The sequence below is a fragment of the Megalobrama amblycephala genome, linkage group LG10 (genome assembly GCF_018812025.1).
Source record: "Megalobrama amblycephala isolate DHTTF-2021 linkage group LG10, ASM1881202v1, whole genome shotgun sequence".
NCBI lineage: Eukaryota > Metazoa > Chordata > Actinopteri > Cypriniformes > Xenocyprididae > Megalobrama > Megalobrama amblycephala.
This window is the reverse complement of record NC_063053.1, coordinates 9,627,681-9,699,094: the sequence shown is the minus strand read 5'-3', so window position 1 is coordinate 9,699,094 and position 71,414 is coordinate 9,627,681. Positions and strand designations below refer to the sequence as shown.

Genomic DNA, 71,414 nt, shown 5'->3' with positions numbered 1-71,414 from the left:
ATGTAACTAAGTCCCTGCATGTAGTTGCCATGCTATGTTTAGGCGATGGCATGTCTGCTCTTTTTCAGGCTGATGTACCAGCCTTCAGAGATCAGAGATCAAAGCTGGGAGGAATCTCCACTGGGGTAGTGCTAGTGAGGAATTTGACAGGAAAGAGGGAAAGTGTGAAATTTTCCTAATTCTCATTTTAAAACTTCTTCTCAGCTGCATATGGAAAACAACATCTCTGTAATATTATAGAATCAGGAAAAAGATTGAGAGGAGAATATAGAGTATCCATTTGATTAGCCAGACAATTAGTCCTATTTGTCAGTAGTAAAAATGTAGGTTAAGTCAAGGAATCGGGAATGAATTACTTGGTTTTAGCAAATGGATTCTGATTGGATGATTCATGTTTGATGGTGGTGTAAAATGCTGAAACATTCTATATTAATGTGCCAAGTTTCTCTGCTGCTTGGCCTAAAGCAAAGTCGCTTTTGTAGAAACACACCAAGCCGACGGTCGGCCGTCGGGCAATTTTTCTTCGTCGGCCGACTAAGTTTTCTCAGTGTGTTCCGCACCTTCGGCTGAAGTTAGTCCTCGTCGGCTTTATTCGGCCAATTCAACGTTGAAACGGCGTCGGAGCTCGTCGGTCCATTGAGCCATCAGATCATTCTGATTGGCTGTTCAGCTACTGCCACCTGCTGGTTCGGACAGGCATTTCATCTTACGCAGGCGCAGAACGGACTTGCTACTTGGCCGTCAGCTGTCGAGCGTTGGTTTGGTGTGTCAGGGCAACTGGATACAGACGCTGCCAACGTGAGCCAACCCCTTAAGGCTGATTTATACTTCAGCGTCGGACCTACGCCAGAGCCTCTGCACCGTAGGCTATGTGTCTGTTTTCATTTATACTTCTGCGTTGTTGTCCGCGTCGACGTGCATGCAGACCACTAGGAGGCAGTGTCCGCCGTCATGTTAAGTATCAAAACAAAAGCCGAAGAAGAAGCAGCTCGTCATGTACGTTGTCAGAGAAGCTTACAAACAGAAACGGCAGAGAAGCGGCAAATAGGTAATGACAATTTTTTTTGCAGTTTGACTGTATGTGTCCTCTGAAACAGAGTGTTTTTCATTCATAGTGAAGTTGAAAGTGCTTGCTCTTCTCCGAGTGCTCTGCGCCAGTTTTTGGACCCGAGGGAGGGGTTCTAGCAGACCAATCAGAGCGCTTGCGGTCCGCGTAGAATTGACGCGTTGTTACATTTTTGAAGAGGTGCACGTCAGGCTACGTCGTATGCTACGCGTGCTACGCACAGCCTACGCCGTAGCTACGGCATATACTCGACGCAGAAGTATAAATCAGCTGTATAAATCAAGTATAAATCAATCTGCTTTCGTCGCCACTAGTTCATCAGCGTCGGCCTGGTGTGTTCCTGCCTTAAGACAAATCAGTTCAATCATGTTGGAAACTCCACCAGGCATTTCAATAGCTTAAAGAGGTACTTCAATGCTGGCAAAATGGGCTTTCAATAAAACTTGCTTGCCTATAGCCTACAGTAAGAGAAAACATTTTTGAAATCGGTGTTACCTGACTAGAGAAAACAGAAAAAGGCTGTTGTCTTCCCTTTTGCCAAAAAGGTAGGAAAACTTCAACACCCATAATGCATTAGGCATGTTGCCGTTCAAGGACACTCCCAACGGTCTGCTATGGATACACTTACCAGAGTAAAATCCCGCCTAGCTTTAGTAGTAAATACTGCAAACTTTTAGGCTGCTTTCACATGCACCTGGATTGTTGGGAGCGTTTGATTCGGAACCTGGTGCGTTTTCTCACGTCGGTTTGTTTAGGCATGAACACGGCAATGGCACTCAGATCCAAACCAAAACAATCGCCTGAATGAGGTGGTCCCGGCACGATTGCAAACGAACTCTGGAGCGGTTCGGTTAAAGTGAGAAATCAATCCGACCCAACGGACCAAGCGGTATCATAATTCATAACGGCAAATGTGTTATATAAAAAGCAGCAGTGTCTGATTCAGTAAGTGAGCACATTAGTTATCACAGCTGAAAACCAAAGAGCACCTCTTCATCTTAAAATGTTGTGTAATTGCTCTTCTCCATGCATTGCAAGAATGACAATATCTATCTTTCATAAACACATTTTGGTACATTTTGAAATGTTGCCTTGAGAAAGTGGACCAAACCACGAAGAAAATGCAACATTGTAAAAAATTAAGTCCCTGTTTCGGAACAAAGTAAACAATCTACAGGTTTGAAAACGGCCTTAGTCAAAATGGTGTCGACTTGTATTGTTCCCGGGTGCAAGAATTCAAAGAGTAAAGGGTTACTTAGGTTACTTTCGATGTTTCGCTTTGTTGGCAGTGGCTAAAGTCTGCAAAAAAAGATTACGTTGAGATTGGCGCGACGGAATATCTGAAAAACCTGTGTTTTTAGTCAACATTTCATACTGGATGACCACGAATAGTGTTTTATGTTGCCTTCACGTGCCATTAGAATTATCATAAATACAAGTTTCCTAATTAAAATTTGGACATGAATGCTCTCTCAAGTCGTATTTACCACTTGGAATCTCGGGGATAATTTTGATACCCAAGTTCCCAAGTTGGGTGGGCCATAAACTTTAAACATGGGGGGTGGGGAAGAATGATTGCTGCTTTGACTGGTATTCTTCATTATTTTTTTCCACAACAGCTCATCAAGCAGTGCCTTGTCTTGATGTTAAAGTAGTGCATATTTACATAATCATTTGAAGTATAATGTATGTTACACATGGTGAAAATATCCTACATTTGACCGAAATTCCAGAATTGTCAGTAAGCTGACTGTAGATATAGCGTGGTGAATATTTCAATGAATGGGACACTAAATATGTTTAATAGGATTTTCCCAATAAATAAGCAAGAATAAACCTTGTGTCCTCCATGATTTCTGTTGTTTCCGACAACAAAGCACATAATTGCGACAAGCTTGCAATCACAGATGGGGGAACGTGAAGGCAGCATTAGGCCAAACAGAGGGGAAAACTGAAAGAAACTGTCGTTCTGCCAGTTCCGAAAAATACCCCAAAGCAAAACATCGTCGCATACAGGTAAGGTAATTTTCAGTGATAAACCTACCCTTACAATAACTGTACTGTTAATCATTTTCACCTCTGATAACAGATTAATCTAAATTATAATGTTGACATGCATTCTCTGTAAAGCTGCTTTGAAATGATATATGTATTGTGAAAAGCGCTATACAAATAAATGTGAATTTTAGATTTTTGTTAATCTATCTGTGGGCAGAAATACAAAAATTCAATCAGCAATAACATCTGAAAATAATGGCATCATAATTTTTTCTTCTTTAGCTCAAAATATCTAATATGATGGTTCAGCATTATATTAGGTTAGGCGTGTTTTATTTACTCACTTCAATTTTATGACACAAAGTTAAGGATAAGTACACCCTTGCCTATAGTAAAATCAACGCATTCAAAGCAACATAAATTTAAACACGTGTTCACATGTGCATTTACAGATACACGTTGTACATGTGTACATTCAGTTCAATTTTTTGTTCCTGTGATTCTCTTATACTTTTGATTTGACTCATTAAGTGCCTTGAATTCATATTAATTTGTGGCTCAAATTAAGTTGTGGCACAGGAGACTAAGCACTTGATAATTTCTCACACTGAGTGATCTTGACAACAGCCTAGAGGCATTCAGGACTCGTGTCTTCTGTGTGTGTGTTAAAATAATTTTCTCCTTCACTGCGAGGCCTTTAGTAATGTAGGACACCAAGGACACGAACCACATCATGTTCTGTGCGCTTATATAATAATTGCAATGTTCTTTGTATTTATAGAATAGGGAGTAATCTATTTATATTGCATAAACACCATGACTGATGAAATGGGTCGCAATTTAAATAAGCAAATGTAGCTGTCACCTATTAAGAAAAAAAAAAGGCAGAAAAATACCACTTGCCTCGAGCAAATTTCAAGACTTGCCATGCATAATACAGCAAAAAATGGAAAGAAAAACAAACATTTAAAAGTAAACTATGTGTTTTGTAGCCGATTACATCCTCAGTGTTCTCAAAACGTTGTGTCCTCTAAATTGATTTCAGGTCCAGGAAAACAATTTGACCTTTTTCTCAGAGATTCAGCCTTAGATAGCTGTTTGTTGCTGATAACGGATAAGATGATGTGTGAAATATTGATTCTTTTCAGCCTTTACTTTTAGGTCTTTGTTTGCATCAGTTTAATTCACAATGATGTCTCATTTGTACTGATGTAAACACAGGAGTGATGCAAAAGATGTGCAAAAGAACATGGTGAAGGGCATAAATAAAACAAAGGTTAATAATAAAAAAAAGTCTAAAAACTGAGCCCACTCAGCTAAAACAAGAAATATAAACCAGCAAACCTCATGTAAATATTATAAAATGCGTAAGAACACAATAAAAACGGAGATGAAAGACAACTTCAAGGTCTCTCCATCACAAGGTTTTTGCCACACAAATTCAGCTACAGACTTTTATACTCGGAGTCAGAAGTTTTTTAGTATCTTTTGACTCACTGTGGCTCCTTTTATAAAAGTGTGGGTGGATGTCAGCCAGCTGTCATACAGAGAAAAACATGAAAGGTTTTTCACACTGTGTCTCCTTTTATGAAACAGATTAACCTAGTTCTGGTTCTGAAATAATAAGAGTAATAATGCCCATTGTATGTACTGTCAGGGTTATGTTCTGTTATGTTTCATTGTGCCCCAGTTTCCCAGCGTGTTTGATTGTTGTATTCAGTTCACCTGTTGTCTGTTAATTACCTCATTAGTTCCTCGTTTAGTTTAGTATTTATATTCCCTGTGTTCCTGCAGTCTTTGTCCTTTGTCTGGGAATTATGCATTTCTATGGCACCACTATCAACGCCTAAATGAATCTACAGCGGTCAGGTGGTACAGTGGCCACGTGGGAGCTTTCAGAAAAGCTTACAAACTTACAAACTGTAATTACGAGCTCTATGAGGACGTAAACGCTTTTTATGAGCCAGAATCTCATAGTTACAGTAATTATGATATGGCGTGAACGCACTTTAATAAATGTTTACTAGGGCTGTAACGATATGCGATATGAAACCGAAATCGCGATACGCAGGTCCACGAACCTGTATCGCGATGTGAGAAGGCAGAATCGCGACACACCCCTTCCAACTCCCAGAGTTATCCTTCCTGTCCAGATCCAATGCTACCACATTTTTAAATTACTATAAGTATTAGGGGTGTAACGATTTATCGTAGATGGTGTGTCTCAATCAGCTCTCTAGTTCAGTAAGTGTTTCGGGCACACATTGAATCTTGCAAGCAGGTTTAAACGTTTCTCATGTCAGTCTCTTGCATGGTCGCGTGAGAAAAGTCGTGGCTTTCTTTCACCGCAGTGCACAGGAACAGCTGTGCTCACAGAAAAGCAAAAGACGCTTGCGATGCTTTGCTTTAAGAAGTTCTGTGGGGCCGTTCACATATTGCGTCTTTTCCGCGTGCAAGTCAGTTATTATTTTCAAATGTAGCCGCGCGGCAAGCGCGCTCATAATGGGATCAACGCGGTCGCGACGCGCATGCAATTCTCAACTTCTCAGAATGCCGCAAGCGCACCGCAGGTCGTGTGACAAGAATCAACCGATCAGCTATGGCCTTTCCGTAACAAAACATCAAAAGCTCAGCCGAACAGCTGATCATAGCTGTACATGGTGGTTTTTATATCTTATCTCCATCAATATATCTCGTAGTAAAACTAATGCAAGGGCTAGAAATCATTTATCCTTAGCAGAAACATCCTGATCCTCTTGGAGAGCTCAGTTCATGGTTGCATAGCAACGACCGACGCCACGGGAGCGCAAGCGCTTTGGAAAGAAGGAGAAGCGGTGCGGCCGCGCCTTCCACGCGTTTTTAGACGCGATATGTGAACGGCCCCTATTCATAATTCTAAGTTCATGTTAAATTTAACATTTTTTTTCAGTGACAGACAGCCCTATTCAGCTGTTAATTTGAATACAGAAGGTTTTTATTAAAATTTTATATTTATTTATTTTATTGAAATGTGATCTTGTATGTACAACAAGGAAAATTATTGAAATTTGTTCATGTTTTTTTAATAAATCTTGTTTGAATTTCAGTTTCATTTTGTTCAAAATATCGTGATACGTATCGTATCGTGAACTCCGTATCGAGATACGTATCGTATCGTGACCTGAGCGTATCGTTACACCCCTAATGTTTACTAAACGTCTTAAGTCAAAAAATTACCAGAGACAAACTTTTTAGTCCATTTTTTTATTGGCATATTTTGCACAAGTTACATTTGGCGGTATGGCTCTGTTCCCCGTCCTTTTCATGAGCTCCATGAAAGCTAAGACCGGGAACAGCAGCAGCTTCTGGGACAACCTCCCATTTTTTTTTAACTGGGAGAGCAGCACAAAATCCCCCTATTGAGAACAGAGCATGCATCAATGACAACAGAATGACACTGATTAAGTTAAACTCAAGTTTAAGGAGGAGCTGGGGAGGAGGTGGGTTGCAAGCAGCGTGCAGTGGAAGCCGCTAAGCAAGCAGAGAGACGGAAGCTGCGTTTAAGTAATGCGCCTTATTTGAGAGTTGCCAATCAGCTGATAGCGGAGCTTGACTACGAGGCCTGCCTGAACTAACGCAGAATGCTTGATTTACAGTATGTCATCAGGAAAAAGTACATTTTAATATATTAAAATACAAAACAGTTATTTTAAATTGTTATAGGCTATTTCACAATATTACTGTTTTTACCGTATTTAAAGAAGAGACTTCTTTCAAAAACATTTTAAAAAAATCATACCCCCAATCTTTTCAACTGTAAAAATGATTATGACTGAATGATATTCATATGATGACATGCAGCCCTGTTTTGTTTTTTCTGTTTCTCTCCATCTCTCTGTCTCACCCTCTCTCATTCTTGCCTTTCTCTCACCTTCGCCAGCACAAAAAGCCTTTTTCTGGCTCTGGTTCCTCAGGGAAGCTGTCAGCTTCACGTGTATCTCTTTGCTCTGTCATCCATTAGCACCTCAGCAAGCACCATCCGTACCCTGTTCCTGACATCTGTGCTGTTTGTGATCAAGCTCAACACTAGCTGAGGTCATTAGTCTGAGTCTTATGACACTGTGGACTGATTTATAGTATGACTGGAGTGTGTTGTGTTCACAAAGCTTCAGCTGAACTTAATTCAGTTGTAGACAGTGGCTCACATGCTTGAAAACTATATCTAAAACATCATATTTGATATGGCCTCTAAATGATCATCATGATCAAAACCTGTTGTACACAATGTACCACATGGCTTCTGTCATATGATTGATTTTTACAGATTTTTATAAAGTAAATGTAAGAATAAATGTTATATTTCAAGATAAACACTTACTGAACTGAAGGAATAGATTTATTTATTTATACATCAGGCTTTTCAGGACAATTTATTTGTACATCTCTCAAACATCACAGTATTGAATTGCATTATTTGCCTATAAGCATTTGAATATCATAATAAGACATATATGATTGAGAGTGACAACTGTTATTTATATGCATTTTATGCAAGTAGTTTGCTGTTAAAGGGTTACTAAAGGGTTACAATCATTTACTCACCTTTCATTCATGTTCAAAACACAAATGAAGATATTTTTAATTAAATCTGAGAGATTTCTGTCCCTCCATAGACAGTCTATGCAACTATCACTTTGATGCTTCAAAAAGTTCATAAAGAGAAACTAATCCCAAGACTCGATTGCTTTATATGATGAAGACTCGATTGCTTTATATGATGAACAGACTGAACTTAGGCTTTTATTCACATACAAACATTGATCAGCGAACATAAAGAGAAGCTCAACCGAACCTACTTGACGCGTGAGAACAAACCTCTTCGTTTGTTGCATAGTTGCATGGACTGTCAGTGGAGGGAAGAATCTTAAGATTTCAATATCTTTATTTGTGCTCCAAAGATGAACAGAAGTCTTATGGGTTTGGAAAGACATGAGGTTCAGTAAATGATGACAGAATTTGTATTTTTGGGTGAACTAACCCTTTAATGTCATTGATTTACATTACAAGCATTTCAGAAAATAATCTTACATTTTGGCCGTATAAATATCAGCAACTGCACTAAATAGCAAAGTTTTGCTCAGTTGGGGCCTCTGAATAAAATAAGGTGGGTTTTTTTCCCTCCTTGAGTATAAGTGCCATAATCTCCCACTATACAGGTGCTGGTCATATAATTAGAATATCATCAAAAAGTTGATGTATTTCACTAATTCCATTCAAAAAGTGTATATTATATTCATTCATTACATACAGACTGATATATTTCAAATATTTATTTCTTTTAATTTTGATGATTATAACTGACAACTAAGGAAAATACCAAATTCAGTATCTCAGAAAATTAGAATATTGTGAAAGGGTTCAATATTGAAGACACCTGGTGCCACACTCGAATCAGCTAATTAACTCAAAACACCTGCAAAGGCCTTTAAATGGTCTCTCAGTCTAGTTCTGTAGGCTACACAATCATGGGGAAGACTGCTGACTTGACAGTTGTCCAAAAGACGACCATTGACACTTTGCACAAGGAGGGCAAGACACAAAAGGTCATTGCAAAAGAGGCTGGCTGTTCACAGAGCTCTGTGTCCAAGCACATTAATAGAGAGGCGAAGGGAAGGAAAAGATGTGGTAGAAAAAAGTGTACAAGCAATAGGGATAACCGCACACTGGAGATGATTGTGAAACAAAACCCATTCAAAATTGTGGGGGAGATTCACAAAGAGTGGACTGCAGCTGGAGTCAGTGCTTCAAGAACCACTACGCACAGACGTATGCAAGACATGGGTTTCAGCTGTCGCATTCCTTGTGTCAAGCTACTCTTGAACAACAGACAGTGTCAGAAGCATCTAAAGACAAAAAGGACTGGACTGCTGCAGAGTGGTCCAAAGTTATGTTCTCTGATGAAAGTAAATTTTGCATTTCCTAGAGTCCCAGAGTCTGGAGGAAGAGAGGAGAGGCACACAATCCACGTTGCTTGAGGTCCAGTGTAAAGTTTCCACAGTCAGTGATGGTTTGGGGTGCCATGTCATCTGCTGGTGTTGGTCCACTGTGTTTTCTGAGGTCCAAGGTCAATGCAGCCGTATACCAGGAAGTTTTAGAGCACTTCATGCTTCCTGCTGCTGACCTTTATGGAGATGCAGATTTCATTTTCCAACAGGACTTGGACAATTATCTGGTTTAAGGACCATGGTATCCCTGTTCTTAATTGGCCAGCAAACTCACCTGACCTTAACCCCATAGAAAATCTATGGGGTATTGTGAAGAGGAAGATGCGATATGCCAGACCCAACAATGCAGAAGAGCTGAAGGCCACTATCAGAGCAACCTAGGCTCTCATAACACCTGAGCAGAGCCACAGACTGATCGACTCCATGCCACGCTGCATTGCTGCAGTAATTCAGGCAAAAGGAGCCCCAACTAAGTATTGAGTGCTGTACATGCTCATACTTTTCATGTTCATACTTTTCAGTTGGCCAAGATTTCTAAAAATCCTTTCTTTGTATTGGTCTTAAGTAATATTCTAATTTTCTGAGATACTGAATTTGGAATTTTCCTTAGTTGTCAGTTATAATCATCAAAATTAAAAGAAATAAACATTTGAAATATATCAGTCTGTGTGTAATGAATGAATATAATATACACGTTTCACTTTTTGAATGGAATTAGTGAAATAAATCAACTTTTTGATGATATTCTAATTATATGACCAGCACCTGTATGAGCAATAAAAGTCTGATGTATCAAATATGATAATCAACAAAAATACAATCAAATATGATAACAACAAAAAGTTCTCTTTTATCTCTTCTCTCTCTGACAGAGCTGCTAGCACTTATAAACACACTTGTTTCTTAAAGTTTCTCACCTTCACGCATTTCTCAGTTTTCTCCATTACTCCTCCTCCCTGCTCTGTGAAAGGATTAAAGAGTGCCTGTTCTTTTGTCAGCTGTAACATGATGTGCTACTAAATCTTTGAGCGTGTCTGTCCCACAGTGCTCCACTCCACCCAAGTGACAGCTCTGCTCCACTAACCTCCCGTTAAATGAAAAGCACATTACACGCTCCTCCATACTCGTGAAATGACAGGAACTGCGCCACATTGGCAACACTGGAGTATGAGGCTGATTTATGTGGAACAACTGAAGATCACAATATATCGAAACTGTCAGCAAGCTTACGTCTGCTCTTACCCTGACCTGGCGCTAAGCACTTTTCCACATCAAAAAATGTTTTTATAAATATGAGTGTTGGCGTGGATTTAAACGTACGCACACTCTAAAATCAAATCTGTACATACGCACGCTTTATAAATGAGGCCCCTTAGCTACAACTGACTTCAGCCACAGTTGATTAGATGAAATCAAGTGAAGATAAAAGAAGACATTAAATCTCTCCAGATCTCAGCAGAGGAGGATTAAACAACTCCACAAACAGCATTACAGCTTCACATTTAACTAACCAGATTGATTTTGTTTCGGATTTCATCTACAGAAGTTCTTATTGAGAATTAACAGATGTTAAATGCTCATGTTTGTTTCATTGAACTCACCATAATGGTGATTGGTGTTTCCATAGTTGGGCTCTTAACTCTTATAATATGTTTCATGAGTTCACACTTGCAAATAAGTCAGATAAATAAATAATATGTATATTTGGCGTGCTGTCCGAGGAGAGGGCTCCGAGCTCAGTATTTGTACCGAACCCAGTGTGCTCCCCCCGTATTCTGGTTTAGGAAGATAACCAGGAGAGTGTGAGATTTGGTTAGGAAGATAACCGTGTGAGTGTGAGGAGACCGGGTGGTGGAGGGATGCTGAAAAACTGTCGAGGAACATGGGTGAGTCGACTGCGTATTTATCCACTTATGCTGATTGGGTAGACATGATGATTACTGATTGCTGACAGCTGGTTGGAATGACGTTATGATTGAAAGAATCATTTGAAAGTGCTCCTCGTGAATTTTGTTAATAAAACATAATTTGTCTTCTCTGGCTATTGTGACAGTGTGTTTGTCAAACACATTTGCAGTAGCAAAGAAAGCTGAAACGAGATCTGATGATTTTTATAGTCATTGTGAAATCACTGCCTGAATCCCAGATGTCATTTGACTAAAAATTGTATTGTGCCATTAATACAGTTGTGGCCAGAATTATTAGCCCCCTTCATAAATATGATCAAAGATGACTTTTTTTAGCTCACCGGGGTGATCATGAACATGAAATTGTCCAGCCATGACTTCCTGTTCCAAACATGAGGAAACACAAAGGCCAAATTCCCTTAATGATTCATCACAATGAGAAAAAACAAAGAATATAGTTCTGATGTGCAGCAAATGATTGTCGAGCTTCACAAAACAGAAAGTGTAAGAAAATAGCTGAAGCATTGAAAATCCCCATTTCCACTATCAGGGCAATAATTGAGAAGTTCCAATCAACTAAAGATGTTACAAATCTGACTGAAAGAGGACATGTGTCTAAATCATCCTAATGCGCAGTGAGGAGGAAAGTTTAAGTGGCCAAAGACTCTCCAAGGATCACAGCTGGAGAATTGCAGACATTAGTTGAGTCTTGAATCTCAGAAAGCCTAAAAAAAATTATCAAAAGCACCTACATCCCCACAAGATGTTCGGGAGGGTTTCAAGAAAAATCCTCTGCTCTCATCCAGAAACAATCTCCAGCATATTCAGTTGTCAGACAAGACTGGAACTTCAAACGGGACGAGCTTCTATGGTCAGATGAAACTAAAACAAGAGCTTCTTGGCAGCAAACCCACCAGATGGTTTTGGTGCACACAGGGATAAAAAGTGCCCCATGCCCACGGTTAAATCTACTGCTGGATCTTTAATGTTGTGGGCCTATTTTTTGCTGGAGGTCCTGGACAACTTGTTCAATCAATCAATCAATCAACATTTATTTATACAGCCCTTTACAACACTCAAGGTGAACCAAAGTGCTTTCCAATAAAAACAAAACAATGTAAACAAAAATTAAAAAGCAACAAGAAAATGAATAAAATACACAAAATGCCACCACAACTGCTAGATATTAAAAGCCAGTCTAAATAAGTAAGTTTTAAGCTTAGCTTTAAAATTGTTCAGATACATGGTATCAAGGATTCTATCAAATACCAACAGATAAAAAATCAAAACCTGACCACTTCTGCTAGAAATCTTATAATGGGCCGTGGTTGGATCATCCGTCGGGACAATGATCCAAAACAAACATCAAAACCAGCACAAAAATGTGTCACTGAGCACAAAATGAAGCTTCTGACATGGCCATCCCAGTCCCCTGACCTGAACCCCAGAGAAAATGAGTGGAGTGAACTGAAGAGAAGAAGCACCAGCATGGAGCTGGGAATCTGAAGGATCTGGAGAGATTCTGTATGGAGGAATGGTCTCTGATATCTTGTCAGGTGTTCTCCAAACTCATCAGGTGTTATAGAAGAAGACTCAGAGCTGTTCTCTTGGCAAAAGGAGGTTGCAAAAAGTATTGAATAAAAGGGTGCTAATAATTGTGGGCAATGTGTTTTGGAGAAAAAACATTTATTTCATAATGTTATTTCCCCCCCACTTTCAATTCTTTTCCTTCAAAACGTTAAGCTACGCTGACAAACACAGATATGAGCAATCAGCGTATGAATCTCACCAATGGTGACAACAAAATCTTCAGACAGACATCAGATCAAATCTGGACATCACAAAAAGCTACTAAATGACAGAGCAAAAACCACAGCAAAAAATAAAAACAAATAGTGAGAATTAAAGAAAATAATAGGACAATTCAGCTGCATGATTTATTCATGCTGTGGTGCATGCTGGGAGTTTTGTACTATTGTTCCCATTTTTGAGATTCATGTGCTGATTCTTGATGTCTTTTTGTGTCATCTTAAAACAATTTTGTTTTGTTTTTTTGTTTTTTTAAATCTAACTGATTTCTGTAATATCACATGATCTCATGTTGCAGTAACAGGGCTTGTAATGTAAATGTATTAACTGCACAACAATTATTAGATTCATTCATGTGTTCATTCTCAATAAGAACTTCTGTAGATTTGTAACAGAAATAAAGTCAATGGTTAGTAATAAGTTAAGCTGGTAAACCTGTTTGTGGAGTTGTTTAATCAGATCTTGAGATTTAATGTCTTTTTTTATCTTCAGTTCATTTCATCTAAGTCTGTGGCTGAAGTCAGTTGTTCTTCTTTCCTTCAGTGATTCTGCTTATTAACATGCTTGTAAATGCTGAGATGGTTCTATAAATAATCTATAAAGATTTATGGCTCAGATAAGGTCCAGTTCTGGTTTATTTCTTTGCTCTTGGCTGACATGTGGCATTGCTATGGCCTGCTAGTGGCACAGATCTGGCAAACAGGAGCGGTCATTCCACGCCACATGGGCTGGCACAAAGTTGCTATCTGTGGATACACTGACAGATACTGCAGCTGCTCAATCACACACACTCAACAACAGACACTCATACAACCAATATAAAGAGATTCTCTCAGAAAGCTTTCTTTATATAAATGTAAATCAAAACATGATCACAAAATTGTAACAAATTTTGCTGTAAACAAAAGTTGGGTTGTGCATGTTCATCACCTGTCAATCCTATCTGCTTAAGCCGGGCACACATTTAACGACTAGCTAAAACATTCTAAGACTGCTCAACATACAGCGATTGTTTCCTGCGACTGAAGCAGATTTATATACTTACACATGGAATTTGAACACCGACTGTAATCGCAGACTGAATGCAACTGGCTCTGACTGGACGCGTTTGAGCGCGATCAGTCATAAGTATCAATTTACATTCATAATCGGCCTTACAGTCGTTAAGTGTGTGCACGGCTTTACGTCACTCCAGTAAGAATATTCTTCCAGCATTACTCCATCTTCACCTTTACATAGCAGACACAGGATGCAGACTCCTGTCAGGCACTCCCCCTGACAGCCTGCTGACAAAGTTGATTGTCCTCCATTTGTTTTTCTTCTCAAGTCACGTTTGATCTCGAGAGTCTCTTTGAGATCTTATGTCACTGTGAAATCATTCCTGCAATCAACAGGTGTGGTCTTGCGGACTGGTCGATTGAAAATTGATTGAAACTGTCATTATGTCTGTGGTCTCCCAAAGTTTTAAAATCGGTTAAGATTTAAAAATCATCTAGTGTGTCCCACTAAATCGGGCTCGAGATCTTTAAGTGTGTCGCCAACCTGAAGGTGAAATTAAACCAACCATCACTAAAATCTTATAATGGAACAAAAACAATCAGGAAAAAAAATTATTCCAATTATTATGACAATCAAAAGTGTCATGCCGCAATGCATGAAAACCGACCGTCATTGAAATCTCAATTGAACTCTTGAAACAAAACAAAACTGACCATCTTTGAAATCTCGTAACAGAAAAGAAAAAAAAAAAACATTGCCAAGATTTCATAACAAAACAAAACCGTCAACCATTGAGATCTCGAAAAATAACAAAACTGATTGTCATTGAGATCTAGTAAACTAAGGACCAAAATCAACCATCATTAAAAATACGAAAAGAAACCGATCGTCTTTGATATCTCGTAAAGGAACAAAACCTACCATCATTAAGATTTTGTAAATAAATAAAACCAACCATCATTGAACTCTCAACATGAAACAAAACCGGCCGTCACTGAAACCGTCTAGGCTATAGCCTACTGGTTTGTGCTGTATATCTTTAAGTCACTAAAAAGAACTGGTTCATAAGAGTCATTTGTTCAAATGAGTAACTTTTTCAACCGGAAACAGTTGATCTTCTGGGTACTTTTGGAATACTCATTTCAACATACTTAAATTTGGGACACACTAATTCTTATTTTGAATACTATTTAGTATGAGTATTTTAGTAGAGCTCCACAGAATGTGTCATTTCCTTTCCAAAAATCATTCATTATTTTTATGGCATCATTCAACAGGCTTCAAACTCACATACACAATTCAGGTAAAATATGGTTTCTTGTTCAACTGTTGTATAAAAACATGCACTAGACAGATGTATCTTCAGTATCTTGTGCCATGGCTGCCGCATTTTAAAGATCTTCAGACTGCATTCTATTCCCTTCCGCTGCATCGAAACGAACACACTTTTGAATGCAAAAATGCGTCCTGTGTAAATGCTTCCTAACACTGTGAAACAGGCAGATGTGTTACCTAAAACAGATTCACACTTTTTGATTTAGGTTAGCACATGGGAGGATGATGAAAGGGTGTGCACAGGTCACTGGAAATATGGTGAGATATGGCAGAATAATATCCAGCAGCACCTCTGGCAGTTCAGCTACCTTTCTAAAAGTCAGGTAAATGTCAGGGAACAACGGCAGAGCAGATTCACTGACATGAGCTTTGTGTTCAGTGAAAGGATCCTTCAGCCCATGTCCTTTCTCTGATCACTCACTCCTGTCTGCAAATGCTATTTTATTTATGAAGCAGATGCAGTGATACTGTAAAGGAAGCTGTGATTTACATGTTTGTGGGTCAACATTCTTGACTAAAGGTTAAAGGCCAAACCCAAACCTTTCCTTTAACCTGCCTATAGAGAAGATTGGTTAATAATAGTGTGGTTTAATTAACACCAAACCTTAACGCTGAATGATTTTCAAACACAACGCAAATCTGATCGCAAAGTCAGGAGATGTTGATTTAAGAACACCAACCTTTCTGTAACACATACACTGAAATAGTATAATTAGTACTGAAAATACTAAACTGAAATAGTATTTTCTTGTAAAATGTACTCCAATAATCTTTTATTTACAACTTCAAAAATTCATCTTTTACAGTGTAGGCCCTCACACATAGAAAAAATAGACTTTACTTGCAATTGATTTTAACAGAGTTTGTAAATAATGTTGCTAAGCAAAAAAATGCAATAGTTGAATAAGCATATAAGCTATGCACACACAAAAATAGGTAAAATAGTGAGATTTCTCTTGCTTTGTTTACCATATTGGATGGCTTTTTTCACTGAGCTCATCAATATAAATTATGGGATTGACTTCTCCTTGAAGGAAACACACAATGCTGCCAAAATGTTTACAAAAGTGGAAAAGCACGCTCATGATGCCTTAAAATTCTGTAGAGCATTTGTTACTAGAATGTATCACACAGGCATGGGCCTGATTCACCAGCATGTGCTCCGTTCTGGAATTGGACACATGAGCAGAATTGTACATAATGAGTTTCCACTGATCTCTCAGTGAATGACGGTAAATGAAATATGAATAAGGGTCAATGAGGAAACCCGAACTGGGGTTCATCATGCCAGTGATCCAATCAGCTCTAATGGCTTTGAGTCGAGTAGACTGGCATTACAAGCAGGTGTGTGTGTGGGTGTGTGTGTAAGTAGAAGCTGAAGCAAACGTATCAGAGTGACCTTTGTTAGCTGATTGCTTATGTCTGAATGAATGTCAGTTTTTTTTTTTTTTATTATTATTATTTTGTATTATGAGCATTACCATTGCTACAACCCATTCTTTGTGTTTTTTTTTTAAATTATATTTTAATGTATATTTAAAGGTGCACTATGGAGGAAGAATTTTTTTTTATATAATTTTAAATATTTTATATTATACATAATATAAACTTATATTTTATAAAATGTTATGCATTTATGTTATTTTAAAGGTTTTGTCTTTTTAAAGGGTTAGTTCACCAAAAAATGAAAATTCTGTCATTTATTACTCACACTCATGCCGTTCCACACCCGTAAAACCTTTGGAAAAATCTTTGGAATGCAAATTAAGATATTTTTGAGGAAATCCGATGGCTCGGTGAGGCCTGCATAGCCAGCAATGACATTTCCTCTCTCAAGATCCAATAATGTACTAAAAACATATTTAAATCAGTTCATGTGAGTACAGTGGTTCAATATTAATATTATAAAGCGACAAGAATATTTTTGGTGCACCAAAAAAACAAAATAACGACTTATATAGTGATGGCCGATTTCTTCGGAAGCTTCGGAGCGTTATGAATCAGCATTATGAATCATGATTCGGATTGCGTGTTAAACCTCCTAACTGCTGAAATCACATGACTTTGGTGCTCTGAACTGCGGATTCGACACACTGATTCATAACGCTCCGAAGCTTCCTGAAGCAGTGTTTTGAAATCGGCCATCACTATATGAGTCGTTATTTTGGCGCACCAAAAATATTCTTGTTGCTTTATAATATTAATATTGAACCACTGTACTCACATGAACTGATTTAAATATGTTTTTAGTACCTTTATGGATCTTGAGAGAGGAAATGGCATTGCTGGCTATGCAGGCCTCACGGAGCCATTGGATTTCAACTAAAATATCTTAATTTGCTTTCCGAAGATGAACGAAGGTCTTTCGGGTGTGGAACGGCATGAGGGTGAGTAATACATGACAGAATTTTCATTTTTGGGTGAACTAACCCTTTAAGGGTTTTAATGTGCACTATATGGAATAATTTTTATATTCATTTAAAGGTGCTAGAATTAAATATTGAATTTATATTGGCATAGTTAAATAACAAGAGTTCAGTACATGGAAAAGACATACATTGAGTTTCAAACCCCATTGCTTCCTCCTTCTTATATAAATCTCATTTGTTTAAAAGACTTCTGGAAAACACGCGGATCTCAACATAACACCGACTGTTACGTAACAGTCGGGATCATTAATATGTATGACCCCAATATTTGCATATATGCCAGCCCATGTTCAAGGCATTAGACAAGGAAAGGCAGTATTAACATCTGGATCTGTGCACAGACAAGGTAAGCCAGCAAGAACAACAGCGAAAAACGGCAGATGGAGCATTAATAACTGACATGATCCATGATAGCATGATATTTTTAGTGATATTTGTAAATTGTCTTTCTAAATGTTTCATTAGCATGTTGCTAATGTACTGTTAAATGTGGTTAAAGTTACCATCGTTTCTTACTGTATTCACGGAGACAAGAGTCATCGCTATTTTCATTTTTAAACATGTGCAGTCTGTATAATTCATAAACACAACTTCATTCTTTATAAATCTCTCCAACAGTGTGTAATGTTAGCTTTAGCCACAGAGCATATAGCCTCAAACTCATACAGAATCAAACGTAAACATCAAAATAAAAACTTTACTCACATAATTCGAAGCATGCATACAGCATGCATGACGAACATCATGTAAAGATCCATTTGAGGGTTATATTAGCTGTGTGAACTTTGTAAATGCACTGTAATATAGTCGAGAGCTCGTGTGGCAGGGAGCACGCGATTTAAAGGGGCGGCGCTGCCAAAATCAGTGTATAGTTAATGATGCCCCAAGATAGGCAGTTAAAAAAATTAATTAAAAAAAATCTATGGGGTATTTTGAAACTTCACAGACACATTCAGGACACACCTTAGACTTATATTACATCTTGTGAAAAAGCATTCTTGGGCACCTTTAAATATTTTATATATCACAATTTTATATGGGGGTGGGGGTTGTTGGAGTGGATGTCTTGGGCGAAATCGCGTTCCGGGGGAGGAGAAATGGGAATGCGGGGACATCTTCACAGGGACACCTTCACGATCAGGTGCATCAGGTGATCTTGCTTCCTTTGAAGTTGCAGTGAAAAAGACTAGGCATTTTTTTTATTACTTCTATATTGACGTCTTCAGCTAAATTCACTTATCGATTGCACTAGCTATTCACTCAAAACATAGCATGCCGAGGACATCTGCTGTTTAAAGCCATGTAAATGCAACAAGAACAGCAAAAACATGTTGTACACACTGTGAAACTGCAGCGCGTGAGTTTAGAATAAAGAGAACGTTATCGTTCGTTGGTGTGGACGCAAATATAGTCATCATTATAGTTATCTTTATAGTTATCATTCTTGGTGTGAGCGGGCCTTAATCATTTTAATTTGTGTAATTTTTGTTTGTTTTCTCCAACAGCCCAAGCAGACACGCAGGCATATAGAATGCTGCGGAAAACTAATTTATATGGAAAAAAAACTAGAATTAAAAGAAAGCTGAAAAGCTGTAGGTCCTCTATATTTCAAGCCAACTTGAAATGGATATATATTTAGTATTTGTGACTGACATGAATCTGTAGTCTTTGCCCAAAGACTGTGATGGTTTCTGCTGTTCTCATGTGTCTTCATCTGGGTGTGAGGACAGCAAAGTGCTTTATCTTGTCTAGTTTGTATCAGACATTCACGCTTTGCTCTGCTGTTTGAAGTCTCTGTCACCTCATGTGGAACCAACTTCTTAAAGGAGAAAGATGTTTTCGATCAATTCCGAAACACAGATATATATATATATATATATATATATATATATATATATATATATATCTAATGCTTGATCTCTGTCTCTTAGTGTTATAAATTTTAATTTCCCTGTCCCCTCTGTCTCAGCTCAGCATCGTGGATTACATCCTTTCATAATTTCGTGGGGAACTGCCATGAAGCACTATTGAGATGCAGAGGATGTCTTGACATTAGGCTGATAATCCATACAGCACACTCTTCTGTCAGACTCTGTTCCCTCCGGAGGCATTGTGGGAATGATTTGCTTGCTCAGCTTGTTGGATTCAGTTCTATCTGCTGGAGAGCATAGTAATGAGGAATTTTCATGCACAGGCCCGATGGGTGACCTGTCCTTTCTGCATGCCAATAGTCCTGCATTGACGAGGAGGAAACCTTGCAAGGTTGTTCGCAGCATGCACCATTTTGTTCTGCTGACTCCATCCTTGCATGCGTGATTATTAATGTGATTAACGCTAATCTTATTCTTAATAGGCAGTGCATGGACCATAGCTGTCAGCTCCTCATCACATCAGCAATTGTCCACAAGAATATATTTTTCTTCATTTTGATAAAATGTGAAGTATTTGAGATTTCCTCTGCTGATCACTAGGGGTTGCTTTTTTTGTTTTATGATTTATTTTGTATGAGTCTCTGAAGATGTCTCTGATGTTCACCAAGGCTGCATTTATTTGATCAAAAATACAGTAAAACAGTAGTACTGTGATATTTTATTAACAAAAGTTTTCTATTTGAATATATTTTAAAATGTACTTTATTCCTGTGATACAAAGCTGAATTTTCAGCATCATTACTCCAGTCTTCAGTGTCACATGATCCTTCAGAAATCATTCTGATATGCTGATTTGCTGCTCAAGAAACATTTCTTCTTCTTATCATCAATGTTGAAACATTTGTGCAGCTTTAAGATTCTTTGATGAATTTAAAGTTCAAAAGAACAGCATTTATTTGAAATATAAGTCTTTACAGTCATATTTGATCAATTTAATGCATCCTTACTGAATAAAAGTATTAATTTATAGCGACGAGACATGACAATCCATTTTATTAAAGGTGCCCTAGATTCAAAATTTGAATTTACCTCGGCATAGTTGAATAACAAGAGTTCAGTACATGGAAAAGACATACATTGAGTTTCAAACTCCATTGCTTTCTCTTTCTTATGTAAATCTCATTTGTTTAAAAGACTTACGGAAAACACGCGGATCTCAACATAACACCGACTGTTACGTAACAGTCGGGGTGAACGCCCCAATATTTGCATATGCCAGCCCATGTTGCCAACATTATGAAAGGCATTAGACAAGGGCAGCCAGTAACGTCTGGATCTGCACAGGTGAATCAACAGACTAGGTAAGCAAGAACAACAGTGAAAATGTCAGATGGAGCAATAATAACTGACATGATCCATGATAGCACGATATTTTTAGTGATATTTGTAAATTATCTATCTAAATGTTTCGTTAGCATGTTGCTAATGTACTGTTAAATGTGGTTAAAGTTACCATTGTTTCTTACTGAATTCACGGAGACAAGAGCCGTCGCTATTTTCATTTTTAAACACTTGCAGTCTGTATAATACATAAACACAACTTCATTCTTTATAAATCTCTCCAACAGTGTAGCATTAGCCCGTTAGCCACAGAGCATAGCCTCAAACTCATAGAGAATCAAATATAAACATCAAAATAAATACTTTACTCACATAATTCGAAGCATGCATACAGCATGCATGACGAACATCTTGTAAAGATCCATTTGAAGGTTTTATATTAGCTGTGTGAACTTTATAAATGTGCTGTAATATAATCGAGAGCTCGTGTGGCAGGGAGCACGTGAATCAAAGGGGCGGCGCACTGAAAAAATCAGTGCATAGTTAATGATGCCCCAAAATAGGCAGTTAAAAAATTAATTTAAAAAAATCTATGGGGTATTTTGAGCTGAAACTTCACAGACACATTCAGGGGACACCTTAGACTTATATTACATCTTGTGAAAAAGCATTCTTGGGCACCTTTAAATGCCTTAATTAGCAACCATGTAACTGTAAATTAATTAATTTATTAATTTAATTAAAAAAGCAAGATCACAGATGCTCAGTTGTACATTTCCTTGGTTGTTTTGCATATTTAATCTTTTCATGGGCATACAAAAAGGTATTTTCCTATCGTTTGCAGTGCAGATGGTTAGGAGGTCCAAAATAATTACTGTGTGAGAGTCTAATCAGCTCTAAACCCAATTTCACAGATCAGCGATCAACAGGCAAATTGGGGAGTGTGGTGATGCGGTAAACTTCAAAGAGCGTTGGTCACATAGTTGAAAGAGGGCTTATAGAGGGAGATCACTAATCAAAAACAGCCAGGAATATATCATTCATCAAATATACATCACTGCTTTTGTAGTACCATGTCTCAACACAAGGAATGTCAGATAACACTCACAGCACAATGCCTTGTTTATGCAATTTTGTTGAAGAATTTTGACTGGGATAGAAATAAAATTTTGCCTGCATGGTGTTTGATGAAGTAGACTGCACTGTCAGGAAAAAAAAACATAAAACAGCTTTTGGGGCAATATATTTAAAGAGAAAACTTTTGTATCTTTTCTACCTATAAAAGATGCATATACCTTAGAGTGTAATACGCACCTCTAAGGTACTACTATGAACTTTTTAGATGTAAATAAGGTACAAATATGTGCCTTTAAAGGTGCCCTAGATTCAAAATTTGAATTTACCTTGGCATAGTTGAATAACAAGAGTTCAGTACATGGAAAAGACATACATTGAGTTTCAAACTCCATTGCTTTCTCTTTCTTATGTAAATCTCATTTGTTTAAAAGACTTCCGGAAAACACGCGGATCTCAACATAACACCGACTGTTACGTAACAGTCGGGGTGTACGCCCCAATATTTGCATATGCCAGTCCATATTCCCAACATTATGAAAGGCATTAGACAAGGGCAGCCAGTAACATCTGGATGTGCACAGGTGAATCAACAGACTTGGTAAGCAAGCAAGAACAACAGCGAAAATGGCAGATGGAGCAATAATAACTGACATGATCCATGATAGCATGATATTTTTAGTGATATTTGTGAATTGTCTTTCTAAATGTTTCGTTAGCATGTTGCTAATGTACTGTTAAATGAGGTTAAAGTTACCATCGTTTCTTACTGAATTCACGGAGACAAGAGACGTCGCTATTTTCATTTTTAAACACTTGCAGTCTGTATAATTCATAAACACAACTTCATTCTTTATAAATCTCTCCAACAGTGTAGCATTAGCCGTTAGCCATGGAGCATAGCCTCAAACTCATAGAGAATCAAATATAAACATCAAAATAAATACTTTACTCACATAATTCGAAGCATGCATACAGCATGCATGACGAACATCTTGTAAAGATCCATTTGAGGGTTATATTAGCTGTGTGAACTTTGTAAATGTGCTGTAATATAATCGAGAGCTTGTGTGGCAGGGAGCACGTGAATTAAAGGGGCGGCGCACTGAAAAAATCAGTGCATAGTTAATGATGCCCCAAAATAGGCAGTTAAAAAAATTAATTAAAAAAAATCTATGGGGTATTTTGAGCTGAAACTTCACAGACACATTCAGGGGACACCTTAGACTTATATTACATCTTGTGAAAAAGCATTCAAGGGCACCTTTAAGATGCTGCCCCAGTGTTAAGCTGTTCTACCCCTAAACATACTTTTCTTTCTGAGTGTGCTGAGACAAATGATTAAATGGTGAGGATGGGAACGCAATATGTGATTTCTTGTGAAACAGTGATGTGTGCCCCAATAAAACAACCAAAGCAATCTGGCGTTCTGCATTATAATAATGAAATGAAATAACAGCTGTATGATGTTATTGTGTTGGGTTGCCAATATCGTGATATTGAGTTTGAGCACATTATTATTCTGAGAGCAAAATATATTACTTTCTCCTACTAGAGCTTTTAAGATCCACAATATCCCATAAATCCCATCTGTGTGCAACCACCCAGAAACAGCCTGGAAACCAGCATAAACCCTAAATGCCCTTGCCACCATACATATAAACATAGATGCCTCATCAGCGGCTGTTTCTATGGGCCACTTCGCCATATTGGCCGTAAGCCGTTCGCCATATTGGAATGGTCAAAGCCGGTCCGTAAACATTCGAGAACAAGTTGACTGAGCGTCTGCAACCGTAGTTATATGCATGTATGAAAATCTATATGTGCAATAGACTTCAGCAGATATTTTGCTAAACTAACGCAATAGAACAAGGCGTTAGCTAAATAAACATTAAAAAGTACCATAGTAAAAACCTGTAATATTGAGATAATACATATAAAAACAAGGTTCTGAAAGGTTCTTTGGGGAACCAAAAATGTTTCTTCTATGGCATCACTACAAACCCCCCCTTTTGGAATCTTTCATTTTAAGAGTGTATTTTATTTTGCACGCACATGTTTTTGAAGAGCCATCTTTATAATCGTGTTGAGATACAGTAAAACCTCTGAACAGAACATGCCTTACAGTGACTCTTGAAAACACTATAACAGTTTGATTTACTGTATACAGCTCCCAAATGCCTGAAAATGTTTTGGCTACAGTTCTTCTCTAGCCATCATTAATGAGGGCAGGCAGTTCTAGTCAGGGAAACTGCTTCAAGAAATACTGCTGAATATTGCACTGGGTAAAATATTGCTTTTAATGACCTTTAGATGTTTTGATTCTTCCTGGTTTGCTTGCAGGGTGTACATAATAACATTGCACATTGTTGATTTAATCCCTTTGGAAGAAATGAAAGTCAATGAAAATTCAACATTAACAACAGGAATTCAAACATACCTGTGGAGTTTACTGTTATGACTAACACCCCTGACTGTAAAGCTAGTATACAGAGACTGGTGTACAGTACACACACATAGTTGAGAAATCGGTGAGGCAGAATATTGAACAGAGAGACCATCATTGATAAACAAGTGGAGCATTCAGGTGAAACATCTGTTTTATCACTTAGAAACATTCAGTTCTTAAAGCCGGATCTCTCTCCAGGCAGCAGCCCAGCAGAGGATTTACCATGGACAGGGATTAAAGATGGATTGCTGAAAAAGTGGTAAAACTGCTAAGCAGATTTATGCCAAGACTCTTTGTCAATTCTTCTCCTGTGAAGACTGTTGAGTCCTTTAGAAATTTGACACATAACTGTTCTATAAATATGCTGAAAATATCTAAGCCCCTTCTTAACAACACCCTCATAGTATTTGAAATCAGATTTGATTAGACATTTGAAGTATTTTAGGCATCTTATGTAAAATAAATATCGCAAGTGAAATCTTAATATTTCAGTTATTTCAGACAGCAATTAAATTGAGAGCTTAGCTTAAGTCTCATATGTGCCTCCTTTGTATGTTTATAAGAGTTAAATAATGTCTTAAGCTGTGCTTTGATTAGGAAGGATCCTAAAATTTGCATTTTTAAAAGTCAGAGATTTCCATTTGAACTCACTGAACTTTCAATATTTCTCATTACATTTTTCCACAACCAAATTATCTATCCACATTTATGTTATAGCTCTTTACTCTTTGTTAACTGTACCATTTGTCTGCATTTTAGGAAAGAGGTTTAATTATAAATTGAATCACAAATAAAACACAACTCTGAACTTCATTCTCCTGAGGTATGAAAAAGCAACCTTTAAGCAACGAATTATTGCTCACTGTAATGCAGAGCAAGAGAAATGGTGACTAAGCAAGAGAAGGATTTTCTCAAGGACAGATGCTTAAAGGAACAGTTCATCCCAAAATGAAAACTGAAATTTCTCTCATAATTCATTCACTCTCTTACTTACTCTCTTACCCTCTTTTTAAACACAAAAAGAGGGTACTTTTATTTTTTTCCCACATGAAATGTAGTTTTTAAACTTCAAAAGTGATAAAGCAATATAAAGGCGTCATTAGCTTTGTGTGAGACATAGATGTTTCTTTAGCAAGACTATAATAATCAGAATGCTTTTTGAAGTAACCTTTTGAGTGAATGATTCAATGACTCACTCATTAAGGCAGTCCCTTGTTTCATTCATGACTGAATCATTGTTTTGAACTAATCAGTTGAGGAAATGATTCAATGGCTGCATCCAAAATCACATGCTTATATAGTGGGCAAAAAAGAGTATGTGACAAAAGAAGTATGTCCGAATTCACAGTACTTATAAAAAGAGTAGGCAAAAAGTACCTGGATAACCTACTACTTCCGGCGAGATTCTAAAGTGTGCTTACGATTGAAAATGTACTATCCCATGAGGCTACAGAAGAGGATTTGTGACTGGCAGTGAAGCGACGCAACTGACACAGGGTCATATGATAATGACAACATGATGAATAGTACATCAGGATTACATTCATACTACACACATTCATACTATACAGAACATACTTCTTTAGCACTCGCAAAGTAGTTACTTATTCAGAATAAGTACATAAGAGAGTATACGAGTCATTGACTCATTCGTATCATTCCTGAATTAATCTGTTTTTTTACAGAAGCGGTTGAATGAATGAGTGAATGAATGAATGAATGACTCATAAATATGGCCATTTGTCGCCACCTACTGACGTAACAGTTTTATTGATTGAGTTAAAATATACAAAATATAAAAATGACAATAAATAGCTTGAAATTAAACATTAGCAAGTTTCTTCACAAAGTTTAAAGGTGCCCTAGAATTAAAAATTGAATTTATATTGGCATAGTTAAATAACAAGAGTTCAGTACATGGAAATGACATACAGTGAGTCTCAAACTCCATTGTTTCCTCCTTCTTATATAAATCTCAATTGTTTAAAAGACCTCCGAAGAACAGGCGAATCTCAACATAACACCGACTGTTACGTAACAGTCGGGGTGTACGCCCCCAGTATTTGCATATGCCAGCTCATGATCGAGGCATTACACAAGGGCAGCCAGTATTAGCGTCTGTATCTGTGCACAGCTGAATCATCAGACTAGGTAAGCAAGCAAGGACAATAGCGAAAAATGGCAGATGGAGCAATAATAACTGACATGATCCATGATAACATGATATTTTTAATGATATTTGTGAATTGTCTTTCTAAATGTTTTGTTAGCATGTTGCTAATGTACTGTTAAATGTGGTTAAAGTTACCATTGTTTCTTACTGTATTCACGGAGACAAGAGCCGTCACTATTTTCATTTTTAAACACTTGCAGTCTGTATAATGCACAGACACAACTTCATTCTTTATAAATCTCTCCAACAGTGTGTAATGTTAGCTTTAGCCACGGAGCAAAACCTCAAACTCATTCAGAATCAAATGTAAAGATCCAAATAAATACAATACTCACATAATCCGACACATGCATGCAGTATGCATGACGAACACTTTGTAAAGATCCATTTTGAGGGTTATATTAGCTGTGTAAACTTTGTTTATGCACTGTTTAAGGCAAGCGTGAGCTCTGGGGGCGGAGAGCACGAGCATTTAAAGGGGCCACAGCCTGGATCGGTGCATTTCTAATTATGCCCCAAAAAAAGGCAGTTAAAAAAATTAATTTAAAAAAAATCTATGGGGTATTTTGATCTGAAACTTCACAGACACATTCAGGGGACACCTTAGACTTATATTACATCTTGTAAAAAAACGTTTGATGGCACCTTTAACTATTTTAAAGCATTTTATTTTGGGCTGCATTCTAAATTAATAATCAAATTAGCATCAGCCATTGTGCGATGATGCCAGTGGCTCCACTGGTTTCGAAAGTTAGAATTGTGATATGATTTATAGAAAACTTTAAGATTGCACAAAAAGGTTGACCCCCTGGGCTTAGATAGCATACAGTTTTGTTTATTCATGTGCAGAATGCTGTGAGCTATTTTCTACCATGAGCATTGCTGCCAATGAGACACACACACACACACACACACACACACACACACACACACACACACACACACACACACACACACACACACACACACACACACACACACACACACACACACACACACACACACACACACACACAGAATGACAGAGAGAGAAAAGATCAGAACAAGGTCAGACAAAGAAAAGAAAGATGAGATGGTCGGTGACAGATGCCATAATCCATGTGCGTGCATGGACTGTACACACGTGGAAAAAACACAGCACTAACAAAATCCACATAGTATTACCGGGGTGATCACCTGTCTTTCTAAATGCTATCAGTCTGAAAAACTGCAATAGCAAAGTTTGTAGTTTAGACAAATGTCATTGTCTAACTGTCACAAGGATGAGGTAAGAAGTGTTTGCAGAGGGATCAGGAAGCTCCTTGTATTCTTCTGCTTCAGAATTCTGCATGCAGACCTTAGTTTGGAAAAAACATGATATTTACAGACACGGCCTGATCTGGAATGAAATAAACATGAGTGACATTTGATTGCTGAGTTCCCTCTGAGGGAAAAGATATTTTCGCTCTGGTAAAAGATTGTTTGTTTTGATAGGTACACTGAGGCTGTGATGTTCAAGAACTGTTTGTTCTATGTAGGCTGTTCTCTAAAATGAGGTGAAAAATAAAATGCAAATTCTCCAGAAATTCATTTGAACCATATTTCTGATAAAAGACAAGTTTTGTGCCAACCCCATTATATTTTAAATGTTCTAGGGGGATAAAAGGTCAGTGCAAATTGCCTAATAATAGCAAAAATCATTGCACCACAGACTGTAAAAATATTCTGTTATTATTACAGAAAAAAAAACAACAACAGCAAAAACCTGGCAGCTGGTTGCCAGAATAATTCTTCACAAATACAGTAAAAATGTTAACATTTACAGAATAACTTTTAAATAACAATTTAAAACTGTAATTTATTAAACAAAAAACAAAAACAAACAAAGAAAAGACAGCATAAATATTAATTTAACAACATAGGATATAACTTTTTAATGACCGCAGAGAGTCAGGACCTCGGTTTATGGTGCTTTTTGACAGTATAGTGTCCCTATCAATATACTGGGGCATTAGGACCCACACAGACCACAGGGCGAGCACCCCCTGCTGGCCTCACTAACACCTCTTCCAACAGCAAGCTATACTAACCAGGCTCAGCCCTGCTTAGCTTCAGTGGGCAACCAGACTTGGGCTACAGGGTGATATGGCTACTGGCAAAACCCACTAATAACAAAAAACTAAGAAGAAACAAAAGATTTGACAAAAGTTTACAGCTTTTCGCCATAAATTATAAGATGATTTGTTCTTTTTTACTGTAAAAATTTATTTTACTGTAAAATTACATTAAATGTAGGTTTTTTTTTTATATAGTAAAGGAACTCAAGTTTTTACTATAGCATTTTCAGTCTTTTACAGTTGTTCTTTTCCAATCATTTTTTGTTTTTGTTTTTTTACAAACCACTATTCACTATGTCACTATTGTGCTTTTTAACAACAATATGTAAAAAAATGATCATATTTTTTTTCTCATAACAGAGTTGAAGTATTGAAATGTTGAAGTATAATGGGGTTAAACAAAAAGTATGGGAAAAAGGCATCTTCTGCATCTCCAAAAGGCACTGTTTTTATAATGACCCCAAAAGCATATATAATAATGCTTCAAATGAACATTTCAAAATTCACTTCATCTGTAAAACATGATCCTGTATGGAAAAATGTAAATGCAAAATTTAAACCAAATAATTAAACCAACAAGCAGAAACCAAGTGTATTGGCCTCGCATTCATTCAATTCTCTGCAGTTCAGCAGCTCATCTCATGGTGTTTTTCAGAACTCTGTCTGATGATGTAAATGTCGATGTAAACCTCACCTGCATCTGTGGCCTTCAGCTAATGTGTTAAATAAAACTCATTCAACAAATTCTTGGAAAGGTGACATGACTGAATGAATTTATATGTGCCCTAAAGTGAGTGTGGCGTGCTAAATTCTATAATGGGCGAGCAGGCATGGGAGATTTGATGATGCATATTTAATTGCGCTGTTTTACCTTAATGCATTTTTAAAATACCATTTGGCTCTGATCCTACATACAGCCATGAAATCTACCCCGAATAACCTTCAGTGTTTATTTTGTCCCATCGAGAGAAAGAAACAAGAAAACAACAGAAACTACAACAATAACACATTCATTTTTTTGTTGTATTCATTTTGAATAGATGAATTTTATGGGTCATTTAAAGGGATAGTTCACCCAAAAATGACAATTCTGTCATCAATTGCTCACCCAAATTCATAAGACTTTCGTTCATCTTTGGAACACAATTATGATATTTTGAATGAAATCTGAGAGATTTCTGTCCCTCCACTGAAAATATGGTAAGTTTCCTTTATTTGAGTGATCTATGTGGTGTGGTGCAAGTGTAGCAGAGCGAGCATTTTCAACTCATTCCTATGGAAGTTGAGCTTCATGCTCGCGCTGTAAATTGTGGGTTAGACAGCTACCACAAGGAGCGTCATTATTACCAAAAAGCATAAATGTAAATAAGAGATCCATTGACGAGTGTAGACAGCTTTTTTGATTATAGCGGGAGTTTTCACATGGAGTGTAGATCTTAAACCCTGGGTATACTTTATTTTTTGTCACAGTCGAACACACAGCCTTGCAAAGTATACTTCATTCGACTCTTACGCATACACGGGCATTCGATGCACGTTTTTAACAATCTCTCATCACGAGTTACAACCCATGTAAATATCTTTGTATTCTTTCATGCTAGAGTTGTACAAATGAGGCTTTCTAACCTCTTTGCAAAATCTCTCGTCTATGTAGGCCTCCCTTTTCGCTGTAGCTTGCATGTGTTCCCGTCTGTTCTGTTTATGCAATTTTTCTTTGATTACCTTGTGAATGGATGCCTCCAGGGCAAGGTTGCCACCATGTGGATAAACAAATTACTGCAAAAATAATTAAATGTGCATGTGCAACCTGTGCGTATAAGTACACGTCGTTACAACAATCCGACGGTGCGCAAACTCTTCTTATGACGAAATTTGCTGTATGCTGACCCTCGTGCACGCGTAAAAAGTGAAGTGTACTTTGGGCTTTAGTGAGCAGGCGCTGAACTTAGCCTAAATTGATTGACAGCTTCAGTAATTATAAAGGGAGCGCTCTTTGCTCGCTTTCTGTTTATAACCCATAGAAAATTTGAAAAATTCATTCTGCTCAGTATACTGCAAATTTTAAATCCAAAACTGCAATGACTGACTGAGTGATATAACCATAGCAAAAGATGTGACAAAACAATCTAATACTGTATGTCAAAATAGATCTGTGCATTAAGTCTTAGAGTGTAAATGCAAACTAGACCTGCCACTATGTAATTGGTATGTGTTTCATTGTTCTTATTGTTCTCACAAAGATGGTGCTGCTGTGAATAAGGTCTATTGGCAGTTTTAGCATTCCATATTGGTGCAAACTACTAGACATGTTGATACCGTGACAACCCAAGTTGATTGCCTGTTAACAATATGCATCAGCTATATGAGGTCTGATAATCGAGTTTTCAAAGCAATGTGAGGCGAAAGACTAAAGTGTTGCTACCAAATTGTCAGGTGCACAACTGTGTGTGAAGCTGAAATTCTTTTCTGTTTCATTTCTACATCTACAGGATTTCTGTGCCCTACATTTCTGACAGTAATCGCTGTATGACGAGATGCTCAAAGGCTCTAAATGCTCACAGATGATCCTGATGAAAATCTAAGCAGAGAAAGATCTCATGCATGCAGATGTGTTGACATTATCTGCCAAAGAGATATTTTGGGTGACAGAATATAAGATTATGGGATGGTAAATTGGCTGACATGCGAGTGGAACCTGTAGGAAAACATCTAGAATGTATTTTATGCTTCGAATAGAACATGGTTGAATATCATTCATATTGTCTATGCAGTACAAGTTTCTACACAGTTGCTATGGGGACATGCATTTTTATTTTGCCATGCATAAAGGTGCATAAAGGTTGTCAGGTTTTTGTGAAGTTTCCATCTTTCAACCTGAGAGTTGAGCAGCAAGTCTGAACACACATTCACAGTTCTTTAGAAACTAGTTGATTTCTATCTTTTGCTTAGATGTTATCACCAATTATATTTACAGTAGAACATCCAATTTAATTTACTTTTCAAATCAAATCCTTTTTTAGTTAGTGGTTTCTTCAATGACACATTGTCATGCAAATAATTAAGTGTGCTGGTATTAGATTAATTATTTGTTGTAGTCACTACATTTAGAATATGTCCATTTCCATCTTCAGAGCTTCTGAACATGGAAATGGTGCAGCAACATTTATTGCTGAAAGTGTTGAATAAATATGAAAAGAACACATTAAAAGAGGGAATTTGTTTTTCTCCAGGGGAATGTTTGAGAGAAATACTTATATGCACATTCAAATCTAGGACAAAATTCTAGGAAAAGGAATATGTTTTGTATTCATGTTTTCCTCTCAAATAGCAGTATTTTGGTTTGACACACTTTCACTGACTTCGTCTTTTGTCTGATTCCCTGGGCTTTGTGCTGATATGGTGTGTTCTTTCAACCTGGGGCACTTTTTTTATCATTTTTTTTTTATTATTATTACAAGTTGTCCTGTAAATTCACACCATGGTTTAAGAGTTGACTTGATGGGGCACTCTTATCAAACAGCAGTGTTTAGACAGCATTTAAGTGGTCAAGGCATTTAATTAGTCAAAATGTATGGTTTATGTGAACACAGAAATTTACCATGTGCTCCCAATATTCTCTGATTAGGTTTCCAATCCTGTACCTCATGTTCAGTATAGGCTGCCTGAAATGCATGATGTATTTATTTATTTTTTAAATGTGGACTGATCAGTATGGTGGTATAAAATGAATGGAGAAAAACTGCAGAAGAGGGAGTCTTGTTTGTACAGATAGAGAGAAAGAGAGATTTAAATTGTTTAAATCTTGTTAGGTTAATAGAGTGGTGCAAGGATGACATCAAAACCCAGAAGATTTATTCACCAGTGATTCCCTCGAGATTTTACTGTAGGATTTTATATTGGGGGTTTTCAATTTATGAGTAAAATAAAACCTGCGGTAAACATAACGTGGCAATATTTTGATCATACAGTAGGCTACTGTTGGCTGAACTATTCCTTTTATTTGATATATTGGGAAAAATGGCTCTGGTTTAAGTTTTAGACTACTTAAGCAGTATTTCCAGAATATCAGGATGACAGCAAATATTGATTTTATATAACAGTTCAGTAAAGAAAAAGTTAATAAGTGACATTTTAGACGTAATATTGCCAATATTGTCTGTTTTTGCTCTGTTTCTCCAAAGAAAATACTTCTAAACAAGCCTCAGCAAAAGAGTTACGTACACTTCTCTGAGACGAGCAACACACAGTGGTGTTTCGTTACTAAACGAAGCAGGGGTTTTGAACGAATCGATTCAGTGATTCAGTCACTTACTTCATTCCAGAAAGAATCAGCCGTTTCGAACAAATCAGTGGAATTAATTCTTTACTCATTAAGGCAGTGATTTGCCTCCACCTACTGGCGGTTTTAATTTCATAATTTCATTTTCTTCCCATCATTTTATAATCTATTCTATATTTAAAACAATAATCTCAACATTATTTATGCAGTTGTACATGCAGTTAAAATACATTCACCTATAAGATTACGTATACATTAACATGGTGAGAAAAAATGTCCCTGGAAATCAATTTAAGTGGTCAAATACCACCCTTTAATGGCAAAGTTCATTTCTGTCACTTCCCAGTTGATATTTCAATGAAAATATGTAACCCTGGACCACTAAACCAGTAATAAGGGTCATTATTTGAGATACATCACAAGCTGAATAAATAAGCTTTCCATTGATGTATGGTTTGTTAGGATAGGACAATATCTGACTGAGATACAACTATTTTAAAATCTGGAATCTGTGGGTGCAAAAAAAAAAAAAAAAAAAAAAAAAAATCTGAAAAATCGCCTTTCAATTTGTCAAAATGAAGTCCTTAGCAATACATATCCACTCACAAAAATAAATTTTTGATATATTTACAGTAGGAAATTTACAAAATATCTTCATTGAACATGATCTTTACTTAATATCCTAATGATTTTTGGCATAAAAGAAAATCGATAATTTTGACCCATACAATGTATTTTTGGCTATTGGTACAAATATACCTGTGTGACTTACATTTTGTGGTCCAGGGTCACATACATAAGCAAAATTTTGAAAAGCTTCCCCAAAATCCCAAATGCTAGCAGTATACTCTGCTAAAAGGCTGAAAGAGTTGCAGTGGAAGTTGGATCACCTCTTACAGGAGAAGATCAGATCATCTCGCATCATACACACAAAAGTGTCACTTATCACCCAATACACAATTTCAGTTTACACATCCACTTGCATACTATTCTTAATTTAATAAAAGTGGGATGTTCACCTGATAACTGTTTCAATTTTCTACTAAAAAATGAGCAAATTATTGACAATTACAGAACTACAATATCATGTGTCAGGAAAAAGTGCTATTGTATAATGTTGGAAAAGTAAAATTCACATGCTCATATAGCTTCACACCACTGAAAACGTGAAGCGTGTTGTATGTGTGTACGTCTCTCCTGGTCTCAGCAGAGCATCAGGAAAATTAGGCTGATGAGAGACAGAGAACAGATAGAATATCTCATTCATTTAGATTCATTCATATAAACAAGTTCACAAAAAGGGTCTGTATATGATTTATAGTATAATGTGCACTACCATTAAAAAAAATTAATACATTTTTAATGTTTTTAAAAGAAGTCTTATGTTCACCAAGGCTGCATTTGGTGATCAAAATACAATAAAAACAGTAATATTGTAAAATACTATTAAAATTTAAAATAAACAACTGCATGCCAATGCATCCTTGCTGAATAAAAGTATTAAAAATTACATCCTACTGCCCCTCAAATTATCAATGGTAGTGTACATTGATCAAGTGCCACAACTTTGTTTATTTGGAGAGAAAAAAAAAAAAAAAAAGTACTTTTAATTAAATTACCTGGTTAACAGCATCTGGCCAGTTTTGGGTCTCTAAACAGAAGGCACTGTGTTTGGAGTAAGAAGCTCCACCCTTCCCTTTCAATGTGCCATCCAGGAAGTTGGAGGTGTAGAACTGAACCCCAGGCTGTGTAGTGCTCACCTCCAGGACACGACCCGTCCCAGGATGCACCACTCTACAGAGACCAACATGTACAGTAATATTAAGACACAAAGTGTTACATCATGAACTCAATATTCCAATACAAATGACACACCGTGCACATTTTCGCTCCAGTGGCGGTTGACCAGGTGAGCTCAGACAGAAGTTGTGATCAAAGCCTGGACCAGGCAGCTCTTTCAGTCTAGAGCCAAGAAGGACTGGCTTTCTCAGGTCAAACAGGGTCTTTTCCACAGATTTCACCTCCCCTGTACATAGTACAGAAACCACACAAAACCACGTTTGACAGTTTCTGTTCAGGAGTGATGTAAGGTAAGATTATAGATGTTTAAAAAGATATAATTCTCTAAAATATAAATAAAAAACGTGATAATACCTGTGGGGATCATTGTATCATCCACAGGCAGGTACGACTCCGCTGAGATGGTCACCTCATGGTCGTAAATGTCCGGTGTACCCTGCAGAACGTGGGACATTAAACAGCATTTATTGATTGTAGGAATACTTAAATATAGTCATCAAGAGTGTGTTCATTGTTAAAGTAGACGTACTGTCTATGGTGAATTACTTGATTATTATTTAAAAAGCAGGGGTGCCAATCCTGCTCCTGGAGGGCCACTGTCCTGCAGAGTTTAGCACCAACCCTAATTAACCCTGAAGCATCCTTCATAGAGCAGCCCTTAATGAGTCCTTTGTGGATAAATTTGGGCATGAGTGTCACAGGTGTGATCCCAAACTTTTTTTTTTTTAAACAAATGTCATTAAAGTAAAAACACTCAATTTATGCATTTCTTTGCTGATTTTTTTTTTTTTGTTGTTGGTATTTTTGACCTTATTTACCTCTAAAATGACAAAATTACTTCCCTGACTTTCATGTAAAATTTTTATGTTATGTTTAATTTTTTTTACTTAAAGTTGCTGTCAGCGATTTTTGGCCCTCTAGCGGTTAATAAACAGAACTGCATGCGTCTTGCGGAGGAACATTGTAGCCGGAGCTACTTTTGTGTATGTCTATGGCGAGTCACGCAGTTACTGTGATACTCTGCGGCGAGTCCTACCAGTCTGGTCTGAAATAGTCCGAATATAAACACTTATTATAAGTGTACCATAATGATTCAGGATAAGACAAAAACACGGTTTGGAAAATGGATTCATGTTGTGTATTCTCATTATATCATTTTTGTAAATTTTTAACACAAAAAAAGTTGCGGACTGCAGCTTTAAGTAAAAATATTCATTCCAGTAAGTTGAAACAACCAAAACCTCAACATTTGGCATACATTGGCAACATCTGGTGACATATGTTGGTATAAAAATAGCAATTACATGAAATATCAAAGCCCATTAGATGACTGCAGTACTCACAGGCTGCATAGGCTGAAATCTCTAAACCAACGTTGTAACAAACTAAAAGGGTTAGTTCACCCAAAAATGAAAATTATGTCATTAATGACTCACCCTCATGTCGTTCCAAACCCGTAAGACCTTCGTTCATCTTCAGAACACAGTTTAAGATATTTTAGATTTAGTCCGAGAGCTTTCTGTCCCTCCATTGAAAATGTATGTACGGTAGACTGTCCATGTCCAGAAAGGTAATAAAAACATCATCAAAGTAGTCCATGTGACATCAGTGGGTTAGTTAGAAGTTTTTGAAGCATCAAAAATACATTTTGATCCAAAAATAACAAAAACTACGACTTTATTCAGCATTGTATTCTCTTCCGGAATCCTTTCCATTGAATTGATTCCATTGAATTGATTCCATTTAATTGATTCCATTGAATCCTTTCATCTGTCGGCGTTGGTAATGCACTTTTACGTCATTGTTTTTGGCGATTAGGACATCCGCGACATGCACACTTACGCACCATTTTAAAAAATTTAGCAATACCAAAATACAAACAATGTAGAATAGCTTGAATAAAGCGTGCGTCTCCCTCAGACTGTAAACGAAGCTCGGGCGCACCAGATAACACGTCATCAGCGTCTTACATCAGCAGCGTCACTGCGGAGTCTTGAACCCGGATGAACAACAGACCCGGAAGAGAATACAATGCTGAATAAAGTCGTAGTTTTTGTTATTTTTGGACCAAAATGTATTTTCGATGCTTCAAAAACTTCTAACTAACCCACTGATGTCACATGGACTACTTTGATTATGTTTTTATTACCTTTCTGGACATGGACAGTCTACCGTATATACATTTTCAATGGAGGAACAGAAAGCTCTCGGACTAAATCTAAAATATCTTAAACTGTGTTCTGAAGATAAACGGAGGTCTTACGGGTTTGGAACAACATGAGGGCGAGTCATTAATGACATAATTTTAATTTTTGGGTGAACTAACCCTTTAACCTCTTAAGAATTAAATTTTATCACAAGTTAAAATTGTAGAATTTTTTAAAAACTATTTGTGTTGGGTGAGACTATAAAAAGATGCCAAAATATGCTTACAGACAAATCTGACCATGCTACAAAGAAAAGACAAAGAAGGAGACAGAGTAATCATTTATTTCTAACAAACACATCAAATATCAATAACTCAAAAAAGCAAATGGTACCAAACAGGTACCACAATTCACCCATACATTTCCTACGAGTGCCCAAAGTGTCCATGAGGGACAGATTAAGGATTTTTTTTCCAAACACTTAACGTTGTTGAATCAACTCCAACTACTTTTTTGTGTTCAGGTGGCAAACTTAGGAAAAGTAGCCAGCTGTCAGTCTGAAATGGCAATGATGTGCGCTAAAATCAAGCCCCCCACTATTATTTTTTGTTCATTTTCATATTCTGTTTCACTCTGACATAATTCACCATAACGTTGTTCACAACTTTCAATTCACACAGACTTTAATCATGAAGTGTAAGACAGTGTTTAGAAACTCTCTCCATGTAGCCCTACCTGTCCAGCCAGGTTGAAGTATGAATGGTTGGTGAGGTTGATTGGTGTAGTGTGGTCAGTCTGTGCTTGGTACAGCACACTCAGTGTGTTCTTCTCCAGTGTGTAGGTGACACAAGCGTTTAGGTTCCCTGGGTAACCCTCATCGCCATCTGGACTACTGTGACGCAGTTTCACTCCGTTATCCACAGCCTCTGTGGTCCACACGGCCTACAGCACACAAATGTCCTCAAAGGATTAGCTCACTTTAAAAAGAAAATTACCCCAAGCTTTACTCACCCTCAAGCCATCCTAGATGTATAGGACTTTCGTCTTTCTGATGAACATAATCAGGAGTTATATTAATAAATATCCTGATGCATCCAAGCTTTATAAATGGCAGTGAAAGCTCAAGAAAGTGCATCCATCCATTACAAACGTACTCCACATGGCTCCGGAGGGTTAACAAAGGCCTTCTGAAGTGAAGCAATGCATTTGTGTAAGAAAAATATCAGTTATGCTTTTTTCGTAATTTGAATAGGGAAGGTATAGGACATTGCATAAGCGTTTTGAATAGCAAGAGTTTTACACTTTCTTTGTATGTAGAATATGGAAGGCGGTCAGGCGGAAGCTAGATATTTTACTATATAACTTGTTAAATATGGATATTTTTCTTACACAAATGCAAGAAGGATTTTATTAACCTCTCGGAGCAGTGAAGTACGTTTTTAATGGATGGATGCACTTCTTGAGCTTCATACTCGCTGGTTCAATACACTGCCATTATAATGGTTAAATGCATCAGGATATTTATTAATAGGATGGCTTGAGGGTGAGTAAAGCTTGGGGTAATTTTCATTTTAAAGTGAATTAATCCTTTAATGAAATGTCTACAAAACGACACAATGTCTGCTGACTCGCATGAAAGAAATGACAAATAACATTTAATGAAAATTGTTTTGGACCAAAAAAGATAGATGTATATGTAATTATTTGTTTACCTTGTCAAATCCCTTCAGTCCTCCATGCAGAGCATTGGGTCCATTGTTTATAGCCAGTTTATATTCCTTGTCGTCTATCACAAAGCGGCCCTTTGCAATGCGGTTTGCAACCCGGCCTACCACAGCTCCAAAGTAGCGAGGGTTTGAGACATATCCTAGAGTGAAATAAAGGAAATCAATCATTATTTTCATTTAGTATCTCTATAGTTATGTCTGGAGATAGACAGATATATTGGCAAGGATGATTAATAGGCTGACATTTGGTTATTCTGAAATCATCTGCCCATAACTATGCCTGATTACAGAAGTTGTTCTCAACCTTTTTGATTCCAAGGCCCCAATTGTCCACAACAATATATTTACTCTCTTAGTTTCTGTAAATAAAAATGTCACAATTCCAAAAGTTTTAAGAGCTGAATCTTCTTAAAGGAATAGTTCACCCAAAAATGAAAATTATCCCATAATTTACCCTCAAGCCATCCTAGGTGAATATGACTTTCTTCCAGCCGAACACAATCAGAGTCTTGAATGTGTTCTGCTGACTGAAGAAAGTCATATACACCTAGGATGGCTTGAGGGTGAGTAAATTATGGGATAATTTTCATTTTTGGGTGAACTATTCCTTTAAGGGTTCCCATTCTCTTTAACCAATGAATTTGCATGACTTTTACAGTTGTTAATTATTTACTGGATACATTTTTTTAAACATATCATTCTACCTAATAAAATATTTTAGAGCTTGGCATTGCTAGACAAAAGTATATCCTTTATAAAAATGACCATGCCAAATCCTAGTTGTTTAGGGGGCGAATACAATTAAATAAAAATATATATAAAAAAGTCTTGATTTAATTGTTTAGCTTATTAAAAGCTTGTTTTGTGTTATTTTAAATAATTTTAAGTCATATTCAGGGTCACTTGTAAGTTTGCTGAGGCCCCCTGGTCGAGAACCACTGGATTACAGAAATTATATGTAACCTTGTGTTTATTTCAAAATCTATGAACAATCTTGGATAGTTTCAATATTGTGCAATTGTTCAATTCCCTCAATTATATTTCATAAAGGGCATCAGCTACCCTGCTTTCTCAATATCTATATTGGCTATTTTAAAAGCACAAATTGGGCAACAAAGTGAAGATTTTTTATTGGCCCAGCTTCTGCAGTGCGGTTAAATATATGATGTATAACATTTTTAATTAGATTAATTCTGATATTGGCTTTGCCTGCAATACACTGAACTTTCTTTTTCAAATAAACACCCAATGTTTTTTTATGTTTTACCCTTTGAATGAAAGAATATAAAAAAGGCTGCTTTAATCAGTTTGATCATTTCCCCCATAAAGACATTGTTATATTACATTTTTTTTTATTAGAACATTTGGTCCCACTTTATATTAAGTGGCCTTAACTACTATGCACTTTCATCAAAAAATAAGTATAATGTACTTATTGGGTTCATATTGAATTGCAAAACACTTTTTCTGCTATTGAAGTGGGATACGGGTAAGGTTAGGGAAAGCTTTGGTGGTATGGGTAGGTTTAAGGGTAGGGGTAAGGTGTAAGGGATGGGTCAACAGTGTAATTATAAATGTAATTACAGAAATTAATTACACATGTAATTACATGCAGGTGTTTTTCAAATATAAAACATGTATGTACACAATAAGTGCATTGTATCAAATTATTAATTTAAATGTAAGTACATAGTAGTTAAGGCCACTTAATGTAAAGTGGGGCCGAACATTTTAATAATTACTGATGGCTTTTTCATAGGGAGAATCTCCTAAATCCCTTGAAATGAAACAAATGAGTCAATGAGTCAATTGTTTAGAGTTAGAAAATAAATGTGGATTTAGCAGCTTAGATTATTTGATTTTTGGGAGAATTTCATGAGAAATGCCTGACTACATACAGAAATTTTACTGAATACCAACTGGAAAATAGAATTATTCTTAAAAAGATATAAAAAGCCTTCATTTGTTCTTCAATATCTCAGAAAATATATCAGAAACAGTTGAGATATTAAAGAACCATTACTTCTCATTTTCTTTTCTGTACTGAGAGGACACATCTGGCAAGAATAAGCAAAGAAATTGTTAAAACAGGTTAAGAAATTATTTTAGCTGTCTCTGATTAACATGTCAGTCGAAAATATACGCTCCCAACTCTGATTTCCCATTTACTGAATGACAGAACTTGCCTTCTAAGTCATCGTATCCCAACACTATATCCGCATTTTGACCGCAGCGATCTGCTGTTTTGATGGACTTTATCACACAGCCCAGAGAGATGATCTCCACACTCACACTGCAGGACAGCAGGATCCATTTTTCCACTGGACCCACTGCAGTGCCGAACTCCTCTTTACACACCTCGGTCATTATGAATGAATCTGTTTGCTCTAACGTTAGACAGGACTTACACGTCCACCATTGCAAAGAAAGTTACAACACTTTGAGTTAGTTAACTACAAAGTACCGCCCACTAGTGAAGCTTCGAAACATTTGCGAATCATTTGCTTCGAACCAGAGATTCACAAACCTTCCAAAGTCACGTGATTTCAGTAAACAAAGCTTCGCTACGTCATTACTGTTTCGAAATTTTAATGGTTCGCCGCTAGGGGGGGATGATCTTCTGTGAACCCATGAACCAGATTTTATCTGATCTCAGATCAATTTTTAAAATTTGTAGACATTTAATGACACATTTGTATATAATTAAAAGTATCTTATTGATTAACCAAGCTCTACATAAAACAAACAAAACAATTTAATAAAATAAAGACACTTTATTTTTAATGGTATTCGATTATATGTTTATTGCATATAATATACACCTTCAATAAAACTTTTGCAGTTGTTTTATGTGTGTTTGAGCCGAGATGCATTTACACCGTTCTGACCAGCAGGAGTCACCAGCGTGTGACGTTTCGAGAGCTTCGAATCAGTGAATCATTTTGCGAAGCAATTGGTTCAATTGATTCAAAGTTACGAAAAGCTTCGTTTCTCCCATCACTACCATCCAAATTGCTTCTTTTGTATTCTGTTGGTGTCATACTGCCACTATCTGGATTGGGGCAGTACTGCGCATTTATGTGGAATATTTGGCCCATTTGCTGCTGCTGTTCTGATTTTGTAAGGTGCATTTAACCAACCATTTTTAATTGCAATACTGTTAAAATACATTAGACTCATAAAATTAATAAAATCATAAAATTTGCATGTTGCATGGACCAATAGGTAAATGCAACAGACTCTGATCTGAATATATTAATCTGGAATCCTGTTACAATAACCAAAATTATAATAATGTTTGGATAATGATCACTAATTGTTGTATTTATTAATTTTTTTTATCACAGTCTCATTTGCTGATGATTATCAGACATTAGTATGCTCATTCCCTTTTAAATTTCAATGAATTCATTATTTATTTCTTTTTCAATAATTATTTTCTGACATTCTGACCTGGAGAGCAATGAAACGAGACACATGTACAAATGGATTTGAAATGTGTCAGTCTAAAAATAGAACAGTCCTAGATATGCTCTCTCTGGGGGTTCCTCCTTTAAATCTTCACACCTCTTTTCTTCCAGTAATTTAGCTTCTCAGAAAAAAATGCACTATGGTATTCTGTGCATATTGGGCTCCAAAAGTCTGAGATTGCTGAAATGAAAATGCATGATTGTGCATTTCCCCCCTCATAAAAATATGATTTTAAATCATGATGTCTAGCATGACACGACATCCAACAAGCATCTTGTGCTTCAGTGGACGAAATCTGGTCATCTGTATAAAGAGTCACATGGTTAATGCCACAAATATGCTTATTTGTGACATAAATAAGGAGTATTCCTTCTTCATTATATATTTTATTTTGTTTATTCTGTAATATATCATCGTTTATTGTAAGTTTATTATCCACAAAAACAAACCCATCTTCATTTGTTTCCCAAACATCTCTGATTCTCTGAATGAGAGCATGAAGTTCAACTGTACAGTGAAACTGGGGCTGTTACGTCACGCAGCAAAGTTTCAACAGAACCAAGATGGCGGAAGACAGCGGACCGAGGAATCGGCATTTCTCAGCGAAGAACCGCAAGTGCCACAACTTTGATGAAGGTGACTATCTCATTTCATATCGTGTATCATCGAAAGTCCGTTCTTCGGTGATTGTGTCTCACTGGTGCTTCTCTGTTAGTTTGCGTTAGCCTGCGTTTAATGCCATGTTAAAAGTTAAAAACTGGACTTGAACTCGTATTATTTCTGGTCACGGTCAAATTTGACCAGGTGGGAATCAATTCGCGTCAGAAAGCGGATCGCCTCGTGCCCTGAGAGCTGAAATAGAGAGTTTGACTAACATTCAGCTCTTGTTGACTCGGGTTACTAGAGTTAAAAGCCTCGTGAGACGCGCTTCAGAGAGTTGATGCTTGTTATTGACACCATATCGGTTTCATGCGAGATATACACACTTTAAGCGCATGTTTATTGGTAAACTGTAGTGTTCTCGGTGAGTTCTTCAGTTATTTTTACGCTAGCTATTATTAGATGGCTTAATTTGCAACCTTGCAAACTTTGGAGCCAGACTTTTTACTTTCTTGCTTTGTCATGGCCGTTCAGTATGCGTTATGTGTTAAAATCCAATATTATGATAGTTTGTGAGTGGAATGTATTTCACAAATATTAAATTATTTTAATATTTCACTGAATTCGGCAGTTGTTTTGTGATTGGTGAGCTCGTGCGCGCGCACAGAAACGAACCCGCACTCGGTTTTCAAAGAATTAGTGCACTGCTGGAAACTGTATCAAACTCGCATTAGGGAATCATTTGTATCCATATACATCTCAAAAGGTTTTTTTTTTTGGCATAAGTAGTGTGTTTTGTTTTCTCCCTTAAGCTTTAGGGTGGTGGATGTCCTGTGTGTCTAGTCTCAGGACCTACCAGGGTAATTTGCCATGTAAATTTACTTTTACTTAGAGTTTCGCTGGTGTGTCCAGTAAATCAACATGTTATGATGTTAAAGTGCGCAGGACAATTATATTAAGTTAGTTTTTATCTGAGCAAACACATCAGTCAGTTCATAAACTGATAAGACACATGCATGCAGGTGGTTGTTGTTTTAGATAATGGTGTCCCGTCTGTCTGATTTGTATGTCCTGTCTTGCTCAAGTTAGTAGTCCGCATCAATGATATTGGGCCTTTCAATAGCTTTTCCTGTTAGTTTTTAAAACTAGCAACATTTTCACTTTGGAATTAATCGGAGTGAATATATATATATATATATATATATATATGTATATATGTATATGTGCTCCACACAGTGATCTGATCTCATCATCATCAAATCCGTCTGTGATTACATGAAGAACCAGATGAAACTGAGACAAACTAAATCCAGGAGAACTGTGGCCGTGTCTCCAAGAGATTTTAAGAAACCTGCCTTCAAAGCTACCTGAAAAATGATGCCCAAGTGCACCTGGACAAGAGCTGTTTTAAATGCAAAGGGTGGTCGCACAAAATATATATAAAAAAAAAAAAAAAAAAAAAAAATATATATATATATATATATATATATATATATTTTTTTTTTTATATATATATAAAATAGATTGCAGAAATTAACATCAGAACTTCTAAATTACATGTTATTTTTTAACATGTAAAAAAAAAAATAGTCTATTCAGATTCATGGGAGAATCGTGATCTCTATTTTAAACCGAAAAGAAAAGTGATTCTCAACTTTTCCAGTATCGTGCAGCTCTAATGTATTATTACAAACAGTGTGTGTGTATAAAGCAGTTCTGAATGAACTGTCCCCTGTTTAGTGTGTCCTTGGAGTGTGTTAGCTCACTCTGACACTGCTTGACTCTGATCCAGGGGCTCTGTTCATCTGGCCGTGAGCCTGAGGAGACTAAAGCAAGGGGAGATGGTGTTTGTTTTGTGTTACATATGTCTTAACCAGAGGAGAAAAATGACCAAATTTAGCCCTGTGGCTGAAGGGATCTAGGCTTATCACAGCTCATGGATAAAGTGCATGGGGTTAGAACAGAGACCCACACACTCCTGGAATAGAAAGTGACCACAGTAATGAGCTGCTAGTTGAGTGCTTAAAAGCAAAGCTGCAAACGTCAGAAAACTCATGTCTGAACATCAAGGACTGTGTTCATTATGTACATTTTTCTTATCCATGCATGCTTTTTTTGGCCAATATTGCCTACACAAAATAAGTGCAAATAGTGATGATTATTTTTGACATTTTAAACAGTGACACATTTAAGGCTGAAGCTGCAATATATAGTCGATGTTTGTATTTACCTGTCAATAGACAAATACTTAGTCTATGACTGGATCATTATTGCTGTGATTATTATGTGTCTAGCATATTAGCTATATGTTTGAGAATCATTTTCACACATGAATTGGCACCTTTGAGTCCAGACCGTAAATTCGTTGAAGGTCTTTGGGTTGTGCTGGAGTAGACTTTACAGAGTGCTTGACTCTTGCATTGCCAATACAATGCATCAATTTTTGGTCAAGATCTTGTATTCACAAGAGTCATTGACTCAAAGTATTTGCCTATTTAAATCCAAACAGTGACTTTTTTTTTGCCAGGCAGTCATCATTCACTTACCTACATGTCGTTCCAAACCCGTAAGATTTTCCATTCATCTTCTGAACACAAATGAAGATATTTTTAATAAAATCTGAGCCAGTTCTGTACTCTCCGTTGACGGCTACTTAACTGACACTTTGACGCTTCAAAACGTTCATAAAGACAATGTAAAACGAATCCATATGAATTGAGTGGTTTAGTCCAAATTTTCTCAAGAGACTCGGTTTATATACGCTGAATAGTATTTTTGGCTTTTATTGACATAATCACTGATCAGCGAATATAAACAGAACATAAACATGCTTGATGCACAAGAAAAAACCTCTTCCTGAAGTTTGAACGTGCTGCATAACACACAAGAATGAACCTCATTGGTTCTCGCACGTCAAGCAAACGTGCTTGAGCTTCCGTTTATCATAGCTGATGTGTGAGTTGATGATTTAGATGTGAATAAAAGCTTAAATTAAATCTGTTTAGTGTATTTCTTCAGAAAATTTGGACTAAACCCCTCAATTCATATCGATTAGTTTTATGATCTCTTTATTAACTTTTTCAAGTGTCAAAGTGGTTATTGTCTATCTTAATTTGTGTTTCGAAGATGAACGAAAGTCTTATGGGTTTGGAACGACATGAGGGTGAGTAAATGATGACAGAACTAACCCTTTAAATGTACAAATTACCAGTAATTCCCTGCAATTAACTTTTTACTGTTTTTTCCCTACAGATATGACGGGTGTGGAAGATGTTCCATTGTGCCGGCCAGTTGAGGCGTTGAGCTCACTGGAGGAGTTCAGCTCTGATACTAATGGTGTGGCACCATGTGCTGTAGCAGAAGAGCTTGAGCCGGAGGAGGACCCAGTTCCAGAGGGGGCTCGACCTATTCAAATTGTGATTGCTAGTGAGGATGATCATAAGTTTGAGTTGGATGCTGTTGCGTTGGAAAAAATCCTGATGCAGGAACATGTCAAGGATCTCAACGTAGTTGTGGTGTCTGTGGCCGGTGCCTTCCGCAAGGGAAAATCCTTCCTGCTGGATTTCATGCTACGTTACATGCACAGTCAGGTTAGAATGAACCCCCTTCCACTGATGTAAGCATATGGTAGTTGACAAATGGAGACAAAGAAGGATTTTCTGATTAAAATGTGTATATTTGTAAATGAGGACTTGTGTTTTTAGATGTAAAAACTGGTCACCGTTAATTCTTTTCTCATTTTTTTTAAAATCTACTTTTGATTCACCTAATTCTAAAACATTTAGGCCTGGTTTCACAGACAGGGTTTAGCCTAAGCCAGGATTAGGCCTTAGTTCAGTTAGGACATTTTAGTAGCTTTTATAAATGCGCCTTAGAAAAAAACATTACTGATGTGCATCTTGATGCAAAATAATGGCGCTGGCATATTTTAAGATATGTCAGTGTGAGTTACATTCACTTAAAACATCTCAAACATGCATTTTAGTCTAGGACTAGTTTAAGCATTGTCTGTGAAACTGGGTATTAAACTTATATTCACTGCAACAACACAAATAAATAGAGCCTTCTAATTTTATACGTTATGCTCTTTTATTATATGGAGGTATCATACTACACAACTGATAAAAATGAAAACGTGAGTAGTTTCACATAAGCTTTACAAATTTAATTAACAAAAGGAGGTCAAACTTCAGCCCTATCTTTAAAAGCTTGAAATTTTCTTATTTGGTGTTCTTAATATCTTTCAAGGGTCCTCAAAATATTGCTTCAACAATTGATGAGAAAATGTTTGTTTTGTTTGTACATATGTTATTTCATTTTCAGTCATTATTCAGTCATTAATGTAGTCCCTAATTATTAAATAGTATTTCTATCCACATTTTGTTTCTACATTTTAGTTCAACAATCCACCGAAAATGCACTTGGCTAAAACCCAAAAATACAGTAGTCAACATTTGAAGTGGATCAAAAAAGTTCATCAAAGTTGTCCTAAGAAGAAGGTTTTGGGACAACTTTGATGAAAGGTTTTGATCCACTTCAAATGTTGACTACTATAGTTTATTTATTAATCAAATTTAAATCAACACTCAAATAAAACAATAAGTTGTACAATAAGGCAGACTTTTTAATAACTACTATTAAATAATTTCTACTCCAATTTGTTGGTAAAATATAAACATTAAAATGATAATAAACTAATAATTTGTTTTCATGACAGATTTATTCAAACATATTTTAAATAATCAAGACATCACTAACAGTTTAAGTAAAATGTAATAAAAATGCAATATAGTGCATATATTTATCAAAACACTCCAAGTCTTTTTTTTTTTTTATAGTTAACAAACGAGTTTATGGTAATTGAAAACCTTTCAGTTTACAAGCTGTTCAAATGGTTGATTTTTTTCCCCTTTGAAACACAGATTGAGCGATGACATGATACATTTCAGTAAGTTGTACTGTTTTTTTCAACATACCTTCTGATGTTCATTCATGTTTATTTCATGCTATAACTAGTAATAAAGAGGAAGCGATGATCAGTTCATGTGATGCTTGAACTGAGGCGCTACAGTGATCTGTCGTGGCATATTAAAAAGCACCAAAACGGCTTTTGTTGTTTGAATTTCATGACAAAATCGACAGAATTGGAAAATTGCTCATTGTGCCTTTTAATATGAAATAAAGTCTTAAAGCTTATTGTGAGTGTTGGATGGCAGGCGCGCTACAAAACCGAAAATTTGTGTTTTGGGCAAATTTTCGGTAGCCAAAATTTCGGTGAATCACTAAATATAACTATATACAATATAACGCATTATTAAAATGTAAAATGCCCTTATCTGTGAGGACTGCAAATTAACGTCAACTACCCTTATGCATTCAAATATGCAAGACATGAGAGCTCCAACACGGTTAAAAATAAGTCTATCTGAATTATCATTCCTGAGAACAAGTTCCTGATGACTCCTATCGTTGACATGTCTTAACTTGTGGTCTGCTTCCTGCATTTATAAAACCAGCTAGGTCACATGTGTGCAAGCATGCAAGCTTTATTACGTGCATTTCAGGACATTCATTAGAACAATCTCTTTTGTTTCTTTGTAGTCATCTGAGTCATGGATGGGAGGAGATGATGAGCCATTGACTGGTTTCTCCTGGAGGGGAGGCTGTGAGAGAGAGACCACAGGAATCCAGGCCTGGAGTGAGGTGTTTGTTGTGGAAAAGGAAGATGGAAATAAGGTGAATGGGCGTTCAGTTGAAGATGTGTATTATGTCACTGTCAAGATATATTGACTGTGTGATAAGACTAATGTATGCGTGTCCTTAGGTGGCTGTGCTGCTGGTGGACACTCAGGGAGCCTTTGACAGTCAGTCCACCATCAAAGATTGTGCCACTGTTTTTGCTCTAAGCACCATGACCAGCTCTGTGCAGGTATGTAGATGTGCGTTAGTGAGGCTCATACACTAGTAAAGGCTGTCATTACATGGGGCTTTGTCATTCATTGTAGGCTCTATCATATTATGTGACCCAACGACCTTGTTTGTTTTAGGTTTATAATCTTTCTCACAATATCCAAGAAGATGATTTGCAGCATCTCCAGGTAGTTCTTTATTGGTGTATGTTGTTAGTGGTGTGTTAATAGTGCAAGTGGGACAGTAACATAATGTGTCTTTTATAGCTCTTCACAGAATATGGTCGACTTGCACTGGAGGAGATCTATGAGAAACCATTTCAGGTAGAAAAGCTATTTCCATACTGAGTGTCTGTCATGGCCACAAATTAACCTAAGCTCAGGGCAAAAAGTGACACATGCCACAGATATTTAAAATGTTTCAGGGGTGACTTTACAACCATCATTGAACGATCAGATAAAATGTTTTGATGGATTGTATGGAATGTATTTGTGCTGTTATATGTTTATAGAAAATAAATATCCCCTCAAGAAATACTGAAACGTTGAACTTTAATAAAAACGTTGAACTTTAATAAATTCAGACCCTGGTGCCCATCATATTTAATATATTATACATGTGTATACAGTGCCCTCCACAAATATTGGCACCCTTGGTAAATATGAGCAAAGGTGGCTTTGAAAATAAATCTGCATTATTTATCCTTTTGATCTTTCATTAAAAAAAAATCACAAAATTCTAACCTTTCATTTAAGTAAAACAATTGAAAATGGGGGGAAAAGCTCATTATGAAATAAATGTTTTTCTCTAGTTCGCATTGGCCACAATTATTGGCACCCAATTATTGCAACGTCTGTTTGCCAAGATAACAGCTGAGTCTATAATGCCTGATGAGTTTGGAGAGCAACTGACAAGAGATCAGAGACCATTCCTTCATGCAGAATCTCTCCAGATCCTTCAGATTCCCAGCTCCATGTTGGTGCTGCTTCTCTTCAGTTCACTCCACTCATTTTCTTTAGGGTTCAGGTCAGGGGACTGGGATGGTCATGGCAGAAGCTTCATTTTGTGCTCAGGGACACATTTTTGTCCATGTCCAACCACGGCCCATTATTGGATTTCTAGCAGAAGCGGTCACGTTTTGATTTTTATCTGTTAGTATTTGATAGAATCCATGATGCCATTTATCTGAACAAGATGTCCAGGACATCCAGCGGAAAAATAGGCCCACAACATTAAAGATCCAGCAGTATATTTAACCGTGGGCATGGGGTACTTTTTATCCCTGTGTGCACCAAACCCATCTGGTGGGTTTGCTGCCAAAAAGCTCTTTATTTTTTTTTGTTTCTAAACCATAGAAGCCGGTCCCTTTTGAAGTTCCAGTCTTGTCTGACAACTGAATATGCTGGTGATTGTTTTTGGATGAGCGAGGAGGATTTTTCTTGAAACCCTCCTAAACAACTTTTGGGGTTGTAGATGCTGTTTGGTAATTTTTTTAGGCTTTCTGAGACTCAAGACTCAGCTAATCTCTGCAATTCTCTAGCTGTGATCCTTGGAGAGTCTTTGGCCACTCAAACTCTCCTCCTCACCGTGCATTAGGACGATTTAGACACACATCCTCTTCCAGGCAGATTTGTAACATCTTTAGTTGATTGGAACTTTTTAATTGATGGTGGAAATGGGGATTTTAAATGCTTTAGCTTTTTCTTACAGCCACTTTCTATTTTGTGAAGCTCAACAATCTTTTGCTGCACATCAGAACTATATTCTTTGGTTTTTCTCAATGTGATGAATGATTAAGGGAATTTGCCCTATGTGTTTCCTCATGTTTATATTCCTGTGGAACAGGAAGTCATGGCTGGACAATTCCATGTTCATGATCACCCTGGTGTGCTGAAAAAATAATGTAAATATGAATGGGAATATACTTCAGAGATATTTTACTCATAAGAATTTCTAGGGTTGCCAATAATTGTGGCCAACATGTATTGGAGAAAAACATTTATTTCATTATGTAAGTTTCCCCCCCACTTTCAATTGTTTTACTTCAATGAAAGGTTAGGATTTTGTGAATTTTTTGAATGAAAAATCAAAAGGATAAGCAATGCAGATTTATTTTCGCAGGCGAATTTACTCATATTTACCAATATTTGTGGAGGGCACTGTATATGTACACTGCCAAGTTTGGGGTCAGATTTTTAAAAAAAGTTAATTTTATTCAGCAAGGACTTGATCAAAATTAAACTGAATTCAATTAAATGGATCAAAAGTGAGACATTGGACATGTTATAAAAGATCGCTATTTCAAATAAGTGCTATTTCTCCAAGAGTCCTTAAAATGATTCCACAAAAATATTAAGCAGCGCAACTGTTTTCATTGATGATAAATGTTTTTTGAGCAGCAAATGAGCATATTAAGAGTAATTTCTTAAGGATCACATGACACTGAAGACTGGAGTAAAGATGCTGAAAATTCAGCACATCACAGGAATACATTTTATTTAAAAAATAAACTAGAAAATTCTAATTTTAAATTTGAATAATATTTCACAGTATTACTGTTTTTATATACTGTATTCTTTATCAAGTCTTATGCAGTCTTGGTGAGCATAAGAGACGTCTTTTAAAAACATTTAAAAATTCACAAATACTGATGTGATGAAACAACACAATTATTTTCATACCACAATAATTCACTATGAAATCTGATCGTGCAGTAGATTAATTAAAGACTACTTTTGATAATAGGATAGTTTTCTTTTATTCTCTGAAAAAGTTGAGCTAATGACCTGAATAAATTGGGCATCGATTACAACCTAATCAGTCTGTGTAAGAGTTCATTGAGAGATGCATTGTTTTGTTTGAACTAAAACATGTTTTTTTTCTAAATTTAGTTGTAAAACAAAATGCATCTGTAGCTTCACTTCTCTTTTCTGTCTTTTAGAAATTATTGTTTTTGATCAGAGATTGGAGTTACCCTTACGAGCATAACTATGGGCTCAAAGGAGGGAGTCACTTCTTGGAGCGGAGACTACAGGTGAGATGAAGCTCAGAATAGATGAACAAGGCATCAGCATGTCGAGCAAAGTGTGACTGTTTCATTTGTGCTATGCAGGTGAAGCCAAATCAACACGAAGAGATGCAGAATGTTAGGAAGCATATTCACAGCTGTTTCTCCGACATAGGCTGCTTTCTGCTGCCACATCCAGGTCTTACGGTGGCCACCAACCCTTACTTTGATGGCAGACTGAAAGGTCTGGACAGATTTCTCTCAGACACTGACATGGAAGTGCACTTCTGAATTCTAGGCTCATCATTAACTTTTTTTTTTCCTTCTTTTTGTTGCAGACATTGATGATGCGTTTAAGAAGGAGCTGCAGAATCTAGTGCCTTTACTGCTGGCACCAAAGAACTTGGTAGAGAAAGAGATCAATGGAGCTAAAGTCACATGCAGAGACCTGCTGGAGTATTTCAAGGTCAGATTTGATTACTTGGCTGCCATCACAGCTGTAAAAACAAATCAGATTAGGTGTAAATTGTGTCAGGATTTAAATTGAAGAGGCTCTATTCAAGTGTTCCTGTAGAATTTGTGTGGCAAATGATGCAAGTCTTTATTGATAATAAGGCAAGAAACCTCTGTTTCATTTAGTAAATGATATAGTCAAGTAATACAGTGCATTAGCATGACAGTGGCCTGTTTACAGCTGTCAGACAACATGAATGCATTAATGTAGACTTTAGTTGGTGTGAGGTCACAGGTGTGCTTCTTTTTTTACAGTGCCACTGAACATGCCTCATCCAATCAGGTTGTAGATCCATAACATGTTCTGCTTTATGAACATCCAGTAAAATACCCATGTTTGCATTCCTTTATTTGTAGGCATATATCAAAGTCTATCAAGGGGAAGAGCTTCCACATCCTAAATCCATGTTGCAGGTATGTTCCCCTCCATCTATAAAGTGACCTAAACTGCTGTTGAAAAGTTTTAGGAGGGAATTTAAAAAAAAAAAAAAAACTTCTATTTGAATATATTTTAAAACATAATTTATTCCTGTGATGGCAAAGCTGAATTTTCAGCATCATTACTTCAGTCTTCAGTGTCCCATGATCCTTTTGAAAAGTTCAACAGCATTCCTTCCTTAAATATCTTACTGATTCCTAAACATGTGCCTCTTTTACTCAGGCAACTGCTGAAGCAAACAACTTGACCGCTATTGCTGGAGCGAAAGACACTTATAACAGAACCATGGAGCAGGTAGAGTTACTTTGAACCGCTATTATGACAGCATACATGCAGACAAATAGGAGATAGTGTGAGCAAATGCATCCTGCATATCAAGGAGGTGCATTCAGTCAAGATTCTTCACCACTAAATGGATCATAGATGGAGTGGGACCTAAATTCTATTTAAATATAGCAGGAGCGTGACGTGAGATGAGCTAGCCTATATAACTGAAAATAACTTGAGGCCATTGCCCTAAAATAGTAGGTTTGGCCTAGTTAACTCACAAAAAGAAAATGCCTGTTATGGTTTAGTTCGGGGTCGTTACTACCATAGACATTGAGGAGGGACAAGTCCCCCCAAAATTGTCCCCCCAATATTTGAAATTCTTGCTCTGCTGCACTTCATTGTGCAGCTATCTGTATGTTGTTAGAATGACAAAGGTTTAAAAGTTACATTTTTAGTCTAGTGACTGGTCTGCCTCAGCGGTCTAATGCTAGTCAATGTCAAAATGATTGAGATGGCCAATCAAGCCAAGTAGTTGGGGTTTACTGTTTACAGAAGCAGAGTGTGAATTCCAGCACTAAGTGTCAGTTTACAGTTGAAAGAGAGCCAGGTAAGATGTAAATAATGAAACTTTGAATACATGTTAGCTGTTTTGCGATAGAAATGTTAAAAGAATGACAGTAACATCCAGTAACGCAAACTACTCTACTTTTTTTTTTCTCAAAAATGGCCGTAAACTATACGAGAGCGTATTAGATCCCAGAACCTCTGACACGGTTAACAAAAGTTCTACCACCAGACCATTAGGGAATTCAAATGCTAATTGCAGATCTATGTATTTATTCACTAACACAAAGAATCTCGGGACTAACAATATTTTGTATTGTAAATATAGTATATGTAAGAATCACAATAAAGATGAGTTCTCAATGTACTATTAAAATTGATTTCTGGTCATTTTTATGCTTACGGCTTCGGTTTAGTTATATCTGCATCTGGTGATTAGAAAGATTAGGAATGTGTCTGAGCTAATAATTTTGTTGCGTGTTTGTCACAGGTATGTGGAGGAGACAAACCATACCTCGCCCCAGTTGATCTCCAACGCTATCATGAAGAGTTTAAGAAAACCTCTGTTCAGAAGTTTTGCTCTGTGAAGAAAATGGGCGGTGTGGAGTTCTGTCAGCGCTACCAGCAGCAGTTAGAGACAGAGCTGGATGAAGTGTACACAAATTTTGTGAAACACAATGAAAGCAAGAACATTTTCTATGCGGCGAGAACTCCGGCCACTCTGTTTGCTGTCATGTTTGTCACCTACATGGTCTCCACCGTAACAGGTTTCATTGGTTTATCAGTAATCGCAGCTCTGGCCAATCTTGCGATGGGGGTTTCTCTGCTCTCGTTGTGTGCCTGGTCATATGTCAGATACTCAGGAGAGTATCGAGAAGTGGGCGTGGCTATAGACCTCATAGCAGAGGCCCTGTGGGAACAGGTGAGTTATGCTTCCTGGATGTGCTTCTGCATGTTGGTTGGGAACATTCTACTTTTTCTCCCCTGCCCCACACATTGTTGTTTCAGTTGCTTTCCTGTCATCTTTTATATTCATCTTAGCCTATAAACCGTCAAGCCCATCAAGTTCCTCTTTAGTATAGCTTACTCATGGAGTCCAGAGAAGAGGACTCCATGAGTAAGTAAAATGTTGTCATAGGACACATGAATTTTAGAGCCAGTCCTGCATCTAATGTCAGATTTACATCCTGTATCCTACTGGGAGTGTTGAGATAGGACTTGATTTATATGTGAATTCACATGGTATGCTTTCATCTACTTTTATCTCATCTGAAGTGCTTTTGAGTAGGGCTGTGACAATAAATCGATGCTTCTCGTTTCGTGGATTGAATTTGAGATTTTCCGAATGCATTGCAATTCTCTCTCGAAAAGATTCTGAGCTTAGTTTTTAACAGCAGATGGCGCTCTAGGCTAGTTTTTAACTGCATGCTTAAATGCTCACGAAGAGTGCTTGTGCGTTTGGCTGAATCTGAGAATGTACTTGCTCCTCAGAATGCTTTTATGATGCGAGATTAATATAAACAGCCCACTGCAAACACCCTTGTAATTCGCTTCAACCTTTTCGAACTTTATGAATGATCATTTTATAGGTTCAAGTGGTGTGTGTAAGGAATTGGAAGCAAGCAGAGTATGGCTGTTTTTAAAGCATGCAGTGCCATCTGCTGTTAAAAACTATGCTCAGAATCGATTCGAGAGAGAATTGCGATGCACTTGGAAAATCTCAGAGTCGATTCTAAATCATTTCGCGATGCATCGATTTATTTTCCCAGCCCTACTTTTGAGTTCTGAATTTTTCTGGGTATTAGACTAAAATAATATATAGGGTTTTGCATTTCAATTGCTTTTATGTATTATTACTATTGGTCTTTATTTGTTAAGGGATAGTTCATTCACAAAAGAAAATTGTCATTTTCTCACCATTATGTGATTCCACACTCATAAGATCTTTAAAACAGAAATTAAATGGATAGTTCACCCAAAAATTAAAATTCTGTCATTTACTCTACCTCAAGTTGTTCTTGTTGTTGTTTCTTCTATTTTTGGGTGAACTCAATTTAAGCTTCCATAAGAATCAATAAGGTTTGTTCTTGCACATCAAACAAGCACGGTTGAGCTTCCACACACTGTATTTGTTTGGGTCTCTTCAGAAAACTTGGATTAAACCACTCAATTCATATGGATTTCTTTTACAAAGTTTTTATTAACTTTTTGAAGCGTCAGGTTTTAGTGGCATGGACTTTCAATGGTGGGACAGAAATCTCTTGTTTCATTAATTAATCTTCAACACATAAATTAAGATATTTTAAAGTCTTAATCTTGTAAGAATTTGAACAAACCCATAACCTTAAGTCCAGGGTTCTCATGCTCATGGAACATCTTGAAATATCATGGAATTTTATTGTTCCAGACCAGAAAATATATAGAAGGTGATACAATCTCATAAATTAATAAAATCAAGTCATGGACATTTTTTAATGTAGTAAATATTATCTTTTCTACATATGCTCAACTTATTTAATCAGCTAGACATTGCTCTTTGTGTATGATTTTAAAATTCTTAAATTTTATACAGTAATTGAAAATGACAGAGAAAGTCATGGAAATTAATGGGTTCCCTTTGTGGTTATGGTGTGTATAAAAAAAAAAATCCAAGAGATGTACATATCAAGAGACTTGTTGGTGGACTCCTTTTGACTTTGACCTGTAAGCAACCACTTGGCATCAGGTTAAAAATGTTCAGATAAGCACTGTTCACATTTTCTGCAGAAAAATCTAGTTCTTAATTGTTGATGTTTTCTTTTTTGTTCATTGTAGGTGCTGAAGCCACTTACTGAGCAATACATGGAAGAAAATGTCCGACAGACAGTTGTGAACTCTATAAGAGCCACGCTAACAGATCAGGTGACACAAGCTACGAAGTTGAAGACCAACTGACAGTTTGCTGTGCCTTATCTGCCCAGTGTTTGAACAATCACCGCTTTTATGTTGTGTAGTTTTTGTGATGTTTGGTCATGTAGACTCTAACCAAAGTTTACAACATAATTTACCCTGACCAATATCCACACCACCAACGTGCAGACTGACACTGTAATGGCAAAGAACATCATTAAAATGCTTATCAATTCAGGTTTAAGTCATCAGATATACAAGCAGCTTTGGATTTCTCTTGGGTTGAAGGATTATCAGGGAAGCACTACAAATGTTTTATAATCTGAAAGTTAATTTGGAAACTAGATGTTAAATCTCTTATATGCTTAACGGTTGAATTACTGCTGTCAGTGGATGAACTGTAGCATTTTCCATTTAGCCTTCTACCACATCCTGTTACTCAGAGGAAATGTACCAGCTTTTTTGCTGGATTTCTTGTGAGGTATTTTTAGAGCCTTTAAGGAACGCTGAAGTTGTAAATCCATCCAAGTCACCCCTCTACTGGGCCTCTTTCTGTACAGTGTTGTTTTAGACTGTATCATAGCCTCATGCATGTAAATGAGTATATAAATATCAGCTGTAGATCACCTAAGGATTTAATTTACAGACTGTTTTGAGATGTGTATGAATGTGACGCTCTATTTGCCTTTTGTTGTACTTCTCTAAGTTCAGAGCACCTTTCATTGCGTCTTCTGGCCCATGGGAGTGCTCATGACTTGATTTGTCAGTCTTTTAAGGTTATGCCATTTAATTTATTTTTTAAACAATTAAAATATTTAAAATTGGATTGTTGTCTGCATTGTTGCTTGAATGTCTTGCAATACAAAGAAATTTTCAGCTCAAATGGACTAGATGTGTAAACTTGATCGCATTCAAGCTTTTGCTTATCAATGTTTTTACAAAAAAGACAAGTGATTTTCTTTTAATCATGGGGCATGAAAGTCATCTATGCCACACTGATGTTTACTACTTTATTTTAACTTTACAGTAAGGTTTTATAGGTTAACAATGTTAATCTTTTACATTGTGTATCCAAGATGAAATTAACATTTAATGTATTATGAGAAACATGAATTTGCTATAAACATGTACGTTAGGTTAATAGTATATATGCTACTAAACTAGATGGATAAATTCCAATTGTTCTTTATTGCTAGTTCATAATGCCTAATGCATTAATTTATATAGTTAATACTTTAATTAAAAATGAACTTCAAAAAAGCCTACGCAACTAATGTCAATTCGTTTTTTTCTTCAAAAATTGCATCTCCCCAGAGTGATAATAGCGAAGTTTCACCAAAATGTGCTGGAATTCAAAAGTATGGCATCTCACCAGAGTGATAATAGATGCTTTTGTGTTGGAGCTGTTACTGCCATTCAAGCGGAACTGGTTTGGTTCAAAACCATTTTTATAACGTCTTTTTTTTTTCCAAGCGCTTAACGTTGCCAGCATTGGTCCTGTTACTATGGTGATAGACATTTTAAAACATTTTAAACAATGGGGATTGAGTCGCACAGTAGGCTTCTGTTGCAGTCCTTTTAGATGGTGGGAAGTAATGCAAGTAAGGTAAGAGCTTTGGAAGAAATGTCTCATTTTATTTCATTTCAGCATCTATAAAGTGCTTCTTAATGCAAGCAAAGTGTTGTTGCCTAAATAAGTTGCTTGAATGTCTTGCAGTACAAAGAAACTGTCAGCTCAAATGGACCCGGATATCAAACGGACTAGAAGGTCTGTGCGCAAGTGTAAACTTGATGGCATTCAAGACACACAGCAGGGCTTAGACAGACCAATTCCTGACAAGTTGGGCACCCATCAGCCAGAAGCCATCAGCAGTGAAAAGCAATCAAATGACAAAGACATGCTTTTTAATGGGTGGAAGAAAGGACAAGAACTCCCATGTGCTAAATCACAACATGCTGAATTGGATACCCTTGAGAACAGGTTCTTTAAAGTGCGACACAGTTTACTGCAAAATACAAATGGAAATGTCAATCAAGATTTTAATGAGCATACAATGGAATCCCTGCACAGAATTCTAGCAGGAGCAGATCTGCTTAAAAAAGAAGAGGCTACAATGAGTATACTCGGGTCAAAATATGATTTACAGATGGGCGGTAACTCTACAGCCTTACATCTGCCCTATGGTTACTTGGTTAAGTCTAATTCAACAAGATCTGTTGAATGTTCCTCAAACCCACCCAAAGTAATTTTGAAGGAAATATCAAAGGGTCGAGAAAGAAGCAGAGCTGACAAAAGTTCATCTTTCAAGGGCAAACATCTTGACTTCTTTGAAGTCGTGAAGGAACAACTGCAACAGAAGGACTTGGAGAACCAACATCTTGTCCATTTGTTGTTGGTCAAGCAACAAGAACTGAAAGATATGAAAGAGATATCAAAGCAAAACGAGAGGGAAACCCAACTTATTACTGAAAAGCTGAAATGTGAGGAGCAAAAAAATACAGAGATAACCACCAGGTTTGATCATATCTGTGAAGATATGAAGAAGGAACTAGCTGAAGTCAAAAGTAACAACAAAACTTCAGTGAAGCAGCTTAAAGCACTGATGGAGAAATATGAGCGCCTCAAAACACGTTCCATCACGATGAAGGACCAGCTCAATCTGGAGCTCAATGAGAAAAAGAGCTGTCAAAAATCATTAAAGAAGCTTCAGCAGGTGTCTCAAGAGCTGCTAACCAAGCAGAAACTTCTAGAGGAACAAAGAAATGTAGCAGGACGAGATCTTGCTTTATGTAGAGAGAACTTGCAGATGATGGATGCTGAACACAAGAAGAACATCAGCATTAATCAGAGGCTTGAAGAGGAGGTATCAGCCATGAGAAGTGAATCTGCAAACCTCAGAGATCATTTACGTAAAGCTCAGGAGAAGAACAGAGAGCTCATTCAGTCGACTCGCTCCAAAGAGTCTGACAATGAGAAGAATGTAAAGGAATTTCAGGACATGACTGAAAAACTGAACAGCGAGTTGGAGAAATGCCGAACAGAAAGAGACAAAGCAAATCAGCAGGTGGAGACCATGAAATATGAATCGAAATTGATTCACAACAAGCAGAGAGTGGAGATACTTCAACTACAGGAGCAGCAAAAAGCCTGTCTGGAGCAGTCCGATGGTTTGAGAAGAGAGTGCGAGACCTTGATGGAGATGGTCAATAAACTAAAGAAAGACAAGCAAGTCCTGACAGAGAAGCTGGAGAGCATTCATAAAGAAAAGATGGTGTCGCAGATGGCAAGCATGAAGGAGGGAGAACGACTCAAAGAGGCCATTCGTTTGCTGGAGCGAGAGAGAGAGGTGCTGTTAGCGGAGATGGAAGACTTGCGTAAGGATTATTTTGGCCTCAGTGACAGGATCACACAGAAAATGGGCCACATGGATGCAGCTGATCCTCCCATGACCATTACTGACATCACTACAAAACATCACAGAAACGCACAAAAGTTCTCACCTACTGATGATGGTATGATTTACGATTCCTAACATATACAGTATACAAGTCTTTTTTATTTTAATGCTAAATGTATTGCAAATTATATTATCAATGAAATGAACAGATTTATAAATGTATTAGTATTTTGTTTGTCCCTCTTTTGCTTTAATTACAGCAGCACTGGAGCTGCATGAACTCTGGCCATGATGTCACCATCATAAACTTACTCTTATTGTGATTTAGAAATAGTGCAAAATCTTAACTTTGGAATTTTCCTAAGTCTTGAATTTTTTTTTTTTTTTTTAATTTCCAGGTCTAAATGAGTGTTTTATATTAAAGACATTTGTTCCAATTATTTCGATTTCAAATAAACCCTGATCATTTGAACATTCTATTGATCAAAGAATCTTGGGGGAAAAAAAAAAAAAAAAAAAATCAGTTTCAACAATTAAGCAGCACAACCGTTTAATGTTTTAACCAAATGAACCGTTTAAGAAATGACTGCTGAAAATTCATTAAAAAATCTGACCCAATACTTCTAGTAGTGTACATGCCCATTAAGTAACAAAGACATTTATTATAACTTTATGAATCCTGTGTTTGGAATGTAAATGTGATTGCCCATTTTTCAAATGACTTGTTTCTTCCCTACAGTGATTCAGGATATAAGAAGAAAACTAGAAGAGGAGGACAAACAGCAAAAATGAACAAGTCATTTTGTCTTATGGATCTTAGCTTAGCTACATGGGGATTTTTAAAATGTGACTGGCACTTATCTGTCAGAGGCAGAAACTACATTGTAATTTTTTGCTAGTTACTGAGGGAGTTGCAACAAGTCTCAGAGGAAATTAAGAGTCTGTACCAATGGTCGATATGAACCCAGAACCTTTACATGCCCTGTATCATCTGTGAATGGAAGCATCTGTTGGTTTTCTAACACCACAGCTATTGTACGCACATGCAAACTTTCATGTAACAATACAGTCAGACTTCTGCGTCACATTCTTCTGAATGAAAAATAACACAGATTTAAATAAACATTACAAATAATGAATACAAAATATTTATTATATTTGAAAAATTTAAAAAAGGAACGTGCGTGTTCTACAGTATTCTAGAAGGTCAAAGTGCTTTGAAGCGGTTAACAAGTATATGAATCCTATTCAGTCAACTACACATGAAATGTACAACAGTATTTACAGGGTGGCCAAAGTGGGGGATTCTTTTTGTTAGTGCAAATCCCCCTCCAAAAAAAGAAAAAAACGACATGAAATTAAAATGTTAAAACTGTTAAAAAAATTGATAACCAAGGATGGACTAATTAAAAGCAGCAGTGGTGGTTAACAAATCTAAAATAGAAAAGATGTCAATCTTTCCGTATAACCAGCAGGCAGCTTCTATACCAGTTAACGTTGCTTGATAAGTTTAATCAGTGGTTATAACTCAACTTTGGCCTAAAGGCAAGCTTCAAGTGTCCATGCTCTCAGGACAGAATGATGTCAGCATTGTCATCTTTGGTCTCAATAACTTTAAACACCCTGTCCTTCTCTTGTTTCATACGCTTCTTGGCTTGATCTGAAAAGGAAGATTTGGTTCACATTAGAGGGGCATTACAATATCAAAGTATAATTTGTATCACCACTATGCAGTGAACTTAACACACATTACATAGACACACATTTATAACCGATGTGAAGGACATCCACTTACTTGTTAAATCACTGCGGTCTAGCAGGATCTCCAGATCTTTGTCACTGATGACCTTTCCTTTAGTGCCTTTCACTGCCCTGCAACAGCATGAATCACGTCAGGTCAGAGTCTATAATGACGCAACTTCATAAAGTATTGCTAAATTCTGCATTGTAAGATTAAAACTCTTGTGACAATTGAGATATACAGTGTGAATGTCTGTACCCGTCATAGTCTCTGGAATTCAGCAGTTCTACAAGCTCATTTACATCCATGCAGCTCTTGGTCTGTTTGAGTTCTGCTTTAGAACCTTTAAATTTATCTAAAAATGACAAATTAAGTGGGGGAAAAAAGTCAGTCACAACAAAAACTAGATGCTAAAAGGAAAAATAATTAAATTCAAAAGTTGGTAATGTGGCCATCTGTGCCATTTAATAGCTACATACTTTTGTGAATGACCATCTTCTCTAGCTTTCTCTTGGCGGAGGCTCTCTCCAGGATCTTTTCATCAATGGTGTTGGCCGTAATAAGGCGGTAAACCATCACAGGCTTTGTTTGCCCGATACGGTGACAGCGATCCTGTGCCTGCAAATCCGCCTGAGGATTCTGAAGATGAAATTCATAAATATATGCTGTTAAGACTTTTCATTCACATAAAAATTATTGAAAGAACAGAGGCTTTAGCCAACTTTAAATTGGTTTAAAAGCATGCAAAAAAAAAAAAGAAAAAAAAAAAAAAAGGGAAGTCACGTGTGAACAAGTTTTACTTGTAAATTCATACCCAGTCACTGTCAAATATGATGACCGTGTCAGCAGCTGTGAGGTTGATCCCAAGACCACCAGCTCGTGTGCTCAAGAGGAAGAGGAACACCTCTGGATCAGCAGCAAACTTCTTCATCTGCATGAAAAATAGTCAACTGAACAATAAACAACCCACACTAACTGTAATGCAATGGCAATTTGTATTAACCAACAAACTGCTGCTCACATTCTCATCACGGTCTGCGTAACTCATTGAGCCATCCAGTCGGCTGTACTCATAACCACGGAGATAACAATAATCCATCAGAATATCCAATATGGAGGTCATCTGGCTAAAAATCAGCACCTGTTTTAAAAAAGTTTTTTTTTTAGTCAATTAAGACTACGACTTGGATCAAGACTTGGTTACAACCAAATTAATAAATTAATAATATATTTGATTTTATTATTTCAATTTCAAATAAATGCTGTTCTTCTAAAGTTATTCACTACTCAACAACAACAACAACAACAACATTTCTGAATGTGATTGATTTCTGAAGGATCATGTGACTCTGAATTTAAAGCATCTTTACTCGTCTTCAGCTTTTCCCATCACAGGAATGAATTACATTTTCAAAATATATTCAAATAGAAATGTTTTCACATTTTTACTGTATTTTTGATCAAATAAATTGAACAAAAGTCTTTCAAAAACATTTTTAAAAAATCTTGGACCAAACTTTTGAACTGTAGTGCAGATTCAAAATTAATGCAGAAAGCATTGAATATCTTTAAGAAACTCTATGGGCATATAAAGTGCTGTGTGCATCATAAATATCCAATATATCACTCAGTCCTACATATAATCAATGCATACAAAAACACTCACTGATAGAGCTGTTAATCATTAAAATGCATGTATGAGAAGTGATCATTACCTTGTGCCCTCTTTTTTTCAGTTCAGGAAGCATTCGATCAAGGATGAGAAACTTCCCTGATGCTTCCACTAACTGCTCATCGATCTGTGCCAATGAGAGAAAGATTTCACTCTTTCTATTGCCTTGCCAATGCGATCACTTTATACTAGATGTAAAATAACATGTGACGTACCTTGAAGTCTCCAGTGGTGGGGTCCAGAGGATACTCTATCAGGTAAGCATGGTTGCAACACCTCTTCAGCAGCATCAGTACGTTCTGCAGTTTTAAGTTGATTTGAGCATCAACCGGCACAAACACATCCATCACTGGGCTGGGGCTAAAGAGAAAGTAACCATGTCATGTCAAAAACATTGTGACATTAAACAGAAGAGTATAGGGAAGAGGTAAAATTGGTAAACTGACCTTTCCTGACTCTCCATCTCTTTCTGAACTTTCTCTAGATATTTCTCAAGGTCTTTCATAGAGTCAGTGTCCTTTTCAGTATAGTCCACCACCTTCCTGGTCCTGCGTTTTGGCCGGCCACTGGACGTCAGCTGCACAGGTCCCGAATCATCCTTAAGTATGCGTTAGAAAAGACATTATTAACCATGAAATACCATCAGTGACAATCTAACTTTCAAACTTTCATTTAATAATTAAAAGGCCTGTTCACACAAAGATTAATTTTTAGCACATTTTAATTTGAATGAACGGCTGTTAATGTGTCTGTTCATTTAGTGTTAATGTGTCATGTATTTGATGTTGATTGATAAAGACCTTAGCGAACACAAAAATCTGAATGGCTGTTTGAAAACATGTAAATACAGCAAGCCTTCCTTTCTTCTCTGTAACAAGCCTGTGTCAGAAACAAAGCTGCACAGCACTCTGTGTACTGGAGTAACCGGGTATCTCTGCTTTTCCAAAAGCCACACCAGAGTGAATTAGCATTTTTATTCAGCCATCTGTCATTTTTCACATATTTGTCTGAACAAACCGTATACCAAATAAGACCATATTTTCACGCTGAATATTTGTGTTTGTGTGAACAGGCCTTAACACTGCATACAACTCACCTTCTCCTGACCCAGCATCTTTGCAATAGTCTTGTTAACAATGGCCATGTAAAAGGCCTCCTGTTTGTTGGTGAGGGGTGCGTACACAACAATCTCTTTCTTAGGTGGAACCTCCAGTGTGACATCTGACTTCAGTCTTCTCAGAAGGAAGGGTGTGAGGATCTGAAAGATAAACATTTCATCAGAACCACAAGCAAAATAACAGACATTCTTTACTAACAACAGTAGCTAGTTTCTATCTAGCTGAAGAGCATTTAAGATGATGTGCAGTTCTAGCAATGTCTACAAAACTTTATTAAATGTCATGTGAAGATACCTGATGAAGCATGTGAAGGATCTTCTGCTCTCGCTCATTAGCCATAATATTTTCTGCATCTGAAGTGATGGTGCTAATGTCAAACCATGACTCAAAACTAAGGAGAAAAATGTTGCCAAACATTAAAGAGTGTTTGCATTTATGGGTTTAAACAACAACAACAACAACAACAACACACTAGACTCTATTCTCAACAATAATCAGAAAATCTCTTTGCTTGAAAGGAGTCACGTGTGACTTCTTACCTTTTCAGGTCATCAAACACATCTGGAAGGAGGAAGTTGAGGAGAGACCACAGTTCAGACAGGTTATTCTGCAGGGGGGTTCCTGTCAGCAGCAGTTTGTTGTCAGTTGGCAGCATCTTCAGCTCTTGCACCAGCCGACAGTTCAAGTTTTTAATCCTGTGGCCCTCATCCACAATTAGATAGTTCCAGTGGAAACGCTGAGGAGACAAACATAAGAACCCTCAATTCATGCACTTCAAAACTTCTGTGTGTTTATCAGGATTAAATTCAAATTTATAAAATTCACCACATTTGCATTAATCTTTGTTTAAGTGTCAGAAGGGACACATGTTTCCATGTTGAAAAAATTAGACAATTTGATGAAAGACTGAACATACAAAAAGTCCTGATTAATTGTGCACAACAAGACTAAGGACCAGTGGCATAAACATAGCCACAATGTTAACAGTGTCTTAACCCTAACTGCTAGTTGGTCAGACTAGGTAACTGGTCTTTCTTTTTGAATTCAAATTAGGCTAGTCTATGTTTTTATGTAAATTACTAAGTAGTCCAAGTTTATGAAATCGACTGCAGATTAATTTTTGTATGCAAGTGCCAAATAAGCAACGGCAGATCTTTTTACCTGAAGAAATTTCCGGTCTCTCATGGCAATTTCAAAGGATGTAACAACAACAGGGCACATTCTGAGGGGACCCTGGTGCTGACGGATCTTTTTCACCAGGTTCATCCTCTCATTTTGAGGACCATGATACAGCAGGACGGACACCTTAACATAGAGCAAGAACAAAAGAGTCAATCAATAGTCAAATGGATGAAAGCTCTCAAATTGTTAGCTCTTGTCTTAAAGCATTCATGTCAATGAAGTTGAACTACTGTTAATGATTCACACCTCTGGGGTGAAGCGTTTAAATTCTGAGATCCAGTTGGGAAGAGTGGACAAGGGAGCCACAACTAAAAAAGGCCCAAGGACCTTTTTCTCTACCATCATGGCAACATGGGCAATGCACTGTATGGTTTTCCCAAGACCCATCTCATCAGCCAGGATACCATTGATACCATTCTCCCATAACATCTGCAAAGCAAGCAGAACAGTTTATTATTAGCCATTATACAAACATATAAACATTTACACAACATCCTTGTCTTGCAAATCACAAGTATAAAAGCATTAAGACAGATGGGTGTTTGGTTAAAATTTAATCAGCAAACACATCAAAGCATACACATATTGAACAGCATCCAACCCTCTTCAGAACTACTATACTGCCCTCTGCTGGTCATCTGCTCAATGCCTCCAGGAAGCACTTACCCTGAGCCACTCTATGCCTTCCACCTGGTACCACCTCATCACACCCCCAGTGAAGAGTTTGGGTTGCTGTGCAGGTACCGGTTTGCCGTTCACGGTTCTGTCTGGATCCAGCATCTGCTTGCTGTTCTCCCGCAAAGTCTCAGACAGCCTGCCTTTAATATCCGAGTTTGTGTCACTCAGCTTCTCTATATCCTCAGCTTCCAGTTTTACTGATGTATGTGCCTCCTTTACAAAACATCAAGAAAAGTAATCTAGTTCATTAGTCTAACTGCTTTTACATGATTGCCAAGCAATGTTGCAACTTGGCCTTAATACAGAAATTACACTCAAAGGTGTGTTCATCAGTATTTTTACAACAGCTTCAAATGCTATTATTTAAGCAGAAGTAAAGTCCAAAGTATACCCAAGTATACATATTTTTACACATATGCTTGGGTATACATAGTGCGCATGACAAATTTTGTCAACAGCAAAGTACGTGCACAGCCCGATTTTTCTATCTGTGCACACAGGCTTCACAACCACCACTGTAGTTTTTTGATCACTCAAAGACTTTTTTAAACACTCATAACTTTTGGAGAAACAGTGTAGACACTAGACAAAGATTAATCTTTCTAGTGCATATTGACTAGGGCTGCCACCTAATAGTCAATGAGAAGAGGCTTAATAGACTAAATTTTAATCAGTTGGTAATGGCTCTAAGGGTCAGTTCACCCAAAAAAAAGGAAAATTCTGTCATTAATTACTCACCCTCATGTCATTCCACACCCGTAAGACCTTTGTTCATCTTCAGAACACAAATTAAGATATTTTTGATGAAATACAAGAGGTATATGACTCAACAATAGACAGCAATTTAAACCACACTTTCAAGGTTCAGAAAGGTACTAAAGACATCTGTGTTTACGTCTGAATGCTGGCTCAGTATTGGCCTCTTGGATTTCATCAAAAATATCTTAATTTGTGTTCTGAAGATGAACGAAGGTCTTACTGGTGTTGAACGAAATGAGGGAGAGTAATAAATGACAGAATTTTCATTTTTTGGGTGAACTGACCACCTGTCTTTGTGCACGGCACACTTTTAAATAGAGTATAAAATTGTGTGTATTTGACTGTGTGCACATATGCATAAAAACTATAACTTGGGTATAATTTGAGCTTTAGAGTTAGAACAGTGTTTTATAATAAAGATTTTACAATGCAATAAAGCATAAAACTTTACCTCTTCCATTTTCGGTTTTTTGGCTTTTGACAGAATTTCCTTAAAGAGAGAAAAATCCACATCAGTAATTAAAATACATCTACACTTTATTGGTGTCATAAAAATCAAATAAAATTGAAGACACACCTCTTTGGACATAACATCTGCGATTTTGTAATCCTCCTCCCTTTCACGCTTCTTTCTCTCAACTTTACATGTAATAATAAACAGATGTATTATTTATATAATGTATTGCAATATAATGTATTGCACACCAAACACTTTGAAATGCACTTTGAAATGCAATCTGAGGGGCCTACCTTTTACAGTCTTTTTATCATTGCCCTGCGAAAGACATGAAATTCAACAATTACAAGTTTACTTTTATTTAAATGGATCAAAATGTTGTAATAAAGCAGGATCACAAACTTACCTTTTGCTTCTGACTAGCAGCTTTCTTTTCCAGTCTCTCTTTTTTAAGTTTTTCCTATGTTTTTAGAAAAAGAAGTTTTTCATTTCTGAATCAAAACGGAGCAATCAGTAAGTTTGTGCACAATGTTGATGTCAGTACAACTGAAAACAAGAACTTTAAAGAATCATTAGATTTCTATAGTGTAGTGGATATCACACTTCAATGAAGAATCTAAAGGAGGCGGGTCTTAAATCTGTCCTGATCTTAAATGCCTTTAATTAAAGTCGCTATACAATGTTACAACAGGGGCAGGTGGTGCAGAACAAAGATGGCATTTGATTGGCTCACAGTTCTCTGCTCACAAACAACATCCGTACCAGTCCACCATGTTACGGTTCATTTAAGATAAACACCTTCATGTAAGATTTAGATCCGGAAATCGTTAAACCCCAGTGAGACAACTCTTTCCTGTCTTTTGAACAATACACACCTCTTGCTGCTGCTGTTCCATCTTTGTGAGCAGAAACTTAGAGTAAATGTTGCTTTTCTCCAAAAGGTGCTGAAGTCTTTTGAATCGCATCTCTTGAGAATCTTTTTCCCGTGACTGTCTGGCCTGTTAAAACAGCATTATTATAGATCTTTCATGCAGATAAATTATATTTAATTTTTAAAAACACTGACTTTTATAAAAACACTGCAACAGATACAAATGGCTCAAAGTATTTTTCCATTACATTTACAGTATTTTATTACTGGATAAGAACAAAATATCATAAGGATTGCACTCATAAAGAATGAAATTTTGGACATACATAACTAGATTTCCAAGCCTTTTCAGGATTTATCTAGACTTACAATCATAATTTCCCTTATACATTATATACATATATATATTTATTTATGTGTCACAACCCTAGCAGGAATCATATCATAAATGTTATTTATATAACGGTTTACCTCCTCCATCATTTCTCTCTCTTTCTTCTCTCCCTCCTCCACTAAATGCTTCTCCTCCTCCTCCATCTCTTTGGTAATAACCATCTCCCCAGGCTGGCTTTTTTCTGTAACATGCAGGAGATTACTGAATTTAAATTGAATGTTGCATGGACTTGCACAGACAGGTCTGCCACCATCTCTAGAGGATTTACAGTGAATGTGTGTGTGAGATTAGTGTTTTACATACCCATAGTGGTCTCCTCCATTGCAGTACCTTCTGGCTCTTCGGATTCATTGGGTTTGGGGCAGTGAGGGGAAACACTGCGTGACTCTTCTTTGACAATGCTGCAACATGAAAGTGAAGTCAATTTTAAAGCATATGGCCATGTCAACACTTCATACTGCATGCACACTTACCCACTCATTTCTGCTGCTTTCTGGGTAAACTGGGTGTGGAATTAAACGTCTCTGAAACCTTATCAAACGTCTGTAGTGCAGTTCAGTACGTAAAACAAATTATGTCTAACGACCTGATTAGCTAATATACAACAAAGCCTTACACAACAAAAATACGGAAACGTTTCGTAACTGCAGAGCTTAATGCAAATAGCATAAATGTAACCGAACGGACGTTTTTTTGTGCAAAACAAAACAAAAATTATACAAACACTCCTAAAAGTACATGAGTCCCAGACACACCGCCAGCACATTCACCGAACGCGCGCCTGTAACGTGAAACTTTGTAGTAAGGCGCGAGGCGTTTCGCGCCACTGTGGACGAAACCATTACAGCTCACAATTGGAGGGGTGGACGTCTAAACTTTAGTCGTTTAATGACTCGATATATTGCAATACTATTAAAAAAATATTATTTTTAACCGTAGAATTACAATTTTGAATACTCATGAGGGCTTCTTCTTGTAAACAAGCTTCTAAACAAGTCTAAGCGTTTGAAATGTATTAATGTTCACCCCTTATACTGCGGTGCGTATGCAAACAGCCTAGTTGATATTTCCCGCGAAAGTACAGTTCATTCGGTGCAACAAAGTGGAGTTTTTATAAGTTGTGGGTGACTCTATTGTTTGATCTATCCGACACACACACACACACACACACACACACACACACACACACACACACACACACACACACACACACACACACACACACACACACACACACACACTCTCTCTTTATGTATAGAGCTGTTCAGCCGTAACACTTTGAAGAGAATTAGCTTTTTCAGTCGCTTCAGATTCACGTTGTGTGTATATACGTCAGTGTAATTTCTGTCGTCGAACAAAAGTGAAGTCTCTTATATTATCCACAAACCTTATTTACACAAATTGAAAACCGCTATTCTAAAAACCCATATGAAATTCCTCTGGTAACTTAGTTCATGTGAGTCATGACTGAACAGCTCTTGGAAGTGGAAAACTCAAACCTGTTTGTGGTACAAAGATGTGTAGATGGTAAAAGTTTGAAGCACTAACATTACCTTGGTCAAGTTCTGTCCGGTCTCACATCGCTCGCATACATCTTATATTAATGTAAAATTAGCTATAGGGTGATATGAAAGGGAACATGACGAAGGATGATTAATAAGAGCAACGAGGGGTGTTACTCCGCTTCATGTCGTGCCCAAAACACACTTTGCTCAAGGTAAAATCACTTGCGCACAACCTCAAATGACGGCGGAAACAGCATTGTTAAAAAAACACCAGTGTTCAATTAACAATTATATTTATTTACAATAATAATAAATTATTCCTCTCTTAAACAGTATGACTTTTACGGTTGCCAAGCAACGTAGTATTACGTTGGTTCTTTGTCGTGACGTGTGGTCACAGAAGTTTAACAATTTTATATCATCGCAAAGACAGATACTGTAGATAGATAGACAAATGGATAGACAGACAGGTAGATACTGTAGACAGATAGATAGATAGATAGATAGATAGATAGATAGATAGATAGATAGATAGATAGATAGATAGATACTGTAGACAGACAGACAGATAGATAGATACTGTAGACAGATAGATAGATAGATAGATAGATAGATAGATAGATAGATAGATAGATAGATACTGTAGACAGATAGATAGATAGATAGATAGATAGATAGATACTGTAGACAGACAGACAGACAGATAGATAGATAGATAGATAGATAGATAGATAGATTTAGTTTTGTGTGACACTTTCGAAGAGACTTTTTATGACCTCTAATGCTGTGGTCTGAATTAACCACAAGGTGTCAGCAGAGAGCCGATTTTTTTGCTTTTCTTTGGTTCCTACTAGTTGAGTTCAAATTAGGTGAGCCTGGCCTTGCTATTGGCTATTTAACCCATTTTATGTGTGGGGCAGTAGGGCATTTATAAGGAAATACCCTTATAAACATAATATACTTACTATTTTTGTTTTTTCACATTCTGTAATTAATTGTCACCACTTCTGATCTGTATTAATTTAATTTAATTTTTTATTGCCCATTAATACTGTCCTTTTTCCAATGGCTTTATTCAGTAGAAGACTGTGCTTCTGTTAAATATAAATAGTTAATCTAACACATGTTCATTTAAAAATGTTTTCTGCAATCTTAGTAATGCATGATCAATGGACATAATTGAGCTTTGCTGAAAAACATGTCAACTCATGCTTTATTGCTTTTAATTTGATTTTGAGTGCACACTCAGTGGACTCTGAGTATAAGCCAACAGTAGTGAAACAAAGGTGGCTCTGAAATTCTTCACGCTTGATAAGAGCAGATCCATTTACAAAACAGCTTTTCGTCAAAGGACAGGACTCCCTCTTGCGCACTGTCCCAGAGCAGTCTTATCTTTCCTTTGGGAGAGTGTGTGCTCCGCGTCACGTGTCTGCTCGGCAAATCTTCGGCCTTCCTTCCTTTCTTCCATCTTGAAGATTGAGCCGCTGCAGAT

General features: G+C 36.9%; 4 protein-coding genes across 6 annotated transcripts; 2 read left to right on the top strand and 2 right to left on the bottom strand.

Annotated features, from left to right (window-relative positions):
• Positions 1-33,498: 33,498 nt before the first annotated feature.
• Positions 33,499-40,977, bottom strand: galm (galactose mutarotase). The gene is made up of 7 exons (XM_048204462.1): positions 40,671-40,977; positions 38,470-38,624; positions 37,493-37,699; positions 34,965-35,046; positions 34,686-34,836; positions 34,430-34,604; positions 33,499-34,038 (listed from the first exon to the last, which is right to left on the bottom strand). The coding sequence occupies exons 1-7, from the start codon at positions 40,849-40,851 to the stop codon at positions 33,961-33,963; spliced, it is 1,029 nt and encodes a 342-aa protein (XP_048060419.1). The 5' UTR covers positions 40,852-40,977; the 3' UTR covers positions 33,499-33,960.
• Positions 40,978-42,433: 1,456 nt separating this feature from the next.
• On the top strand, positions 42,434-56,971 carry atl2 (atlastin GTPase 2). Of its 2 annotated transcripts, none has more exons than XM_048204460.1 (13): positions 42,434-42,591; positions 45,808-46,145; positions 48,157-48,291; positions 48,380-48,484; positions 48,603-48,653; positions 48,732-48,788; positions 51,407-51,499; positions 51,578-51,716; positions 51,811-51,938; positions 52,343-52,399; positions 52,647-52,718; positions 53,749-54,180; positions 56,073-56,971. In XM_048204460.1, the coding sequence occupies exons 1-13, from the start codon at positions 42,519-42,521 to the stop codon at positions 56,190-56,192; spliced, it is 1,800 nt and encodes a 599-aa protein (XP_048060417.1). In that variant the 5' UTR covers positions 42,434-42,518; the 3' UTR covers positions 56,193-56,971. The 2 variants fall into 2 exon arrangements, with proteins under 2 accessions (XP_048060417.1, XP_048060418.1); XM_048204461.1 differs by lacking the exon at positions 42,434-42,591 and adding an exon at positions 42,706-42,979.
• A 151-nt stretch (positions 56,972-57,122) lies between these two features.
• si:ch211-250c4.5 (coiled-coil domain-containing protein 110) lies at positions 57,123-60,342 on the top strand. Its single transcript, XM_048204459.1, has 3 exons — positions 57,123-57,753; positions 57,865-59,660; positions 60,285-60,342. Exons 1-3 carry the CDS (start codon positions 57,653-57,655, stop codon positions 60,335-60,337), a joined length of 1,950 nt encoding a protein of 649 aa, XP_048060416.1. The 5' UTR covers positions 57,123-57,652; the 3' UTR covers positions 60,338-60,342.
• A 335-nt stretch (positions 60,343-60,677) lies between these two features.
• hells (helicase, lymphoid specific) lies at positions 60,678-70,138 on the bottom strand. Of its 2 annotated transcripts, none has more exons than XM_048204457.1 (23): positions 69,971-70,138; positions 68,721-68,818; positions 68,495-68,598; positions 68,028-68,150; positions 67,559-67,612; positions 67,446-67,470; positions 67,273-67,334; positions 67,147-67,185; positions 65,925-66,149; positions 65,505-65,687; positions 65,238-65,381; positions 64,616-64,812; positions 64,371-64,467; positions 64,055-64,216; positions 63,405-63,556; positions 63,174-63,318; positions 63,002-63,085; positions 62,308-62,427; positions 62,101-62,217; positions 61,766-61,925; positions 61,545-61,641; positions 61,341-61,417; positions 60,678-61,205 (listed from the first exon to the last, which is right to left on the bottom strand). In XM_048204457.1, the coding sequence occupies exons 2-23, from the start codon at positions 68,737-68,739 to the stop codon at positions 61,114-61,116; spliced, it is 2,478 nt and encodes an 825-aa protein (XP_048060414.1). In that variant the 5' UTR covers positions 68,740-68,818; positions 69,971-70,138; the 3' UTR covers positions 60,678-61,113. The 2 variants fall into 2 exon arrangements, with proteins under 2 accessions (XP_048060414.1, XP_048060413.1); XM_048204456.1 differs by lacking the exon at positions 69,971-70,138 and adding an exon at positions 68,891-69,224.
• Positions 70,139-71,414: the final 1,276 nt, after the last annotated feature.

Coding starts and splice junctions, on each gene's coding strand:
- galm (XM_048204462.1), bottom strand. CDS start 40,851: ATGACCGAGGTGTGTAAAGAGGAGTTCGGCACTGCAGTGGGTCCAGTG. Junction 38,625..40,670: donor GGGATACGATGACTTAGAAG/GCAAGTTCTGTC, acceptor ATTTCACTCTAG/GATATGTCTCAAACCCTCGC. Junction 35,047..37,492: donor ACTTCAACCTGGCTGGACAG/GTAGGGCTACAT, acceptor CACGTTCTGCAG/GGTACACCGGACATTTACGA.
- hells (XM_048204456.1), bottom strand. Junction 64,468..64,615: donor GTGTTTGATGACCTGAAAAG/GTAAGAAGTCAC, acceptor TTTTCTCCTTAG/TTTTGAGTCATGGTTTGACA. Junction 63,086..63,173: donor CCACCACTGGAGACTTCAAG/GTACGTCACATG, acceptor TCATTGGCACAG/ATCGATGAGCAGTTAGTGGA.
- si:ch211-250c4.5 (XM_048204459.1), top strand. CDS start 57,653: ATGGTGATAGACATTTTAAAACATTTTAAACAATGGGGATTGAGTCGC. Junction 57,754..57,864: donor TGGGAAGTAATGCAAGTAAG/GTAAGAGCTTTG, acceptor AATGTCTTGCAG/TACAAAGAAACTGTCAGCTC. Junction 59,661..60,284: donor GTTCTCACCTACTGATGATG/GTATGATTTACG, acceptor TCTTCCCTACAG/TGATTCAGGATATAAGAAGA.
- atl2 (XM_048204460.1), top strand. CDS start 42,519: ATGGCGGAAGACAGCGGACCGAGGAATCGGCATTTCTCAGCGAAGAAC. Junction 42,592..45,807: donor GTGCCACAACTTTGATGAAG/GTGACTATCTCA, acceptor TTTTCCCTACAG/ATATGACGGGTGTGGAAGAT. Junction 52,400..52,646: donor ATCCTAAATCCATGTTGCAG/GTATGTTCCCCT, acceptor TCTTTTACTCAG/GCAACTGCTGAAGCAAACAA.